Source organism: Chinchilla lanigera, unplaced genomic scaffold (assembly GCF_000276665.1).
Source record: "Chinchilla lanigera isolate Chin_1 unplaced genomic scaffold, ChiLan1.0 scaffold00006, whole genome shotgun sequence".
NCBI classification, from domain to species: domain Eukaryota; kingdom Metazoa; phylum Chordata; class Mammalia; order Rodentia; family Chinchillidae; genus Chinchilla; species Chinchilla lanigera.
Window position 1 is genome coordinate 33,265,429 of NW_004955407.1, and position 60,948 is coordinate 33,326,376.

The 60,948-nt window shown below is 45.3% G+C and overlaps 2 protein-coding genes and 1 long non-coding RNA gene across 7 annotated transcripts in view; 2 read left to right on the plus strand and 1 right to left on the minus strand.

Annotated features, from left to right (window-relative positions):
• Itsn1 (intersectin 1 (SH3 domain protein)) overlaps positions 1-10,253 on the plus strand; it is a 219,678-nt gene extending 209,425 nt beyond the window's left edge. For all 5 annotated transcript variants that reach the window (XM_013504347.1, XM_013504352.1, XM_013504344.1 and 2 more), the window contains 6 exons: positions 4,730-4,942; positions 6,090-6,211; positions 7,240-7,322; positions 7,628-7,711; positions 8,134-8,307; positions 9,459-10,253. In XM_013504347.1, the coding sequence (XP_013359801.1) occupies positions 4,730-4,942; positions 6,090-6,211; positions 7,240-7,322; positions 7,628-7,711; positions 8,134-8,307; positions 9,459-9,607 (825 nt within the window). In that variant the 3' untranslated portion in view covers positions 9,608-10,253. The remainder of the gene's footprint in view (positions 1-4,729; positions 4,943-6,089; positions 6,212-7,239; positions 7,323-7,627; positions 7,712-8,133; positions 8,308-9,458) is intronic.
• Positions 10,254-22,765: 12,512 nt separating this feature from the next.
• On the minus strand, positions 22,766-33,389 carry Atp5o (ATP synthase, H+ transporting, mitochondrial F1 complex, O subunit). The gene is made up of 7 exons (XM_005375698.2): positions 33,284-33,389; positions 32,034-32,084; positions 29,157-29,267; positions 26,628-26,757; positions 25,758-25,870; positions 23,203-23,289; positions 22,766-22,950 (listed from the first exon to the last, which is right to left on the minus strand). Exons 1-7 carry the CDS (start codon positions 33,317-33,319, stop codon positions 22,837-22,839), a joined length of 642 nt encoding a protein of 213 aa, XP_005375755.1. The 5' UTR covers positions 33,320-33,389; the 3' UTR covers positions 22,766-22,836.
• Positions 33,390-39,092: 5,703 nt separating this feature from the next.
• On the plus strand, positions 39,093-40,788 carry LOC102025541. The gene is made up of 3 exons (XR_001231620.1): positions 39,093-39,285; positions 39,463-39,594; positions 40,591-40,788. It is a non-coding gene; the product is annotated as an uncharacterized LOC102025541 (long non-coding RNA).
• The last annotated feature ends 20,160 nt before the right edge of the window (positions 40,789-60,948 follow it).

Here is a 60,948-nt window from a genome sequence, read left to right on the forward strand (position 1 = left end):
CACTCAGCTCCCTCGTTCTCTCTTCGGCAGTTTCTCTTCTGTTGTTTAAACCATCCTCTGAGTCTCTACTCGGAGCGTGTTGGTTCCCGTTGTCAGTGGTTCTATTTATTTTCTCCCATCTGCTGGGTTCTTTCTTGCGTCTTGTTCCTTGCTCAGATGCTCATGCTTCCCATTTATTTCTTAACACATTCAAGAAATATTGCTGTATATTCCAGAGTTGGTAATTCTAATACCTAAAGGTATGGGTTCTATTATCTTTATTGTTTCTTTTTTTTATTAGTATTTGCTTGTAATATGTAATAATTACACTCATTTTAGGGAACTGCTACATATATATACTGCATCTTAGGTATTTCTGCTAGCTCTTGCTAATCATGTGTTGTTTTTCTATGTGTATCGTGACTCCTTTCCTTTTTTTCTTTGTTTCTTCCTTTCTGTACTGAGGATTAAACCCAGGGCTTTGTGCATGCTAACCAAGTGCTCTACCGATGAGCTGTCTGCGGCCCTTGTATGGTGATTTTTGACTGAATCAGTGTTCCTTGGAACTTTGCCTGTGTGGGCATCTTTGCTGTCTGAAGTTGTATTCTCCTCAGAGGATTGCTACCAGGATCACCTTAAATTCTTTTATTTTTAAATTATTTATTTATTTATTTATATTTAAGACAGGATCTCACTGTGTAGTTCAGGCTGGCTTTCAATTCCCTATGTTCCCCAGGCTGACTTCGAACTTGCAGCAGTCCTACTTCATCAGCCTCCTGAGTGCCGGGATTACAGGTGTGCACCATCACACCTGGCTACCTTAAATTCTATTTAGAGGGGTTTGGGGAGCCATAGAGCTGTGTGAATTGCAATTACAAACTTGTGTGAAAAATACCTGGTGGTCACAGATTCTCAGGGCACATGTTCCTCTATTCACACCGAGGTCAGGCATAGAAATTTTTTCCTCATTCTTTCTGAATTTGAGTTTACTTGTCATTCATTCTTCGGGTCTAGATTTTTGTAGAGATCTCCTATGAGATCCCTCACCTCAGCCACGGATATAGCTCCTGTAACCGTGTAGCCATTAAAATGGAGGTTTGGCATCACTAGTTTCAACTGAGACTCTTAGGACTGATTCTAGCTTTGGTGCCTGATTATCTTGCAAGAATGTCATTGTTGCACTGTTTTTGGCCTCTGCACATTTCTAACTTCTTTTATATTTTTGCCAGCTTGCATTTAAAAGTGATGTTTGTATTTTATTCTCTCTCTCTCTCTCTCTCTATTTAGCTTTTTTGGGTGAGTATCTAGAACACCATAGTTCCAGAAATGGAAGTATTTCCTCGGTCTTTAATTCTTTTTGTCACTTAATTTTTCCCTCGCTCCCATTCTTTGGGCCCATTTTTCTCTCTGTTTCTTACATATGTGCATGTGTGCGCAGGCGCACACACACACACACACACGTATGTGCGCATATGCATGCATTTGTGCCAGTCACGAGCTTGCCCGGGGAGAAAGTGGCGTGCTCATCCACTCTCCCTGTGGCACCATAGGCAGCCGTGCCTGAGCACGCCGGTGGTGTTTTCCACAGCTCCACATCCTGTGTGCCTTCCGTGTAGGTGTGAGATAAGCACAGCAGAGAAAGAAGCCCTGTGGAATCCAAGGTGCCAGCTGTGAGCTCGGGTTTTGGAACCCAGGGACAGTCTTTGGTTGATCAGTCATTTACTCACTCACATATTCATCCAGTAAGCTTTTGGCTAGTGTCCACCCATCCACCATGACCCAGTACTAAACCCCAAGGACATAACCACAAGTAAGATGTGACCCTACACTCAAACAGCTTTGGCCCTGGAGGAAACTCTGAGTTAAACCAGTATTTGCCCCAAATGTGAGGCATGGCGAGGCGGAGCCAGGTGACAAGTGTGAGATGAGGAGGAAGGGACAGTTGTGTGGGTGTGGAGGACCACCTAGAGGACTCTCCTTGAAAGAAAAGCAATTATCTCCTGTTTCCGCGTATTGATGTGTACAGAGCTGCCGAGGACTTTTCCTCGTCCCTTCAGTTGGCTTTAAGCAGTGCGCATTGGTCCAGCTGAGGTGCTGATGTGTAGTCTTTGAAGTAAGGTGACAGGGCAGTGTTTCCCTGCCCCCACAGCTCCCAAAGAAACATGTGTGAGCCGGGGAGGGATGTCGGCTGGGATCAAGCCTCCAGATAAGAGGCGATGACTTCCCAGGGCATAAAAGCTTATACATCAGAGCTGAGGCACCGACCCCAAAACATCATGTACTACCTCAGTTGTGACATGCAAGTTACTCTTTCTGCACATCCTCCTCTGTGCATATTGCGGAGGGGATGTCAGGCCTCCTACCTAGCCCAGCTCACAGCACTCATGTGCTTCTTGCCATTCTCACAGTCACTCATCCTCAAACCACTCCTTTCTTTGTGAATTAATAAAATTTGGGTTCGGCCTTTGTTCCGGAGAGCCCTTATCCTAGTTGGACTTAGGACCCCTTGGCTCCCCACAACTAGGGTCTTTATTCTCGCCATGGGTTGTACTGGAAGTGGTAGATTGGAATTAACTCACTAGAATTCCAGTAACTTGTCCATGAGATCACAAATGTAAACTTCCCGGACCACAACAAGGACTCAGAAGAGCTCTCTACGTGCGGGGAATTCAGGGAAGTGCAGGAAAGGGTGACGCTTGCCTCCCTCTCCCTCATAAGGAACCCTAGGCTGGGCGTAGGAGCGGAGGCTCGTCCTGCATAGGGTACTGGCGGGAACAGGAGAAATGAGAGGCCGTAGGGACTTAGGGCAGGTGGGGACGTAGCTAGGCCTGTGTATCCTGCATAGCAGCTTCGCCTTGGCCCTGAAGACAGCGGACCTACACATCCGCCAGCCAGGTGTGTGAGGGGGCATCACACAATTTAGAAAAGCCGCCTCCCGGAGTCTAACCGCTTTGATCAGAAGGATCAGTGGCCTGGGTCTGCATCTGAAGAGGTTAGGAATAAAGTAAGCTCTTATCATTTGATTTTTGAAGCTGCCATCCTCTCTTTGAAACCAGACAGTTATTCCTCACGGGCTGTTCTTTCCTAGCTCTGTACCCCAGCTTGCTCCGTCTTTATGGCATTCACAGGAATGGCGAGGGGACACGCTGGCTTCTGTTCTCTGTCTCATGACCACACTGTGGACCACATGTGGCCCAGAGCTGGACACAGACCAGGATGAAGCTGAACATAAATAGGTCTCCTGCATCCTCACTGACCGCAAGGAATGTAAAGACCATTCCTAGTTTGTGTATCATCAGCATTTCCCTGGCCAGCTGGGGACCTTAAACTCGTATGAATGCGCAACATCCCCTTGATGACACTGGCTTTAGTGACATTTACCTTCTCTGCCTCACTGTCTCCTGGCTTGAGCTCTCTCCTGGCAAGCAAGAAGCTCTCAGTTGCTCTGTAGGCTTCTGTTAGAGGGCACGGCGTGAAGAATACTCTTCGAAGGCTCCTATTGGGGTACCACTTGGAGACTTCGGGGTGCTTCTGAGCGTAGGTGGGAGATCAGAGGCCATCTTTCCTCCATGGACCTGAGAGTAGAGAAGAGTCACTTTCTTTGTCACTGTTGGTTTCCAGTTAGAGTCACCACCCAATCTTTCTCCCATGCTAGAGCTGGACAGGTGGCTGGCAGCGTCTTCTGGGGACATGTGTTAGAAGCACCATCACTGCTTCTCCAGTACCCTTCTCAGAGCGGTCTGTAGGGCTTGTATCTCTGGAGAGAAACTTGTCTTTGAAGCTGCTGAGTGGAGCAACCTCTGGGGCAGACGTGGGCTGTGGGCAGATGTGTGGGCAGATGTGTGGGCAGGTGGAGAACGTGAGGGTCCTCCACACTCCTGGAGAGCAGGAGCGTCCCCTGGCCAAATGCTACTTTCCCAGGTCTGACCAGAGCATCTGCCTGGGCCATGTCACTGCCTAGTCCACACCCTTGGCTTTGCTTTCCTTGGTTTCTCCTCTGCTGTCCAAAAAGAGGGTCTTTTATCCACTCAGAACCTGGAGGCTGAGACAGACGATAGACCCCAGGGAGATGTTAATGCCATTTCTTAAGCTCACAGCTGTACCTAAGGGTTGGTAAGCGGCGGCGAGACAGCCATCCCCTTTATGTTTTCAGAATGAGTGAGTTGGGTGAGATTTACTGTGCCCAGGACAGTGTTGTGTTTGGCTGTGAGGAGTCGCTGGGCACTGCTGTGAGGGGCCTGGACTCCGGACGGATCTGGGCAAAGAGCATTTGGCCAGCGGACGTGTACAGAGAGAGACACTGCTCCTCTCCAGAAGTGTGAAGGACAATTTGAGGCCACGCAGCGCCTTCTCACTGGAGCAGGTTCCTGCCCGACCCGGCACCCCACACCCAGCAGAGGGACATTGGGGTGGGAACTGACAGGGCACCTTCTTTCCTGCTGCTCTGTTTCCCCAATAAATCAAAGGGAGAAACACACCCACCACACCCTGAGACTCATGCAAGCCCCCAGGAAAAGGCTTTGAGAGTTATAACTGAGACACACCTTCACCCCTCGTCTCCAGAACCATGTCTTGGACTTTGACTTCCTAGCCCCCAAAACCTCAAAGCTGCCCTTGATTTGACCGCTAAGACACAGGTCTGCTGCCACCACCTGGGCTCAGATTCTGATGGAGCCCATGTGCAAAAACAAAAATGTAAAGCACGGCCTCCCTTCATGGTGCCTTCTTTGGGTTTTGTTTCCTTTCTCAGCAACTAGTGTTCAATTCCGTGACCAACTGCTTGGGACCCCGGAAGTTTCTACACAGTGGCAAGCTCTACAAGGCCAAGAGCAACAAGGAGCTCTACGGCTTCCTTTTCAACGACTTCCTCCTGCTGACCCAAATCACAAAGCCCTTGGGGTCTTCCGGCACCGACAAGGTCTTCAGCCCCAAATCCAACCTGCAATATAAAATGTACAAAACAGTAAGTTCTGCTCTAGGCTGCAATGCCTTGGTGGGTCTGGGGAGGAAGGAGGACCCGAAAGGAGTCAGGATTTTAGAGATACAACATTACCCTCAGGCGGGGGATGTAGCTCAGCGGCATAGCGCCTGCCTGGCAAGCACAAGGTTCTGAGTTCAATTCCTGGTACCAAAAAACAAAAACAAAAACAAAAACAAAAACAAAAACAAAAACAAAAACATCATTCTCCCAGCGCCCCTCTGTCACTTTCCCTCCTAAATCCCCCATGAAGCTTTCAACATAGTTTGAAGCATCTCTGTCCAGGATCCCCTTTGCCAGCAAAACCCAATCAATGTGTGGAGAATTTCTCAGGGCTGAGAACCTGGTCTGCACACAGATGTACAGCTGTGGCTGCATGTCTGTGTGTGATGGAGGCTTGTTTTTCTAAATGTATCTGTGTGCAGGTGTTTTTAACCAAAGACTTCTCGGAAGCAGCAGTTAGTTTCAGTTAGAGGAGAGGAACGATGTAGTTAGGTAGACTGTTATTAGAAGCTGCAGATGAAAATCCCTGGAGGGAATCTCTTGGATGTGAAATTGATGGAGAGATTTTGCTGTTTAGGGTGAGCAATAGGAAAAATAGCCAGGCGTGGTGGCGCACTCCTGTCATCCCCGCACTTGAGAGGCTGAGGCAGGAGGATCCTTGTGAGTTGGAGATCAGCCTGGGCTACAAAGTGAGCTCAAGGCCGGCCTGAACTGCACAGTGAGACCTTGTCTCAAAAAGACAAAAAAAAAAAAAAAAAAAAAAAAAAAAAAGGGAAAAATAGTTAGATCTCATTTTGAAGGATTTAGAACATACCTACAAAACAGAGAAGGAAATAAATATTTATTATTTGCAATATATAAAAATCAAAATTAATATAATTTTATTCTTATTCAGGTGTAGTCTACCAGAAAACACACAAACCCCTACAAACCCATCATACCCACAAATGCACACACACATTCTTTATCTGGGTTACTAGAACACATACACAACACACACTAAAGTACACGTGCCACAGCGCACACACACACACAGACGCACTTGCAGCCTCGCATACTAGAACACACTCACGCGAGCAAGTCCATGCCCAGCATTGGTTGATAATGCACGTGCACTATTACTTTCCAGCCTATTTTCCTAAATGAAGTTCTAGTGAAATTACCCACTGACCCTTCCGGGGATGAACCCATCTTCCACATTTCCCACATCGACCGAGTCTACACCCTCCGAGCAGAAAGCATCAATGAACGGTAAGACCTGACACCTCCCCAGCGCTGGGTGCTGGCCATGCCTCAGCAGGTCCTACCGTTTCCCCCCCCCCCCCCCCGCTGCAGAGCCATACCCTCTGCTTGGGGGTGGAGACAGCATAATTTTTTTTTCTAGGGCCTCTCAAAAGTTGGACACATGATGTGAATTTTTTTCAAAATAAAATGGATTGAAAACTAATTTTGCTTGAGCTTTTTTTTTTTTCTTTTTCTTTTTCTTTTTTTTTTTTTTTTTAAGAAATCTTCAGCATTCTTTGAGATAAGTGCAGCATCTTGGGTTTTCCCAGGTGGCAGAAACCTGGAAAGCGATTTGGGGATTAATAGGACCACCCGCACCCACACCTGAACCCTCCTCCTCCAGCTCCATGGGACGGGCCTTCTGCATCCTTGGGCTTTTGCCTCAGTTCAGTCTTCAAGACTCTGCCTGGAGCCAAATGCAATAGATCATTTTCTGAAGGGTGAGCTTGATATGAGGCCAACATTCCTAAGCGTTTGTGTGCCAAGCAAGAAAATTGGCCAAAGTTACTATGCATATGGCTCTGAGAAAAAAGACGGAACCACCATGCCAAATTGCTTCCTGCAGCGTCCTTTGCTGCTTTGTGTGAAGTAGTTCCTGGTCTGGGGCATTTTTTTCCCCTTCTCGTAGGTGATTTTGCAGGACAGATCCTTCTGCCTTACCTTACTGGGCTGGGCAAATATGTGATGCTTTTCACTGCAGGAAGAGGAGGACCCATATGCCATCACGTCCTCCAGGATGGCACTTGTCATAGATTTTCTTCCCCGAGGACATAGATAGGGATGCTGAGGACATCCGTAAAAATACTGCTCATGTCTTTTTTACTAACAGTAGGGATAACTATTAGCGTCATGTGGTATCAAATCAAATTCCTGAGTCTTTGTCATTAAAATCAAAACAAGCAAAGGAAACAGAGTCCTGGAAACAGATTTCGAGCAGACCTGGAGTCTTTTTTTCTGGGTTCTGTTTGGCAACATTCTGTCTTTTCCCATCCAAGGACTGCCTGGGTGCAGAAAATCAAAGCTGCTTCTGAGCTCTACATAGAGACTGAGAAAAAGAAGCGGGAGAAGGCGTACCTTGGTAAGGTACCACTCGGCAGCAGCCTGTGCTTCCCACAGAGCTGGGAGAGGCATTCGGTTGGGCCCAGAATCCTTTGCACCTGGAAGCAGAGGGGGCAGGAGATGGGATGGGATGGAGGTGTGCATAGGGTCACCCATGCAGGATGAGGGAGGGAGGGAGGAGCTCGGGGCAAGGGTTAGGGAGAAGAGGGGTGAATTGGTTTCTAGTGGGAACAGGTGCGTAAGACATGCTGCGATGTATACCAGGCTGGGAAGGACGTCAGTGTCAAAATGAAACATTTGATGTTATGTTCCCTGTCCTCATAGTTCGTTCCCAAAGGGCCACGGGCATTGGAAGGCTGATGGTGAACGTTGTGGAAGGCATTGAGTTGAAGCCCTGTCGATCCCATGGTAAGGACCAGAGAAACCCCTAGCAGGCGCTGGTACTGGATGTGCTTTCTGCGTCGTCCGCGCCCCCACGCAACTTGAAATCAAGTTAAATCAAGTGTGTTATTTCTGATCCTAAATTTCCCTGTGGAATGGGTTTTCCGAGCACTTGTTAAGAAGCTAAAGGGTTGGGTTTTTTGTTGTTGTTTATCCTTTCTGTTGTCCTGCCTTTTGGGGAGATCTGAGCGGCTTCCTTCAAGGCTAAGGTGAGGAGAGACAAAGGACCGAGTTCAAAGGCCCCCTAACCCAATTATTTGCTCTTCGTTTAAGTGCGATGCTGCACTGCGGGAGTTCTCGCCCAGATTTTGCGCTTATTGAACACCACAGAGGGAGGGGATCAAAACGAGGTCTGATTCCCACCTGGCGAAGGCTTTTGTTCACTCCAGGAAAGAGCAACCCGTACTGTGAGGTGACCATGGGTTCCCAGTGCCACATCACCAAGACGATTCAGGACACGCTGAACCCCAAGTGGAATTCCAACTGCCAGTTCTTCATCAGAGACCTGGAGCAGGAAGTCCTCTGCATCACCGTGTTCGAGAGGGACCAGTTCTCACCGGACGGTGAGTAGGCAGTGTTCCCCGGGGCGCCGCCCCTCTCCCTGTCGCTCCTCTTGTATAGGTGTATGCCTCTTACCGAGAACTCGTGCCTAGACTTCCCCCCTGAGGGACCAAGTTGCGCAAGGCCAGGTGGAGCTGGAGGCATCTGAGAGGAGGTGGGTAACGCATGCTTGGTCTAGAACGCAAATTGCTCCAGCTACTTTGGACAAAGCTCACGGTCACATGTTTCCCAAAGCAGGTGGCTTCAACGAGGAGTATGGCCAACAGCCTCAGTGTAGACCTTTAATCCTTAGCACAAATCCGTGGGGTGAACTAGCCAATGCTCCGGAATGTTAGCCCATGACAGGTGCAAAAGAACCAAATTGTGTCCTTTGGGTGATATTTCTGAGGACACAGAGGGATGTCATGGTGTTAAGGGCAGCATCACTCCTTCAGCCAGCTCTCTGTTTCTGCCTCAGACCTAGAAAAGGAAGCTCACCAGTCAATAAATCCCAGAAACTATCCTCACCCCAACACAAATCAGAACATGAGGGCCTAATGTCACTACTATCTATGCCAGGCTTGAACGGCTTCATGTGGCCTTTTATCGTGTTGTGCTTTTTCACATGAATTATCTCAGGTGAGTTATGTGCAGTTGGTTTGCCCAGAGACAGTCTCATAGCTGGTGAAAAGTCAGAGCATGGCTAGGATGGCTGGACTTTTAACCATGATATTTTATTGTCAGCCTCCATTTTGACAAGCGAAGGTTTGGCGTGAGATTGTTTCCTTAAATTTTTTTATTAATATATTTTAAAATGAACACGTAATAATTCTACCTACTTATGCGGTATCGTGTGGCATTTCAATACATGTATGCAACATGGAATAATGAGGTCAGGTAATTGGCATTTCCATCATCTCACACATTTATCATTTCTTTGTGTTGGAAATATTTAAAATCTTCTTTTTCTCCCTCTCCTTTTTAATAATCAAATATCATAGCACCATGACAACTCCACTGGGGAACAAGTTGGAGACCCTAGTGCGAGCTGGTCTTGCGCCGGAGATCAGAGAAGGGAGAGTATAATAGTTCATCAGAGATTCCCAAAGTGACAAGTGTGGGCCTTAAGGACAAGGGATCCCTTCTAAACAGGGTCTGTTTGTTCTCCTTTCAGATTTTTTGGGTCGGACAGAAATCCGTGTGGCTGATATCAAGAAAGACCAGGGCTCCAAAGGGCCAGTTACAAAGTGTCTCCTGCTGCACGAGGTCCCCACGGGAGAGATTGTGGTCCGCCTGGACCTGCAGTTGTTTGATGAACCGTAGGAAGGAGCCCGGGACGCGCTCAGTGGATTTCCAGCCCAAGGCTGCCTGTACTATCTGGAAACTGGGTTCCTTTTCTAAGAAAACACCGCTTGGTGTTGCATCACAGAGCAATGGGACAGCCAAGACAGGCTCCTCCAATCCTCTAGGAATGACTCTTGACAATCCTGCCCCTTCCAACAATCTCCCATTTTATGAAACAATATCCTTACTGCAAGTGTCCTATCATGGCTTCTAGGGTCTCTGAAATCCCACAATTCTCTTGTAGGTTCAGTGGAGAGCCTGGCCCATCCCTGGGCGTGAGGTGTGGATCTAGTTACCATGAAAAAGATTTATAAATGCAGTGTCTGTGTTTTTGGAGAACTCATGTAACCTTTCTATTTCTCACCTCTACCAGCCCCTTAGTAGACTCCTTGACCTCTGGCGCCATGGGTGTGGACAGAAACAATTTTGGTGGAACTGTTGCTTTGAAATCTCATTGCCCCATAGGGAAATGCTGCCCGGGATCTGATGGTGTGATGTGATGGGCTCCTAATCAGGCACTGGTTTAGCTCTTTGAAGAGCTGGTCCCTGGAAGGTTCTAGCACATGAGCTGTCATAGGCGTTTCATCCCCTCTAGGCCTCGTATTAATACATGTCATTGAAAACACACAGTGTACCGTTGGATGATTCCTTTCTGATTCCCAGCATGCTTTGAAGATGGCCACGGAAGCTCATTCTCCACAAAGTTATGCTCTGTTGGATCAGATCCCTGCGGGTCACGGGGAAGGCAGCTTTATCACATCCCTGGGTGCCGGTTGCCAGCCACTGTTGGAAAATGTTCTTTTGGCGTGGAGGCCCTGTGATGTACCATGGCAAGTCACTGCAGGCGACCAGCTCTGAGTCTGTTTTGTGCCCAAATGTACCAGATCCCAAGTGCTGTGGGAAATTTCAGCAGCTGGTGTTGAGCAACACCAAGGTTGGCTTTGCTAGGTCCCCAAAACAGTGTGTCCTGGGTCCCTAAGGTTTGAAAAGGAAAACTGACGAGCATACATTACATGGTGGGCAGAGACCCCAGGAGCGTGCAAGCTCCACAAAACTGGGGTGAAAGACCTAGGACTCGTTCCTGCATTTCACAGGAACAAGCCAATCTCTCAGTCATGGAATGACATGAGCTTGTTGCCAGAATCAGGAGTAGATGTTTGGCTTGATTGCTTTGGTTTTTCCCTTAAATGCCAGGAGATAGACTGGTTAATTAGATAATAACTTGATTTGCTAGTGAAAGGTGTGGGTCCAGTATTTTGTTCGCATGTTAATGTTCCCAAGATCCGTTTGTAGAGGCCGTGAAATGTTCCTTGCATGTTCTCCTGGTACAGGAGTCTAGCTTTCCTGCATTAGACAGTATTCTCTTTGACTGTAGGTGCCTAGATGGAATCAAGGTTGTAGAAGAGTTTTCTAAATGGTAGCGTCAGTGCGGTGGCAGAGTACCCATGTCGCTGGGAACCAGTGTGTCGCGTTACAACTTTCCACAAGAGCCCTGTCACATTTCAAGCAATTTTTTTAAAAGTGTGTGTGTTGGAAAGGAAAACAAAGTTTACATTTCATACTTTTAAGAAACACTTTATTATTTATTTATTGAAGATAGCGTAGAATTTTGTATCAAGAGCAACAGACATAAGTATTTTTTGAAACAAGCAGATAATCTCTTTAGTTAGAAACTTTTAACTGAATATGTTCAAGACCAAGTTCCACTTCAGGCATGCATTTGTTTACCACTTCCCAGCGGAAAACATGGTTCAAATACTTTAAGTTTATGTTTCTGACGTTCTTAAGAAACTTTTACATCTATAAATAGTCACGTAACTCATACTTTCCTGTTTCTATAACCAATAGTTTTATTCAGTGTATTTATGTTACCCTACTAGGAAAAAAGAGTATTAAATGTGTAAGTGGGGAAGTGCTGGGTAACCACCCCAATCCCTTTCTTTCTGTTCTCCCTTTTCTTCCTTTACTGACTTTATTTTCGTGTTGATGTTGGACATCTCTGTTCCCATAGGGAGGGTGTGGTTACAAGACAGACATCTTACAACCTTGTAGGTTTCAGGTCACTTGCTGATAGGGTCCTGTTACTGGAATTAATGGAGCCTGAAAAAGCAATATATGAGTTTTCCCTGGATGACTCTTCTGAGCAGCCTTCAGATGCTCCTCAGTGTAGCGGATTCTGGGTTAGTGTCCTTGTATTTATTGGGGTACTTTGTGACATGACTGAGGATACTGATGGGTGAGTTGGGCTGGTTCTCACACCCCGCTATGGCTCATGAGTCATGCTGAGGAGAGAGGAGCGAGGGTGATGTGTGGAGTCTCAGACCCGTGGCCCTCTGCTCGTTCACCTCTACCTTTTTTACGGTATGGGCTAGATTTAATACAGGTGAGATGCCCTTGCCAATAAGAACTCTGAGTCCTAGCTAGCTCTTTGCTTTCCAAATACAGGGTTTCTCCAGGCCTTGCTTCTTGGCATCCTGATCCTGGCCTTTTAGACCCTCTTGCAAATGTCCTTCTTCTCAGCCATACTGCTAGTTTCCCCTGCCTGCTCTGACCTCCTCTCACCCGAGAAGGGGCTGCATTCTTGGTGGTGATGCTCTGACCCGTGGTCATCCCTGAGAATTATCCTAGAAGACAGGAGCCCTTGGGCTGGGTCTTCATCACACCAGCAGTCCTTAGGGACAGTCCACTTCCAAGTCCTTGTGTAGCAAGCCTTCTGTGGCTGGTATTTCCTTTCTTGGGTGGATTGATAACATCATCTCCACGCACCAAGTCTTCTGCCGTCACCAGAGCCTAAGACTTATGTGGCTCCTTCAGATCCAGCCCTGGCCCTAACTACAGAAGAGGGACTTCTGTAGACAAGGGTCACCAGAAATGCTCAAGAAACTGGCACAGAGCTTCCTTGTCTGATGGTTTGGATTATGTTTCTGTCCTCTGCAAGCAGGGGAGAAAACTCTGTTTCTAAAGAACATCATATGGAAGAGGAGTATTTTTTCTTCTTTGCTTTTTGAACAAAAGCATGACCTAGGTACTATATGAAAGTACTTTACTTTATCTGGTAGAGTTGACTTGAACTTAATTGGAAATAATCACATCAGAAAATGGGTAGATTGACCACTTGTACTATGTCTTGCACTATGAAGTACCAGTAAGTGTCCTCAGGGGTACATCTAGGGGATCCAGAGAACGTGAATGGATGATTGCGGGTTTATCTTCCAAGGATGATCGCAAATGTGCCCACCTCTCTCTGCAGGAGTTGGTTGGGGCAAGCATAAAGGCGGTGACCACATGGAGTGAGACTGTTCTAGAATCTGACAGAGCTGGATGTCAAGGGAGAAATGGACAAGGCACCTCTGGTTTTGTTGGAAAGGTGAAGGTCTTAGATTGTCTTTTACAGTTGGTTAATACCTTGTGTGAGAAGAAAGCACTATCTCTTCTCCAACTTGCCAATCTCTACTCTACTTGGTTGGGTTTTTTTGATTCATAGGAAGAAAAGTTGTGTGTCACAGTTTTAAGGATTTCCACTGGAAATTGAGTGATATCATTTGACTTGCATTGATTTCTTTAGTCTGCTTTCCCTTTCAGGGATGAGATGCGCTTTAGAGGTCACCCCAGCACTGTGAGGACACTGTTAGTCACAGGGGGTCATTTCAGGCTTGTGTGTGAGATTAGCAATGGGTCTGCTTGTTCTAGACATATTTGCTTTGCAAGCATAGAGGATGCTTATGCCAGAAAGTAGGGAGATTAAAAACAAATGCGCTGGATGTTTTTGTTGTGCCTGTACATGTAAGAGGTTCCGCTCCCACAGGCAGCAGCGTAACAGGTAGCCCCAGAAGCTGCAGTGCGGTGAAGCCCTCAGACAGTGCGGTCCAGTGCCTTGTGCCATGTTTTGCTGGGGCTGCCCACTATTTTTAAATATATTTGGATGTTCATTCTTCTCCTTTTCCCTGGAGTGGCCCAGTGAAAGCAAATTTTTGTGTTTCTCTACATTTCTGATTCACTGGCTCCAAGGACACACTGAAGACTGCATTTGTGGGAAGGCTGGGTCAAAGGAGGGCTGTTTGCCTGGCTTATGTCCTGGGACAGAGCTCAGGGACAGAAGCAGGCTTGTATAAATGGTGGGTGCTTCCTTAGAACAGCTCCGACCTCCCTGGACCGGAAAAGGAGGGACAGGAATCCCAGTTACCGGCCCCATGACATTGACCCAGGCTCCTTCACTTCCTTGGGGTGGACATATAGTTCTCTTGAGGCGGGGTCAGGGCTTCAGGGCTTGATAACATAAGGACATTTCCTTCTTTTGTCTTCCTTCCTTCCTTCCTTCTTTCCTTTTTCTTTCTTCTCTTTCCTTTTTTCTCTTTTCTTCTCTTTCATTCTTCTTTTTTTTCTAACTACACTGTAATCTACCTGCCTTGGGTCCATTCCGGAGCAAGGCAGGCCTGTAAGCATCTGTGAGGCCGCATTTGCAAGGCAATCTGAAGCAGTACACAAAAGAGCTAAAGGAAAGACTTCGGGTAGAAAGAAGCCAAAACCTGCTGTTGAGCGGGCTCTTCGGCCTCCTTGGTCCGAAGGCTTGGGAAGGGCCAAGAGAGAGCTGCCTGGGAGGCCACAGACCACAGTCCTAGGCCCTTGTGCAGCCCCTACCACACCCACACGCCAGCTAATTCTGTCCACATGGCTGGTCACTGCTGTCTGTGTCACCGTAGCTTGTACTCCTGGTGCAGCAGCCCCTGGAACCAGTGCCAGCTTTCTGGAGCGACTAGTTCCCATGATCCTTTGGGTATTGTGCCTCCATTTTGAATGGTCTTCATTAATTAGTGTTGCCGTGTGAGCAGTATTCAAAGGAATAATGAAGATTTCTTGTTAGATCTGATGTGAGGGAAGCAAATAGCTGGTTGAAGTACAAAATCCCCACCCCAGCTTGCCAGAGGAAAGGAAAGTTCTAGAACCGGTGTCTGCTCCCTGCATTATATCAGAACCCTTTGTTTGTGGGTCATCAGGCTCAATGAAGGTGCATAACTTTATATCTGTAGGAGCCAGGAAAGAATCCATTTCTGATAAGCAGGGAAAATGTAGCTCCCACGGAAGGCGGAACACAAGCTAACGGCTCTGACTTGGAAGCGGGAGAACCTAGCTGCCGACATTCTGGGCCGTCTTGTTTCTGGACTGGCATCTCACAGTAACAGGGTCAGGAGCACCAACAGCACGTTGTTTCTTCAGGGAATCCTTATCGTGGTCTAGATCACCATGGAGTCCAGGGAACAGCTGGAGGGGCCTCCCTTTATGGTTTTCAGGCCTAATTGTGAATCTAATTTTTTAAGTCATTTAAATAAATATTTGTATCCAGCTTCAAATAACTACCCCAGTTCTATGCAGGCACAATCAATTCTTCTATTAAAAGTAACCCTCTCTAGGGTTACTTTGTGTTATTTGGCCTTGGGGAACCAAATGATGTTTGCGTACTAATTTTTTCTGATGCTATGTGTGTTCTCGTAGTTCAGGATAAATCTGCCCTACTGTGTGTCAGTGCGTTTTGTGAGTTGTTTTTAATAGGATTCTGTTCTATTTTATTTACCAGAAATATTTTATCATCTGATGAATGTATTTTAGTATCAAAGCCCATCCGCAAACTATTCAAAAGTGGACTTATCTGGTCGGCCTTGAAAGAAGTCCAGCATTCTTCTGATATTTCTTGAGAACCAATATTTTGGTACTGATATTTCCTGTGCCCAAGGTTTCTTTATGTGTAGTGGTGGCGATGCTTATTATCTTCTTTTAGAACTCTGCTTTTATACGTTAGTCATTTAAGGGGTAACATTCCTTTGCTTTTCTCTTCTTTAACTTGTCTCATTTCCTCTTGTTTCCGTGTGGAGACAGAGTAGGGGCTTCAGGTAAACCAGAGCCGACGGCAGGGTGGTGGCTTTGCAGCGTTTGATTGAGTGGCGGCAGCTGCCTTTCTGTCAACTGTCCCTGCTGGACACTTGCTGGCCTCGCTAGCCAGTCCCAAGGTGCTGGCTCCCCCTACAGCAGCTCCAGGGTGTCGCTCTGCGTATGGAGCTGAAGGAACTTGCTAGTGCTTGAATAGGCAGGAGACTGACCCAGAGCCAGGATGCAGGCTTGGCTGAGCAGAGAGCTCACCCAGCGGGGAGGAGACCCAAGGCAGGAGAGCAAAGGCAGTTGGCGGTGGGCGTGGGGCTGGAAGTGGGCACTCTGGAGCCCCCGGGGAGGGGTTCCCAGCTGCTGTCCCCAGCTGCCGGGGTTGGGCTGCGTAGAGGTCCTTCCACCTTTTCTGTTCCTGCTTTTGTGGGGGCTCTGCGTTTCAGCCCTTCCCTGGCTTCCCATTGGAGGCGTCCCCCACCGCTGGGTGGGCTTCAGGGCAGGCCAGGTGGGGTGGGCCCCTCTCCCCAGTGAGGGTTCTGGAAGGCAGGACCTCTCTACTTGGGTTGGATGGCAGACTTTGATTTCTGGCATTTTTAATGGGGGGAGGCAACCACTTGCATGGGTGTGTGTGTGTGTGAGTGTATGTGTGTGTACATACACGTGGGGCTGCCTGGACGTGGATAAGTGTGTTTGTGCGTGCACCCTTGGCTGTGTGGATTGAAAGGCCAGACAGGAACACGTTGCTCTGTGGGGCAGGTATAATCTGTGGGGGCAAGTATAAAACAAAAACTCCAGGCCCCTTGTTCCAAAAGATTCAGAATTTCAAGATGATGATAGCAAAGCCGTAAGGGTTCGGGGCCCCGGGTGGCCATACCTGTCCCGCGCTCACGCAGTTTGTCCTGGCCACCCTGCACTTCCAGGTGGATCTCGAAGCAGGGGGAGCCGTGTCTTCTGTATTTTCCCTTGGAAATTCTCCCTTTCAGGCTGTGCAGAGCTAGGCTGATACGCTTGTCAGAAATTCTGCTTTTTTTTTTCGTAAACGCGTAAATGGTCTGAGCTAATTAGGGGACACAGAACCTGAGCTCTGAATTGGCAGAGGCACTGCAGGTCAGGAGCGGGAGTTGTCACCCACAGTGGCTGGAGCCGGTCTCTGGGGTGACACTGGAGCCAAGTGGCCTTTGAACTTTAACCACTGAATTCACTACCTTGAAATAAAATCCTTTCCTGCAGGAAATAAAATCCCCTGGAGCTCTTCTTTCCATTCCTGGCGGGATGGCAAGGCTTTTCCAACTCCAAATATTTGAATATTTTGGTGTCAAAGAGAAGCGGGAAGGGTCCTAGAAGTGCTCAGTGTCTCTTCGCAGCGGCTGGACTCTTGTTCCTTCCTGGGCAAAGGGTTGTGCAGAGCCAGTGACTTCCGGCTAGGCTCTGTCTCTGTAAGCTCTCGTTTGGCTTTTAGATAGGGTGGTGTTAGCAGAAAGAAAAGACCCCGCTGTGCGTGTAGCCCTCCGTTCTAGAAGACCACGGTGCCAGGGTGGCTGGTGACTGTGGATTTGACTCTCAGCTGTGTGCTTATTGCTTGCTTTCATAAGCTTGCTTTCAGTGGGCTGGGCGCTCCAAAACCTTTGCAGTTCTGCTTGGTTTTGCAAATGTAGTGCCATTTCTACACACACACAGCAAAAATCCTTACTGCATTTCCTAATTCTATCTGGGATTGTGTTTGCCAAGTAAAAACATTCACAGAAGGTCGAACAGAAATGATAAACCCATCCTTTGCGGATTTGACTAAGTCATCTTGAAGGAAGTAGCAAATTATAAGCTTCGTTTCCGCACGCTGCACCATCTTTCAAACTATGTAAATTTCACACTACGTAGAACGTTTTCTAGAGGCACTTAATTAATACTGTATCAGAATTAGTTTTAAGAAATGAATATTTTGAGATACATCTTATAAATCAACATCCTTAAAATGTTATCTGCTAAATATTCACTGTGTCAGAAAATAGATATTCTAGCAAGACCCTTGTAGAGGACATTTAGTTTGAGACATGCATTTAAGGCGTGTAGTTCCAATAATGCACACCTTTGAACTGTGAGATCAGTCTGCGACCTTGCCTGCCGCAGCACAAAAGCTGTGGTCTGACCCTCCTCGCCTCATCCCAGTTCTGTGTTGATGGGGCATGGCTACCATCTCACCCCTGTCGTATTGCCTTAGCACCATCAGCTTTGTCCCCTCACATGTGGAGGTGGTGAACATATGTGTAAATACATGTATACAAATGAGAAACTGCCCCACAGTGTCCTGTGTATGATAATCAGCTCACAGCTTCCGGTTTTCTGCATTTTTATGCTGTTTCTAGCTACGAAAAATGCAGGATTCCACTACATAATGTGAAAAAGGTTGTGCTCTTTAAATGGCTAGTTGTGAAATCTCTGCTATGTGTTCATGGAAATGACCAAGAGTAAGTGTATATACGGTATGTAAGGCTATGCTGTTAAATGTTGCTTAAGTAACTTAGATTGTGTAGTCTAAAATATTTCACTTGTTACTGTAAAATGTGATTTGTCATTGAGAGATTATTTTTCTGTATGTATATGAGAGTATTTTAGGAATCTAATTTAAGTACATAAAATTATAGAAAAAAAATTTAAACCTATTCCAGGAGTAGAAAAAGCTTAATCAGATGAACTGGTTTCAACCTGCCTAAATTTCTTATATTAAAAAAAAAAAATTCAGGTTGTAGATGCTTAGAGTTTCAAAGGAGTTAGGTTTGCATCCTGCAGAGAACATGATGAGTTTCATATTCAGGAAATGGGGGGTGATGTGTTAAAATGAAAAGTATCCTGTAGCCATGACCTTAGATAAGACCTCTGCCTTGCATTAAAAATTGATTTATACAGATAGCATGTTCTGGAGGGTGGTGTGTTCAGGAAGACAGGAGGCCTGGGAGTCTGCTTTCTGTCGGGCCCATGTGCCACAAAAGCTTCCTTGGACTCCAGCGGATTAGTCAGGAATCTGGGGTGACCCAGCTGTCCCACCAGAGCTCAGGAGCCTTCAGGGAGGCCTCACCCTGGCTGGCAGCTCACCCTTTCCACTCTTGGCAGGCTGAGCACCTCGCCCTCCCCTTTAGCATTTGAATTTTCCCTGAGACATTCGAGTATGCTTCGCCCGGTCTAACCATTGCACAGCCCGGTGGGAGGGGACGTTTGGGATTTCGGGGCTAAGGCAAAACCGCGGGAACAGAGCAGCTTCCTGAATGCCCGAGCCTGGGTCTCTGATGGAGACCCCAGCAGCAGGAACTTTCCATCCCCCCCCCCATATCTTTTCCAGGAAAGTATCAGCCGTCTAGGCTGCTTCTGCGGCACAGGCCTTCTCTGCTTGGCCACCAGAAAGGTCCCTGCAGGTGACCCAGGAAGTTGTATGAAGCTCTGTGTCTTAACTCCAGAAAGATGCATTCAGATGTGGTTGCAGGAGGTGGGGACCTGAGTCCCCTCTTCCCCACCTAGCAAGCCAGAAATGCTGTGATGAGAAGGCATGGTGATTCAGGACCATTGGATACTGATCACTGTTTGTGGAGAGTTGAGGACTAGTGGTTTGCAAGGGCATACAGAATACGAGCATTAGGTTTTCAGCGTTTCCTCTTAATGCATCTCATGCTGCCAATGAACAGATTTTTTTTTTTTTTTTTTCCCAGAACAGGGTCTCCCTATGCAGTTCAGGCTGGCCTTGAACTCACTATGTAGCCCAGGTTGGCCTCAAACTCGCAGTGATCCTCCTGCCTCAGCCTCCCAAGTGCTGGGATTATAGGTGTGCGCCACCATGTCTTTTTCATAGGCCCAACACTGGTGAGTGCTGGAGTCCAAGTGTGATTCAGGAGGCTTCTTGGACTATGCTGAGGTGTATGAATAATCTACAATTCACCCCGGAGAACTGTCCACAGCGTGTGTAGCTGCCTGTATTCCCAAAGATGGAGCCATTTAGAGATCTCTTTGTTCAAGGATAGCCTGGGAAGGCCATTTCAGGCCAGTGAACAGAACTAGGCAAGCTTTGATCCCCTCTCCGATAGGCCCTGATGCTTCTGCCCCCAGGATGATGGCCTCCTGTTGGGTTGTCTGTAGGGCTTATGGGGGTGATGAATGAGCCTGGGCCCCCCTTGTTCTAAGTCTGTGGGCAAAAGCACAATGCAGGGCCATGCCCAGCAGAATCCCCTTAGCCTTTGCTTGTTTGCGAAAGAATGTAATCAACTGCTGCACGAAGATCTTGGATTTCCGGTGGCGAGCGGGCCAGAGTGCTGGTGGCAGGTTGCTCCCCTCACAGTGCTCCCAGGGGTGGGACCAGGCCACTCCTGATGGATGTCCTGTTGATTGTAATATACTTTTGTTGCCAAATAATGGTACTATTTAATTTTCCATAAAAGGGAAATTATATTGTCTGCTATGTAATGTTAATGGAGTTCTAAAAATAACTAGACTTTATTATGAATTGTAGAATTATGTATTCGTCTAAGGTTTGATGAAGCAGGGCCAAGAATATTAGGTTTCTTTTTTTGTTTAAAAGAAGCTGAGGTTGTTACGCTGTTTGAGCGTCCCTTTGGCACCTTATTATGTGTGAAATGTTCAGTTTCATCTCTCAGATTATGGTAACTTTTTTTTCTTTTTTTTTTTTAAACCAGTAGCAACACCAGTAAAAATGGCTATTCCTGTGCATTTTGAACCTGAAAAGAACAATCTCTTCAAAACGATTCCTTGGTCATTTTGACCTGTATGGTTTAAATTCACATAGTTCATGAATAAAATGAGAAAAGGCAACCCTGCTACCGTGGATTATTTTGGTTCCTTTCTGCCCTGCCTCCTTGCTGGGCATACAGGAAGTGAATAGCCCCACAAATGCTGTCTCCGTATTTCCTTTTCCCACAGGCAAGGCTGAAGTTGTGCAAGGAAAACAATACGAAAATAAACCTAGAAAGCAAAACAAACCAACAACCCTTTCCACTCTCCTACGCCTTCTTCAGCTGAATGTTAGCACAAGTGGAAATACACTGCCTGCGCCAAGTGTTTAATCTGAGCATAGAGGAGCTCTATGTTGTGTAGCATGAGAAATGTGAACAGCTAGGGGGAGACAGAAGGCTAAGACTGCCTTCCAAAGACCTTCAGAAGAATCACCCTCGATTTCCACAAAGCTTCTAGCACAAACGCCTCTACAGTCTCCAACTTCTTTTACCTTTGGTTGCCATTGGCAAACCCAACGTTGAGTTTAACTTTTACCACACTATCTTTTGTTCTGGCTTCAAGGCAATCCTATTTCACCACCGATTTAACTGGTAAATAAGTCTTGTAAGTTTTGCAGGCAGCTTGGACATGAGTTGAACTGTGACAGCACATTTTTAAAACATTGACTCACAAAGAGACCTTTACTAAGTGTGCTCATTTTTGACAAACATAGAAAGCGTATGCCTCCTGCTTCTTATCTGAAATTTTAAAACTACTTTAGGGCTAGGAGAGCAGATCAGAGGGCCGGTGGTAGAGCGCTTGGCCAGCATATGCAAGGCCCTGGCTTCAATCCCCTGCACTGTAAACAAACGTTTGTGATGCACTTCCCACCTGCAGTTTTTCTGCATGTGCATGCCTGGGTGTCTGACACTCACGACTAATAGCTAACGTGCAGTAAGCACACCGCACGCACAACGCACTATTCAACCACGTAATTTATACATTATCTCCCACTTTGTTTGACTGCCTTCTTAAAAATCAGTTTAACATAGTATTCCACAACTTTTATGCTCTGGATAGAATCGCATCATCTGACATCCTCATTTGTTTCAATAATCCCCAATAGCTACATGTTTTGTTCCTAAAATTCTCACGGTAAGAAATGCTTGTAGGCAGGGGTCTGGGGTCATCTCTGATGATCTCATTACGTGGTATTTGAAGCATTTCACCACTTCCTGTTTTATTTGTGTAAACAGAAAGGTGACAGGAGTTTCCCCAAAGGTGGCTGGTGGATCAGCCGTCCCACGTCTCTAGGAGTCCTGTGGCTTTGGCAATGGGAAGCCAGCCGGCAGGAAGATGGACCCAGGAGAAGCCGGAGCGCGAAGTTAAACTCACCTGCAGTCAGCGGGCCATGGTGCAGGTTTCTCTCTCCCGCACGGCCCAGGGCATCAGCAATGAGGCTGCAGGGGCTGCGCCTGTGGCCTCATCTGGCTTCCGCTGCCTCTGCATCCGCAGATGGAAGGGGGCCCACCCAGAGGGAGCTGGGCCTTGCTGCCGGGGAAGGCAACTCGCCAGGTGCTGCAAGGAGGCCTGGTTAAGGCAGTCTCTAGCTGGACGGTCCTGTGCCCTTTCAAGGTAGGGAAATGGCTACTGGGCCAACCGGCAGCACCTGCTTTTCTGGCTCCTGGGTGTTCTTGTAGCTGGTTTACTAGGACACTTATCCAGGCAGAGGTGCCCCGGTCCCGCCACTGGTGTGCAGGGAGCAGCCGTGGGCCTTGCCAGCGCCCGTGAAGCCTTCCCAAGCGGAGTCCTTCTGCTTCTGCCCAACCAGTGATGCTGTTTCCCCCCAGTCATTCTTCTCTTGCTCAGCGGCTGCTCTCCAAGGCAGGTGAGGCGAGGATGGGCTGACGGGGGCGGCACTTCTACCTGGTTTTCAAGGCTGATTATTTTCAGGCTAGGTCTTATTTGTGGGGAAAGAGGATACCTCTGAGAAAGGAGTCAATCTGCTGGCTAGACACCCTTGCAGGGAACCAAGGAATGGGAACCTAGGACCCTGCCTAGGGGACCCCATTTTCTCTAGTAGTCAAGATGGGAACGCTGACTGCGGAGCTGGCATCGGCAACTGGGAACAGAGGGTGAGAGGGTGGGGCGAGGGACTTGAGCCAGCACCAGGTCCCTGTCCCTCCATCTTGTGCTCACATGTAGAGTGGGGTGAGGTCTTTGCCAGCTGAAGGAAGACGTATAAAACATGGCCTGAGAGCTAAGGGTGTCTTACAACCCGGAATTCAGCAGAGCGGGGCCTCCCTGGAGGACATGCGACAGGAGTCACACAAGGACGGATCAGGGAGCGCGAGGCCTGGGCAGGCAGCGTAAGGCGGTACTTGTGGGGTGACTGGGCTGGTGCTTCATTTAACCCATTACTTCCTAGGAAAGGTCTCTGCGAGCCGAATTCTCCAGCCAAAGGGGCCCTTTAACCTTGCAACTGGGGAACACTAGAAGATACGGAAATAAGACTTCTTGTACTCTACTTTTAAAGACAGTAAACATAATACAGTCTGTTCAGGAAGCATTTTACTGCAGCTCCAAGTTTAAGAATTTTCACCGAGGACAGACAGTCAGCACGTTCAGAGAGTCTCCCGCATCGCCTTGCTCAGCTTCTGAATCTTGCTTTTTGCAGACATGTCCACGTACTTCTCCCCAATACGCACGATCATTCCACCCATGATTGCGGGATCGGTCTAGGAAAGAGAACAGGTGGGAAACGTGAAAATGCGTTGATAACATTTCACTAATCAAACTGATGGATGAAAAAGTGCTCCGAACTGGTTAATGTGGCTCCCAAGTTTAAGACACCGTATCTAGGAAAACAGGTGCGAAACTGCATGAATCAGTCACTTACACAGACAAGTCTAATTTTTCATGAATACCCGCCACGGCCATTTCAGGTTCCAAGTAACCCAAGGAAACACCACAAATCATTAAAAACTCACCTTCGCCTCCAGTTTCAGTACTTGTCCCTGACCCAGGAAGCTCTTCAGGACGGCTGTTAATTCAGTGAGAGCAGCTTGGTCCAAAGGCTGAGAAACAACAAATCATCCATTAAATTTAAATAAAGTCAGAGAAACTTCCATAGTCAAAAAAGGAAGGGGAAAAACTATAGTGGGCGCCTATCACCGAGCAGACCCTGTCTTACATGCCACGGAGCAGCGGACCCTGCCATGCCGCACGGAACCCCTGCAAGCCGGGCCCGGCAGTTCACTGCCTGCCATAAAGCTGTTCCCACGCTGTGTGGAGCAAGAGGAAACCCTGCAGCCAGCAACCCTGCGTGCTGCCGCAGCCCCGTGGTCCCCGTGTGGTGGGTCACTTCCTGGAGGAAACACTGTAGATGACAGTACCCTTCAGTCCCCAGCTCTACTGCTGGGCCCCTGGTCCCTGGCCACCTGCAGCCCTGGCACGCACTGTATCTGGAGCCCCGGGAAGCCCAGGCCTGCAGACCTCCTCCTGGCCCCAACCTCCCTGCTGGGTCAGGTGAAGTGGGGAAGGCGAGAAAGGGCACTGAGGGAAATCCTCCCCGCGCCCTCAGGCAGGAGTTGAAAAGCTGGGGAAAGTGTCTGCTTTGTGAGGTGCTACCCGCCCGTACTGTTTGGGAGTGGAAGCTGCAGTCTATCAGCGGTCCTTCCGGACACCGCTCACACGGCGGGGTCCAGAGCTCATGGTCAGCTCGCAGCCGCCTGAGACGAGGATGCCGCCCCCTGCCCACACGAGCACCTCCCACCTGCCACCTCCCTTGATCCGGACAAGGCAGCGAGGCCGGCGGGCGTCACTCCTGTTTCATCTGCGGAACTCAGAGTCCGAGTGGCGGAAAAACCAGCCAAAAGCACCGCGGCCAGAGGGTCAGCGCCAGCACCGGCAACTGCTCTTGTGTTTCTACAGCCTGTGTTCGCAGTCACTCCCAAAGGGATCGTCTTCCTTTTCAAACGGTGGGCACTTATTTACCTGGGAGTATCAACACTGAAAGCCACAGTAACAGGTGGTCCTGAGCATTCTACGACAGTGAGCGTCCTTCTCAGGTCAGGTCCTCCTACTCACTGTGCGGTGGCCTACGCCAGCGCTCAGCCATGGCCACGGGAGAGGCCCCGAGAGTGCTGAACCCTGGGAACCGGTGCAGCTGCTGGGCTCCCATGACCATCCCTGCTGGGATGATTCTCGGCCAGGCGTGTGTTTTGGGGGCACTATGCAATGAACTCAAACGTGCAAACAGGTATTTATACACTAAAATGCCGCTCTTTGGAACTGCACCATGTTGGAGTCAGAATACCTTTCAAGCACTAGAACTATTAATCCAAATGAGGTAAAGAGCTACAGACTGCAGATAAATCTACCCTGTTCCCCTGAGGTTTAAGCCCCAGGCAGTCTTCCTGTGTTGACTAAACTACTTAGGAAGATGATGATGGTGATGATTTTCGTTCTTGTAGTACTGAGGATTGAACCTAGGGGCGCTCTACCACTGAACCACATCAGCTCTTTTTATGTTTTGAGCTGGGCATGGTAGCAGACACCTGTAATCCCAGCACATGGGAGGCTGAGGCAGGAGGATCGTTGCAAGTTTAAGACCAGCCTGGGTTACAAAGTGAGCTCAAGGCCAGCCTGAACTGCACAGCGAGAACCTGTCTCAAAAAAAAAAAAAAAAAAGTATATATATATATGGGGGGCACGGGAGAGGGAGGGGGGGGAGAGAGAGAGAGAGAGAGAGAGAGAGAGAGAGAGAGAGAGAGAGAGAGAGAGAGAGAGAGAGAGAGAGAGAGAGTTTTCACTATGTTGCCTTGCTTGGCCTTGAATTTACGATCCTCCTGCTTCAGTCTCCTGAGTAGCTGGGATTACAGACATATTCCACCAAACCCAGCAAGAAAACACGTATTTAAGACATCAACAAAATTACTTGGGGGAGATAATCAGCGTAGTTTAAGGAACACAGACTTCTGAGACAGAGGGGTCTGTGTTCAAACCCCGACCCCTCCTTGTGGCACTCTGGGCAAGCTGCTGAAGGCCCCGGGGCTTGTTTCCTCACGTGTAAGCTAAGGACAATGACACTTCCACCTCACGCAGATCGTTCCCTACTCCATCAGACGGCGAATCGCAAAGTGCTGCAGGCCGGTTATCCCGGGCCTCTCCACGAGTCAAAAGCTCACAGGGCCTGTCTACCCGCTCTTCCCACGCAGGAGCCCCACAGACTTAAGGGCCAGAAATGCTACTCTTCTTAAAGTGACATTTAAGAAATAATTGAAACCTATACGGGAACATTAACTACTACTTTAAGCACGTTCTGATGTCCTTTACATTTAACTTAGTCTACAGTGCCTACGGGTAGTCAGAGACACAGCAGTGCGAAGGGGGTGTGCACTGGCCCTTCCCAAGCAAGGTGCACAGAAGTTTAGCTAAGGATGAAAGAAATTCTAAGTGACAGTCGACAAATCACCAGCCCACTTCCTTGACTTTACCATCTGTCAGGGCAAGTGCGGCGGTGAGAGCCAAAGCCGCTACTTACGGATGCCGTGGTCACCGTGCAAGGAACTTCTCCGCGGTGCACACTCATGATGGTGGAAAAGGCAGAAATGACTCCCTGGGTATTTTCTAGGCGACCGTTTTCAGCTAGCAAATCTAAGGAAGTGAAGGTGTCACAAAGACGTGAAACCACTGAACAGGTTATGCATCAACTATACATTCACTTTAAAAGCAACCTTTGATTTGTAGCTTAAAACGCCGTATTCAATGTCCTCCAAGAATGGGAAGAATCTAATTTATTTTACAGTGTATCTGCTACCTTCTTTTTAAAGACAGTCCTCACAAGCATTTAAATTAGCAAGTCTGTGCGTGTGTTGGGGGAGCTGCCCCCATCAGATCTACAACAGGCTCCTAGCACTCAGTGTGCAATCTCATGTTCGTATTTACGCTACACATGCCAATGCGTGGCTACCAATTCCCAAACTGACACGCTGTCTGTATCCAGAGATGACGACATGAACACGCTTCGCAACTTGTATTTGAACTTGGCCAGTAAGAAATGAAAAGCAACCCAAATGCACCAAAGGATGCAGCTGTCTTTAAGGTCTGAGCTGCAGCCACTGGTCCCACGCTGTTTTCTTGGTGTGAATCCCACTGGTAACTTGTGCGGCTGCAATTACAGCCTGTGGGATCAGACAGCCTTCCACCTCCGCACCCTGCGGGCTGTGCCCCGGGAACCCGAATGTGCAAACAACTGCTCGGGAAGCTGGCTAGGATGCAGTTCCCGACTTGGCAGGCTGGGCCGAGGTTGAGTCTGCCCAGAGGCTCCTGGTGACGCTGATGTTTCTCGCCATGGAGCACATTTCCAGTAGCAAAGTTTTAAAAATTCAAATGAAAAGGTTCCAATACTTACTCATCAAGTTGGACGTGAGTGGGGAGAACCTCTCTTTTGTGGTGATGTCATTCAGGCTTTTCACTTTAATGGAACGCTTAACGTAGGGATTCAGGACAGACAGGGCCACCTTGGGGTCCTTCAGGAGTTTCTAAAAGTACCAAAAAACCCAAGAATTTAATTCTTTATACCATAAATGACCCCACCTGCCATACACATACACTTTTTGTAGATTAAGAAAAACAGCATTCTCAAACATGTAAGAGAAGTTCACAACCAAATACGTTTCTCTGACTTCAGGAAAACACCGTACTCTGACTTTCCATGGGACACAATGACGTTGAAAACAAATCAAAACACCTCACTGATTTTCTTAGGAGCGAGTGTGTGTGTGTGTGTGAGTGTGTGTGTGTGTGTGAACACTGCAGATGGAACCTGGGGCTCTGGGCGTGCTGAGGACGTTCTCTACTATAAGCTGTAACTCAAGCCTTTTAAACTGTATTTTTGCTTTGCTTTTCAGGAAAGACTGTAAAAATTAAGCAGCCCAAAGCTCCACTTCACCAGGAAATCTAACATATGCAAAGAGTAAGACTCCAGCTTTCCCTTGCCGTCCTCCAAGTGCAGACCTTACACGGTTCTCTCACTGCGGAGCAGGCCTCGTCACCCTGGGCCGGCAGCGATTTGCCCGGCTTCTTGCAGAGCTCAGAAGGCCGAGCAACTTGTAAGAGGCCTCTGCAGTTCCCACAGCAGCCTCCATGAGTCTGGGAGGCAGCGTGGACAGAAAAACAAGAGTTCAATGACGGTGGGAGACCACTTTGTTCCCGCTTTAATCACAAAGATCTGAATTCAGCAACCACGTGCGACTTCGGCACCCGCCGCTCTCAGCGCCAGGCCAGAGGTCCAGGGAAGCAACAGCAGCTCTTCCCATCGGGCGTCTTTCCCTTGGACATTTCTGTCTTTCAGTCACTCTGCTAGCACCTCTGCCCGCAGTTCCGTCTCTGACCCGGACTGCTTGTCATACACTGCCATTCATGGCTCAGATTTCCTCCTGAATGGCCCTGAGAGATGGCACTTCCCAGAAACACTGCAGGCTTACGCACATGAAAACCACTTTGGAAACTGGGCTACCCATTTTTCACGTTTCTTATCAGTTTCTGCTTCATTGTCCAGTGGACACTTGGTGTAAAACCTTCTGAGTGCTCCCGAAATGCTAATTTTCATTTATAGAGTCTTACAGTAATCGCCTTGCTTTTCGTGAATGGCTTCCAGGTTTTAGATGAAATCACTGTGATGTCCATGACTTGGGCCCTTCTCTTATTTGTGAATGCGACTGTGGGGTCTAAAATGGGCGTAACTGACAAGGAGCAGACAAAAACCACCCCCTCCAAAGAGGCCCGCATGAGATCCTGCATGTTCCTGGCCGCTACCTCCTTCCCAGGCTAACTGTCCCCAACAGGAAGGCGGGGCCTATTCTGTTCGCTCTGCAGATCCTAAGGGCTTATCACTCCAGCTAGGACCTCAGGCCTTATCTGCAGACCCCTGGGTAAGAGGGCGGACAGAACTAACATTACTCTCTGTTAGGACCAAAGTTCCAACAAAAGCTCAGAGTAAAAAGTGAACAAAACAAGTCACAGAATAAGGAAGCATACTCATTAGTAGAATGTCTGTACAGCTAGCCTGTGAGATTGCCTTCTCCCAAGCAATAGAAATTTAAAAATCTCAGCAATATGTCGGTTAGAAAATGTAAGATAACACAGACAATAAAAACAGACGTTTTCTCCAGAGAAACCACTACTAGACTGCCTCCCCACCTCGCTCTGACCCAGACCTTACTGCCAGGGGTGGGGCCTGGAGGCTGAGAAACGAGAGGGGAGGTGACCAAATACAGAAACTTCTCAACTAGAAAATTCACCAAAAATTAAGGCAGACATTTTTACAGTTACATTATGGGTTTCTGTTAATTCAGTGTATTTACTTTTTTTTTTTTTAAAGTAAACTCTCTGGTGGCCTCAGGGTCTTTCTTTGTGGTTCTCTGCCTCTTCAGGAAGCCCGCAGCCTCCGCTAACCCCACCCCGTACCCTCTGCTCAGGCACCTGGCCCTCATGCTTTGGAAGCGAAGTAATAATTCAAAACTAGGAAAAGGCTTCGTACAGAAAAATTCTGTCAAATGAGGTCCAAACATACAGAAAAGACTAGGTGAAAATACCCAGTCCGTAAGCATAGATTCTTAAAGGTGACATTTTCATTCTCTTCTAAAATGGGAATTTTTTCCTTAAATTGCTTTCTGGAACACTGACTGACTTAGTACTTGTACCTTTTCTTAACTGGAAATCCTGGTTTCTAACATTAGTATCCTTACATGTGTCTGCCTGTTCCTGTTAGTTTCAGAATAATAAAACTCTGTATTATTACTAACAACATTTTAACAGAAAAGTTTGTTTCTGGCAGTTCTTTTTTCACAGGCTGTATCTCACTGGCCATGCACAAATAATCCGAGGCGTAACTACACACACAGGAGTTTAACATGCAAGGAGCGAGGAAGCTACTTACTGCCACTCTCAGCAGCTCCTTTTCCACTTGATCCAGTTTATTCTGCTTAGACGCAGCGGAGTAGAGCGCGGTGGCATAGCGACCTTCAATGCCGTGTACCTGAACGGGCGGCTTTACACCACAAAGGTGGGGTGAGGAGAAAGGACAATTAGGTAAAAAGATGATATTGTACCATGGAGAGCAGAATTAAACATTTATAATTTAAAAAGTACGTCTCACACTGGGCTTGGGAGCAAATGCCTGTAACTGCAGCTACTGGGGACAAGGAAGCAGGAGGATCGTGAGTTACGACGGATTAAAGAGCGGTCTCAAACACATCGGGGATGTTTCCTCAGCCAGGTCCATGTATCTGTGAGCCTTCAATTCCTCACTTGTGAAATGAGGGGCTGACGTTAGTGATCTGTCAGCCAAAACGACATTGAGATTCCATTTCACCCAATCAGAATGGCAAGGATACAAAAAACAGGGAGTGGGGTATGGCTCATAGGCGGAGCACTTGATTGCAAAAAACGATTGCTGGCGAAGACTGGGGTAAGCGGAGGAACCTCGTAGGTGCTGGCGGTACTACCATCACGGAAGTCGCTATGAAGAGTCCTCCAAAAAGTAAAACTAGAGGTATTACTTCATCCAGCTATACAGTTCCTCGGGATGCTCTGGACAGAACTAACTAAAGCACATCGCAGCGGCACGCGCGCATCTATGTTTACAGCAGCACAATTCATAAGCGCTAAGCTTGGAAACAGCCTAGATGTCCTCCAACAGACGAATGGACAAAGAAAATGCAGTTTTTATCGCAATGGAATACGCTTCAGTCATAAGGAACAAAATCCTATCACTTGCAGGAAAGTGGATAGAACTCAAGACCACCGCGTTCAGTGAAGTAAGTCAGACTCAGAAAGTTCAACAGCGCATGTTTTCTCTCAGGTTAGAAATCTAAGAAATGAAGGACAGTGGGCAGAAAACGAGAGGGGAGACTTTGAGATGGGGAAGGGGCAGCAGATGAGGGGGAGGAAGGGCGAGGGAGACAACGAGGTTGAAAATAATCAAAGTAAGTTATATGCTTGTCCTAACGCACCCACCAGACCCCACTGTTCCGTGTTCCTTACATGCACTAATGACACTGATTGGCTGACGGTACTGAAGTCCCTCCCACCTCTACCGACCTGCAATTCAATTACTTTAGGATGAGCTTATGTTTCCCTTGCACTCAGCAACTATCCAGTTCCAAGTACGGAAGGTTTCTAATACTGATACGAACATGTGTTCACCCGTTTCACAGAAATACCACAAATTTCCCCTTATGGAGACTTTCCAACAATGTTCAACATAACAGAGCCTGTTAGCACTTCACGAAGTGCCGAGGCTTGAAGTACTTTGCACAATAAACCTTCGGCGCACAGCTACACTTACTCTGTGGTACCCTAGGGTTCAGTGGGGAAGCTTAGACTCTGAACAAGAAAGACTGGCTTCCAACCCAGTTCTAAGACCAAGCTGAGTGATACTGGGCAAAGCTTTGCAGAGCCTCAGTTCCTCCTTTTGTAAAACGGGAAGACCAGTTATTCCCTACCACTGTTAATGGGGTTTTAGGAAGTTCTCACATGAAGGATAAAAATGAGATGGTTCCTCCAAATTTTCAGGTCTGTAACTGGTACGAGGGTTGGGTGTACGAATTTTCTGAATTCACTAAGGTGGTTCACTAAGGACATAGATCTGATACTTCGACCTTTCCTTTACACTATTTTTTCAACCAGGGGATTGGCTCACTGTTGACTCGGGTGCATGTACGGATAGGAGAAAGAGCCTAGTACATCTCTGGACCTGTCAGTGCAGAGAAGCTCCTGACAGCTGGATCGATTTTCTGTCATACAGTAACTAGTAACTACAGGAAGAATTAAAAATAACACAGGGAATGCAGTTGCATCACATTATCAACTGTCAGCTATGCTTCATTTGGAGGGCTTCTGCGTAAACGTCATTCTTACTGTTCTTTTTATGGGGGGTGGGGTGGGGCAAGGCTAGGGTCAACCAGACTACTTCTGGTTTAAAAACAAAGGGACAGCCAGAGATGCAGCTCAGCGGCACAGCACCTACGTGGCAAGCACAAGGTCTTGAGTTCGATTCCTGGTATGAAAAAAACAAAACAAAACGACAGAGAGATCTTTGCAATGGTGACTTTTTGGTATCTAGTGAGTAGTCCTTTTGTCCATGCTGATTTTGTTTGAAAAAAGGGTGTAAAAAGTATGAACATTCCTGCCAGGCACGGTGGAGCATATCTATAATCTCAGCATTTGGGAGGCAGAGGCAGGCAGATTGCAAGCTCAAAGTCAGCCTGGACTACAAAGCAAGACTCTGTCCTTTAAAAAAAAAGTGCAAATATTCCTTTCCTGTGGGGAAAGCAACTTGTAACAGGGAGTACTGCAACCAAATTGCAACAGAACTGAGATATCTTGATTTTCTGCAATAACTTGCCATGCAAACCTGGGCATTTATTCTGCTGGACCTATTTGTTTTGTTAATAAAAAAAATGCTAGCTTGCCCATTTTGGAGGGTTAAGGGGAAAAACAAGCAATTAAAAAGCAGTTCCCGGGGCTGGGTATTTAGCTCAGCGGCACAGCGCCTGCCTGCCAAGTGCAAGGTTGTGAGTTCGATTCCTGGTACCGGAAACAAAACAAAACAAAAACCAAGAAAGCAGTTCCCAAATTTAAAAGTTATGCATGAGCTCAATGCACATTAAACACTCAACATTATTCCTTTCCCACCAAATTCTGGGCACCACAAATCGTGCTAGAAAGGTTTAGGTGGTAACTACACACAAGTAGATGGACTCACACACTCTCATCTGCTTTATAATTTCAAAACAAATATAAATTAACATACCCTCACAAGCTTGGCAAATGGCCTGACCACAGATGTACTGAAGCATCGCACCTTCAAAACAAAGGAAAATAGATGAAACAAGGTTACTGAGCGGTTTCTGCATTTAATGCAGTATTCAAATTTTTTTTTTAAAAAAAGACTTTTAAATGATTAATTTCATGTATTTCTTTATATTACCATACAAGTCACACGAGTTTGAGCCGCTCTTTATTACCTAGAAATAAATTTCCCTGAGAATCATCCCAAATTGCTTAGGAAACTGCCTTCCCACTAACTTTTTAGCTTGCTGGGAATGGGCTGAGGCTAGCACACCCATATGGAAGAGAAAATACTAACTTCCAGAGAGTGGATGTTTAAAAAAAAAAAAGTAACAAGACTCTGGCATTTATCACTTCTATTACTACATCCTTGGGCAGGATTTTAATTAAATGGGATGACTCTAGCAACGATTTGCAAAAGAGATGCTACTTAGGAATCCAAACGCTACCTGAGTTAAAGATTAATTTTTTGAGCTTGGACACAAACGCGTCTGACATGCTAACAGGCCCCAGCACTTAGGGTTGTCTACAAACTATCAGAGAACAGAGCTGGAATCCATAGCTTAGAAAGCCCCTGCAAGGGCACTGGTCACCTTCATACACTTCCCGCTCTGGAATGTACTACACCAGAGCTGGCTGTGCGGATTGAACGACTGGTTCTTGCGGAAAAAGTATGCAATGACATGAACAGCATCATGGTGGATGTAATAACAGCACAGACTTTTTTTTTTTTTTCCAACTCCCTCTCCCGGGCGGAATCTATGGGTTCCGAAGTCAACACTACGGCTTACTGGCTGAACAATCAACGACCGGTCACTGAAGCTTCTGTCTCTTTTATATAAACAGGAAACGTGACTTAGAAATATTCCTGAGGATTTCTAGCGGCGTCTGACAGATCTTGTGGCCAAGGAAACTGACTTGGGACTGAGCAGAGTTCCTTCTTCAGAGACCAAGGAAGCCCAGCCCCCCTCTCCCGCGCCCCTGCAGCCAGGCGCCTCGCGGGACGGCGCCAAGGACGCCACGGTCGCTGCACGCGCAGCCCGCGGGCGTCCTGCGGGGCAAAAGCAGGGCAGCCGCAGGCGACCCCACTTGCGCGGTCCCATGACCTCAGACGACAGCAACGATCCCCCCAGCCGTGGCGTCGCACCCTGACGCTCGGGGTGTAGAATTGGTCACCCCAGAGGGCAAAATCCTCCCGCTGGCTTCTCTAACCTGCCGGTACAGCCCAGACACTCCTGGGGTGGCCATCTTCTCCCGGGCGGCTGTAGGTCAAACCAGGTGGGAAGCCGGAGCGGTGTTAGAGCGCACGCGCGCGTCAGCGTGACCGCAATACCCTCTGGGAAATGTAGGCGTAGCTCTCCATAGCGCATACGCAATGATCTCGCATACTCTGGGAGTTGTAGTCTTTAGAAGGGGCAGTCGGGGCTGGCAGGTGTGCATTAAACTTGCAAATAAATTGCGTAAGTTCCCTTATTATAGAATGGATTTACTGCCCTTAGCTTTAAAAATCTACATTTAGGTAAGCGCAGTGGCAATTTTCCATTTCACATTCATTATTAGCATCTTTACCCCTTCTCCGTATTAAGCCAAAGCGTGCGTGGGTGCTACCCCTTAAGCTGCAGAAACAAAACAGAAACAGGACTTGCCGTGCGCAGGCAAACACCACATCTCGCTTGCCTGGGCCGTGACTGCTCCTCTCTACCCTACCTCTCTTCCTCCTCGTCTGTTTGTTTGCGAGGGTTTGTGAAGTTCTGGTGCTGAGACGCTTGGTTCTGTGTGGAGCAGAGCTGGACCTGAAGCTGGAGAACCTAGGTGAAGTTAACCAAACGTGGCATAACGTTAGAACCTGACACTCGCTTTGGCTAGTTTGTCTGCATTCATAAGAACAATTTATTTTCAGCCCATTCCCTATCAGTGGAGCATGCTATAATAGAGCGAGGTTCAGAGCTCCTAGTCGTAATGATGGTTCTGTGATCAATTTAAAAGAAAACATTTCTGCTCAAATCTAGTGTAGGAACATAGATTAGTTCATTATTTTTTAGGGCACATTTTTTTAATGGAGAAAAGTAGAGGGAATCTAATTGCCTTCTTTTCTACTACTCAGAGGCAGCTTTGTCAATATTTTGGTAATGTTTCCCAACATATTTTTAGGCGGTAGATTGTCCAGGCTTGAATCTCAGTCATTTGTGTGACCTTGGCTTAATCACACAGCTTCTCTGTACTGCAGTTTTCTTATCTATTATTATTATTATTAATTAAATTTCTTTTTTTTTTTTGAGACAGGGTCTTGCTATGCAGTTCAAGCTGACCTTGAGCTCACTTTGTAGCCCAGGCTGGCCTTGAACTTGCAACAGTCCTCCTGCCTCAGCTTCCCCAGTGCTGGGATTACAGGCATGCACCACCACACCTAGCAGTTTTCTTATGTATAAAATGAGTGTTTTATTGGTATCTACTTTATAGGTTAAAGAAAATCAAGTTAATATATATGGAGTCAAGTGTGATGACATACACCTATAATCCCAGGACTCTGGGAGGCTGAGGCAGGAGGATCAAAAGTTTGAGCTCAGCCTGGACAACTTAGCAATTTAGTGAGACCCTGTCTCAAAAAATAAATATAATTAATTAATTAATTAATTAATGGGCTGGGGATGTAGCTCAGTGCAAAGGCCCTAAATTCAATCCCCAATTGTAACTTAAAATAATCACCTGACAAAGTAGTAGTCAATAATACTAGTTCCGGGGCTGGGGATTTAGCTCAGCGGCAAAAGCGCCTGCCTGGCAAGCGCAAGGTCGTGAGTTTGGTTCCCGGTACCGGAGAAAAACCAAAAAATAAAAAATAAAATAAAAATAATACTAGTCCCTTATTTCGTGTTTGTTTTTATTGTGCATAAAGATTCACAATGTACATATAAAATTACATGTAGATTGTGAATACATTCTTAAATGTAATGTAAACATGCTTCCAAGTGGTAACATTTTCATAAATATAATTTTTTTTTGAGACAGGGTCTTAATCTGTAGCCCAGGCTGGCCTCAGACTCGTGGTGATCCTTCTACCTCAGCCTCCTGTGTGCACCACTACACCTGACATATGAATATAATTTTAATGGCTGAAGAACAATCTATCAAATGGATATTCTCTAGCTTAAACATTCCATGATTTCTGACTATAATTTGGGTGGTTTTATAGTTTACATGTGGCCATTTTAAGCACTTCTGTGTCTCCTCAGCATTCTTACAGACACTTTTTTTCTCCTCTTTAGGAGTTTTCAAATAGATTTTCATAGCTGCAGAGTTTGGTAAGAGAGTATGAGCACTTTGAAAGCTTTTTTCTTCTTTTTTTGTAGTACTGGAGATTGAGCCCAGGACCTTCATGCTCAGCTATCATCCCAGCCCTTTTAAATTTAATTTAATTTACTTTATTTTGAGAGAAGATCTCACTAAGTTCCCAGGTGGGACTCAGACGTGGCAGCCTGCCAAAGTATGAGGTTTGCAGGCATGTGCAACCACATCCCACCTAAATACCTTTGATGCACGAGGTCAAAATGCTTTTCAAAAGTTTTAACCAATTCACCCTTTTATTAGCAGTGTATGAAAACCCTTATTTTACTCCATGCTGCAAATTACTTTCAGGAACTATTTTCAAATAAGCTTTATGGAAGATATATTTATTACTTAACCTATGGTACTGAGCCGCAATTATGTACCAGCAGCTGTTCTGTGCCCTGAAGGTACGGGAGGCTGTGTGACAGATAAAGTGCTGGCCTCCTTAGGCCTTACATTCTGTGTGAAACCAAGCCATAAAACTCATGCTCCCTGAAGTGTGGGTATTAATAGATGTAATACAAATCAAAAGCTCTGGGGTCAGTTACACCTGAGAAATTCTAACCTCTCTATTGCATTGATAATTAATTATAAGTAAACTATAAAGTTGCATTGCAATGGAAAGGTACCCTCTGTTTATTTTGTTTATCTCATGCCCCTTGCGTATCTCCAGAATTCCTTAAATGTGAATTTAAAGTTTATAAAGTGTTTCACATACATGATTTCATTTGCATTTTGAGTGTTAGTGTCTTGGTTACTTTTCTCTCTTTGCTGAGACAAAATACCTGATGCCAAAAATTAAGGAAGGAAAGGTTTATTTAGCTCACAGTTTATGGAGGTTTCAGTCCATACTTGGCTGGCTCCAAGGCAGAGTGGCACATGGCAGAGGGCAACAGCTCATGGCCTCGGGAAAACAGCAAAACAATAAGAGCAAAAAGGGAGGAGCTGTGGCAAGCAGCCTCTTTCCCTCCCTTATACTGTACACAAGCTACCCGCCCCAGGGTGGGTGTAGCACTCACACCCCTAATCCCAGCACTGGACCATGAATCTATCAAAAACTAGAAGCTCACCCCATGACTGCATGAGGCTTTGGGGGGACATCCAGACACAAACCATAACAGTCAGGATAGCTGTAAGATATAGGTAGGCCTGGTATCCATATGTATTTGGTATATACATATTTTTAAAACAGGGTCCCACTCTGTATTCAGGCTGGCCTTGAACTTACTGTGTAGTCCAAGCTGGCCTTGAGCTCCCCAGCCATCCTCCTGCCTCAGCCTCCCAAGTGCTAGAATTACTGGTGTGTGCCACCGCACCTGGTTCTCCCATATTTCATAGATTGTGAAATGCCATGATTCCTGTTTATGAGGCTTAGCTAGGGGACGACAGTTTGGTTGTCAAAGCCAGGCACCTGCTCTGGGCCCAGTCTCTTTCTACAGTGCTGGTTTGATGAATGAGTGAATCCTTCGAGATGTATTCCTGGGCACGGGACTTCAATGCCAGTGTATTTTGCTGACATGGACTAAAGGAGAAACACAGAGTCCTGAAGGCTGACGCCTTCCTTCTGCCTGCTCTTGGTTCTCTGATCCCCTCCCCACTCTTGCTGTAGGAAACCACTGCGAAAGGTGGGCTGAGGACCATTGTGCACACTCTCGGGAAAGGAGCTGCGCAGCTGCTGTCGCTTCTGCTGTGCACGGACAGAGCTGGAAAAAAACCCAGAATTTTGTCCCACAGAAGAAGGTAAGCAGCTTAGCTCTCTGCTGTTACCGCGCTTTCCCCGAATGCAAACTCAAACTGTTTAAAAACGAGTTGCTTTAACAGCTGCGGCCAATGGAGTGAAAGGGACATTGTCAAGGCCGCAGCGCAGGGTTACACGGCGAGCAGACCCGGACGGCTAATCTCGCCTCTTTGTTTCATGCTGACCTTCAATTCAGAGCCAGTGTTGCTCTCTGCCTTCTCTGTAAGGCACCACAGACCAGCACAGAAACCATAGGAGACCCTCAGCTACACGTGTTTTAAAAGTGACACCACTTTTCCTTTAATCCAGCAAGAACTCCTCCCAAACAACCCTAGTCAGGAATCTGGATGAAGGTAAACATGCCCAAATGTTCACTGCGTTCTCTTTAAAAGAGAGGGAGAAAAAAGGGAACACATGTCTAAGCACAAGGAAATGGCTTTGCAAGTGGCATAGTATGCAGCCATTAAGATGTGATCACCAAAAAGTATTTCATGCCATGAAAAAATATTTAATGACACGAGGAAAAAAATTTATAAACCATATTGTCCATTTTTCTACAATGAGTGTGTGTCATTCAGTAGTATAGTCAGAAAAGAAGGAAAAGGATGATGTGATCCTGTCTCTGGTTAATTGCTGTACCCGGATAGCGTAGACACATCTACTCTCATTCTTTTAACACTCAGCTTCTGACACAAAACTGATTGCTTCAAGTTGATGAGCTCTGCTCTTCAAGAAGCTGGACCAACAAAGTTCCTTCCTTTCAAAGATTAATGTCTGTATAGATACCACCAGCCCCGGGGCAGTTCTCTTTACCTTTTCATAATTCATAGTAAGAATTACATCTGTTTAGGACAAAGGAGGATAATGAGGTTTTTCTCTACACATTTTGTTACACTGACAGAACCTGGGAAATGTGTGCGTTATTCTCATATTTATCTTGGAGTCAGTTGTTCTCCAGTTTTCTGTTTTGTTAAGAACTGTGCACGAATCCATTATTTAGCAGACCAGAGCCACTTTCTGTCTTCAGCTCGCAGACTGATAGCCCTGATTTAGAGCAGTTCTTTTCACAGGTAACTTTATCTCTCTGTTTAAAGCCCAAGAAGGGGAAAATGACCCTGCTGGCTCTCAGTAGGATCTGTGGCATTTCCCTGTCCCCACCCGCTGTCTTTCAAAGGCGACAGTGCAGAACTGAGCAGGCTTTGAACCAGATGCAACAGTGAGGAACGCTGGCGATGGGGTTGTAGGTACTAAGGTCACAATGTTTTAACTGCTTGTCTTTAAGATCTCATGCATCTGCCAAGAGAAAGTGAGCAAAAAAACATGAAAAAGGGGCTTCCTCTCCACCCCGTCCTTGGAGAAAGCTGCATTGGAAGACCTGCAGCACAGGCCTCACGGGTCTGCAAGGCGACAGGAGGACCCTGAGCTGCAGGAAGTGTTTACCCGGCCCATAGCACAGGCCTCTTCCCAGCTCTTCGCCTGCAAGCCCGGGGCCACCTTGAAGGCACTACCTGGTCTGTGCTCAAGGTCACGGAGCTCAGCTCGGTGCAGGCGCCTGTGGCATCGTCTCGGCGCTAGGGGGCGCCGTGTCCCCACCTTGCGAGCGCCTCGCGTCGGGATCAATTTCTTTCTAGAGCTTTCCTCGTTCACGCTGCGGGAGGGTATGGGGCGCACATTTGCAAAGACGAATCCGGAGCATTGTGAGATCCACAAACAAAAGGCATCACTCAAAGGTGCTGCAATCAGGTTCGTGGAGTTTTGGGAACCAGACAGCTCTGGTGTCCCCCACCCCCAAGCCCTCAACCCGCGGTGTCACAGCCCCCTGGACTGCAGCCAGCCCTAGAAACCAGCGTTCTGAGGCTGTGTGCGCTCCGCAGCGCCCCCCGGCACCCCCCCCCCCATCTCCCTGCAGCCACCCAGGTTATGCTCTGCTGGCAGCACAGAAAAACCCCGCTGGGCTGCAACAGGTCTATGACTCAGTTATCAAAGCCCTCGCTCTGCTTGGGGTTTGGGGAAATTTCCGCAGTCAGGTGGGTGCTGCATGCCGCAAGGCGTCGTGACAAAAGGAACCAACGTAAGAGCAGAAGCAGAACACGCTTCTGCTCATTGATTTGAATCAGAATGCGGGTCGTCAATGGAGATGCGCGTGACTGTAGTAAGTGGTGCCGTTCTGATGAAGTGTCCGTTGTGTTTCAATCTATTTGGTGCCCTGCTTGGGGACCTGAGGCTTGGGGAGACCTCTGTCACGGCAGCATGAGGCTCTGCAGCCCCCACTCCCTGCCCCTCACCAGCTGTGTGTATTGAGCAAGTCAGCCTAATTTCTGTGCCTCAGTTTCTACACAGGGAGAATGAAGACAGCGCTCCGCTCTCAGAAAGTACAGCAGCATGAAAGCGGGCACACGGTCACTGTAAACACCAGCCCCGTTTTGGAGGAGACCCGTGATAGCTGACCATAGCTAGATGGGTAAGAAGTAGGTTGTCCACATCTGAGAATTTCCAAGAGAGGGACGGGGTGGTTTTGGAACAGTCAGCAGTCAGGACATATTGGTGAGCAAGCAGGCGTTAAATACCTTTTACTTAAAAAAAAAAAAGAAGTATTTCTATTTGGTAACCAAACAAAAGGTGAGAACCAGCAAGGCTTGGTAAGAGTTCACCGTGTAAAAGGAAAGTATATGGTTAAAAAAAGGAGATTGCATGATTTTCTACAGAAGAATTTAGCTGTAGGAAAAGTGAAAGTAAAAGCAAGGTGAGGAACACAGACACTTGGGGAAATCTCCCAGACAGTGTGTGCCGATTTTGAAATGTCCCAGCGTAGTGATAGCGCCTTCCTGGACTCCCTGGCCCCCTCAAGCAATTGTGGACCAGACTTGGTAGCGCAGCAGTCATTTTATTTCTCTCGGTAAAGAGGCACACACAGAGGAGGGCTTGCTTTGAGACTCCTGGGAAATGAGGCTGGAGCCCTGTTTGGGGTGACACGGTTCAGGACAGGGTGTTGGAGAAAGAGAGGCAGGAGTGTCCGGTCACAGCTGACCCCGCGGAGCCCAGAGGTGGGGGACAGCACGGGAGGGGTGCCTGGGGAAGAAAAAGGCTCTTTCCATCCCAGCGTTTGACGGCAGCACAGTTTCTGTAGCACATGAATCAGTGTGACCTTGCCGATGGCCTGCAACCCGAAAGTGTAAAGAATGTCCCTGCTTTTCATTCTGCCGAGCACCTCCTGCGGGGAGACTGGGCTGATAACGTATTTCTGTGGGTTTTGATTCTGCAGACAGAATTGCAGGGCTGGATAAAAGCACTGCCTATTTTGAGTTTTTAAGAAATGACAGGGCTATTGTGGGGGTGGTCTTTGGAAACCAAGGGCAAGTCTGCAAAACAGAGTAATTCAGGTTATTTATTTATGTTGTATGGCTTCAGATGGGGCAGGGGGCCGTTCCCTAATCCAGTCCTTCGCTCCTTCTTGCAGGCATGAATGTCCAGCAAGCATTTGCTATCTGTTCATTGTCACGATAGATGCCGCCGGCGACAGGAAGGCAACCAAGACTGACCTGCCTTCAGGGAGCTGCTGTGACTCCCTTTGAATCAGTTTCACTTGTTTTGTTTTGTGAGACAGGGTTTCGCTCTGTATTCCAAGCTGGCCTCAACTCAGTGATCTTGCCTCAGCCTTGAGTGCTGGGATTATAGGCATGCACCACCACGCCCAACTAGATCAGTTTAACTTTAAAAAACCACCTTTCCTTTTTTCTGTATTCAAGAAGAAACATGTATGGGCATCAGACCAACATCAAACTGAATTGCACATCATTTTATAAGCTCTGGGTTTTCTCAAAAATGTCTTTAAATTTGCAGGAATTCCTTCTACACCTGAGCTCCAAACAGATTGCAGCTCCTGTCATACCTTGGCAACTAATAGAAGCAATGAGAGAGAAATGGTAAAAATAAATCATTCCAGCCCGGAGAGCATCTCCATATGGTTCTCAAAGTGGTTGTTCGTCAGAAAGTTGATGAAAGTTGGTACTAGCTCACCATCACTGGACCAAATCCGTCCCCTTGTGACAATGACATTCCTCTTGTGATCTGTGAAAGTGTCGCTCACCCTGGAATCAGTGGTGTCTTTGTAACCCCGATTTGCAAATGTTCTCGGGGCCTGGATGGTTTTCTGATTTGTCCTCTAACTCCAAAGATTGCCTGAGAATATTCTAGAAGTAGTTGTTTGTGGTAGTCATCATTTCTGTCTACTGACTGAAATAGGGTGCTGCCATTTAAGATTATGCTGAGGAAAAATTTGTTGACTTGAGAAAGTATTCATAGTACACTATTAAGTTAAAAAAATAAAGCAGACTCAGCAAAGCTTTCAGTGTATCATATGATGCTGTTTTTGTTAAATAACCAGCTACTTATAGGCATCATACAAAGGCCAGAAGGAGTGTCGCAAACCATTACTGTGGTGGTTTGTTTGTCTTTTCCGTGGTGCTTTTCTGCATTTTCTAAGTTTTAAGTGTCGATCTCATATTGCTTTAGTACTGAGGAAAATTTCTCTCAGTGAATGTTAATAGGGTGCCCTTCCGAAAAACAGGAAGAGGAGCAAAGACGTGAGATACGTGTGGTTATTTCATTCACTTATTTCTTCACTTGTGATTTTTATTCTGCCTTCAAAATTTTGCCATATTTGTTTCTTGATTGAGTGATTGATGGTAGGAATTAGACCCACAGCCTTCCCATAACCCCAGCCTCCCTTTTTCATTATTTTTTATTTTGAAGCAGGGTCTTGCTAAGTTGCTCAGCCACTCAGAGTGCTGGGATTCCAGGTGGGTGCCACCACACCCAGTTTATTCAGTCTTTTTTTTTTTTCCTGTTTGTTAGGAAACAAGTGTGTTTAGCACTTATAATGTGCTCAGCACGGACAGTTTCAGGCGCTGGGCCGCAGAGTATGTTTGCTCGAATCCAGTACCTTGGTTCTTACCAAGCTCAGCTTAGGAGGGCGCCGGAGCCCACGGAAACGCAGAGTCACTCGCTAGCGGCTCTGCAGGGGTGCTCCTGCGTGGGGCCTGGCGATGTCCTGGTTTAAAGGTGGGCCTGGGGGATTCTGACAAATTACCAGGCACCTTCCTTTGATACCCTTGGGCATAAATGAAGTAGAGCCTTTGACACATGGTGGGATATGAAGACCCGACTTGTTGGCTCCACCATGGAATCCCACTCAAGTACCCCAGAGTGTCCCCCGACCCTTGCTGCTTAGCCACACTGTCTTACTTTAGAATGTCTAAGAGGGAAGATAATCAAAATATACGTAGCCCCTTTGGAGACTGAGAGGTGTGGCAAGCCCTTCCTTCCGTAAGCCAGTCCAAAGCAACAGCACAGGAGCTGATCGTCATTCCAGCAGCAGCCACTACTACTCAGCTTCCGCCAGCCACTTTCGAGCCACCTGCCCTTTTCATCCTCTGCACCTTACAGGTTGATTCTACATAGAATCATCCTATGTTACTGACGAGGAAACTGAGGTTCAGAGAGGCTAGTGAGCATGCCAAGATTACACGTGCCGGTTAGTTTGTCCCCAAAGACCCTGGGTTCCACTACTGCACTATCCCCAGTGGCCAGTGCCACCTCTGGCTGTAGGCTGGCTCAGAGCTCCAGAGTAGGGACCGGTGCCAGGCAGCTGGCTACCCGCTGTCTGTTTTCTGGTGTGAAATTATTACTTAACCTTAACCTTCTAGAACTATGCCCTTCATGGTCCCGGCTAGCGCAGATGTAGAGGCACTTGGTAGAAGGTGTAAAACAGCCGGCAGCGAGTTTCCACAGCCCCTTGGAAGTGGGCAGTGTTCTCCCGAATTACACATTCCTGGGCAGAGGAGTATGGAGCTCCCCCTCGAGCGGTGCGCTGGGGATGTGGTGAGGCCCGGGGCCTGCGGCTGCGCCTTTGCTGTGGGGACAGGGGGGCCCTTTGGGTATTGACAACATCACAGAGACATTATTACAGCTTTTGTTTTATTGCAAATCTGTTTTGAAGAAAAACTTCCCTGCTTCTCCATCCCCAGGCAAAATTTGTCACTCTTTTAAATCTACTCGGATGTGCCATTTTTATTTTATTGAGACACAGTTCACATGCCAAAAATTCATGTAACCTTTTCTTTTTATTTATTTATTGGTTGGTTGTTGTTGTGCTAGGGATCACATCTAGGGCCTTATGCGTGCTAGGCAAGTGCCCTACCACTGTGCTATGCCCCCAACTCTGGTGAACCCTTTTAAAGTAGTTTCAGTGGTTTTTCATATATTCACAGAGTTGTGCTATCATCACCATTATTATGTGCTATCATCACCATTATCTAATTCCAAAACGTTTCCATAGCCCAAGAAATTATTTATTTATTTATTTATTTATTTATTTTTTGAGACAGGGTCTTGCTATGCAGTTCAGGCTGGCATTGAGCTCACTTTGTAGCCCAGGCTGGTCTCGAACTCGCGACGATCCTCCTGCCTCAGCCTCCTGAGTGCTGGGATTACAAGCATGCACCACCATGCCTGGCCCTGAAATCTTTGTTGTTGCTGTTGTTGTTTTGTTTTGTTTTGGTTTTGAGACACATTAGTTCAGGGGCCTTGGAACTCGCTATGTAGCCCAAATTGGCCTTGAACTCTTCAGGGATCCTCTTGCCTCAGCCTTCTGAGTGTTGGATTACAGGTGTGTTGGATTACAGGTGTGTACCACCATGCCTGCCAGTAGCCCCAAGGAAATTTTATCCTCATATCCCAGCAAACTCCGGTGATTTAAATGGTTATATCTTTTCTCCTTAATTGTGTTGTGAGACTATGGGACAGGTTACTCTTCCTGGCTCATAGTAAGTATTTAGTAAATGTTTGTTCTTGGTAGTAAAGTTTTCAATTTTAAGACTATTCACCTTTTTTTCTGGCCTTTATGATAGTTTAAAAATTTTAGTAAATGATAAGAAAAAACCATAGAGCTGTTTTCCCCTTCTTTTTTCATTTAGACTCAGAGGTCTCGTATCTGTTGGGTAAATATTTTATTGGCCTTACTTTTAATTCAGTTTGATGTAGGAAAAGACAAGGCCATCTTGAATCTTCTTCTCACACAAACAATGATAGTTCAGTGATCCTTTCCTCTTTCTTTCCTTCTTTCTTTCTTTCTTTCTTTCTTTCTTTCTTTCTTTCTAGCTCATAAAAATACACAGCTTAGACTGTGGGAAAAGGGGAAGTAAAGTTGAACTGTTGATATGCCTGGGTCTGAACTGGTTGTTTACAGAATGAAAAGCAGGTCACTCATAGGCTGGGACGTGGCCTTGGTCACGCCTGGGAATCTACAAACTCAATTCTCTCTCATTGGCAGAACATGAAAGCTAAAGATTATCCTCTAATCCTGTGGCATTTTTAAATCCATGCAATGGGCTTTGTTGCTCAAAAATTTCCACTTAAAGTCACACACTCTTTTGGAGGTACAAATATTTTGGTTAGCCCAGTGGTATCTATGGAAAGACTTACTAGAATGAATGCTATGGTCAGTGCAGATGCAGGCTGGATTGTCCCTCTCCAGGAGCGACACTCTCAAGTCCTACTTCTTTTTAAATTCAAATAGCACATGTGATGTCTTTCTTCTGATAAACAAGAGGATAAGAAGCAATGCACTGTGGGAAAGCGGAAACCACCCTCATGTCCACCAACGGATGAGAGGGCAAACAAAATGTGGCATATCTATACAGCGAAATATTATTAGATCCTAAAAAGGAACATGCTGTCATATGGATGTACCTGGAAAAAAATGAGGCTGAGTAAAAGAAGCCAGACATAAAAGGCCGCAGGTTGTATGATTCCATTTGTTAATTCACAGCAGTAGAAAGCTTAGCGGTTGCTAGGGTTGGAGGGAAGGAAATGGGGAGTGACTATAACGGGTAAGGTGTTTCTTTGTGGGGCGGTGGAAATTTTCTGGAATTAGTTGCACAACTTGGTGGCTACGCATTTCATAGGATGTGAGTTCTGTCTCAGTTGGAAAGAGTAAGAAACCTGCAAAGCTTCCCTGCTAAATATAATAGGAGGAAAGAGTCCTACAGATTTCCATCGCTGTGATGAAATGCTGGAGATAAACAACTTAGAAGGAGGGAATTTTTTTGGGCTCATGGTCTCAATCCACAGCCTCTTGGCCCTGTGGCTGCACGGCGCATCCTGGAAGCAGCACAAGGCAGAGGACGTCTGCTCATTTTGCAGTGACCAGGAAGCTAAGAGCAAGAGAGAAGGCGCAGGGATCCCAATGGCCCTTCAAGGACAGGTCCCCAGTCATCTCCCTTCCTTCTACAGGGCCCCACCTCCTGAAGTTTGCACCACCTCCCAAAATGCACCAGGCTGGCCATCAGGCCTTCGGGAGACAGATCCCAGCCCTCGCCATCCCTGTGTTAAAGATGATTTACAGCTCCCTAAGCAGGGCGTGTGCTGGAGTAAAATCGTCCCTGTTCTCACCATGGTAACACACTAGTCCAGCCTTTGCACTCCTGCCTGGATCATGGAAGTAGATTTTGACAGCTGGAAAAGACCTTAGAGATTCCAGCCCAGCTCTCGGACTTGTCAGGGGAGATAACTAGTCCCAGGCAGTAGAAGTGACATGTTCAGAGTTGCCTTCTCGGTGGCCGAATGGGACCTGAACCGCAGCTTCTTTTTCCATTACCTTTACTGCAATCATTTTCTTTCCCTTTGTTATTTTCTCTTTTGTTCCAAGACAATTGCACATTCCATAGACCTAATCTTTCTGAAATACTGATCTCATTGTGTCATGGCCCCGACTTAAAAATAAAGCCCTCGGTGGCTTCGTGTTACCCTCAACCCTACCCCGCAGCAGTGCCGTCCATCTCCTGTGTGCCACTTGGCTCCCCCAGGCTCTGAAACACGCTGTCCTCAGTGGCCCAACAACACCACGCTTCTGTTCACGTCTTGTTAGTAAGCTTTGGATGCGTTTGTGTCTTTCTTCCTCAGCCGAATCACAAGTGTCTTGAAGATCAAGATCAGGCTTCTGTATCTCTGACCTCCTGGCCCAGGGCACAGTGCGGTTCCCTTGGACTTGGTAGGGACCAGCAATATTCGTGGAGGAGTTCATGGTCCTTGCCTGGGTAAACCTAACCCCTAGCGTTCTGGCAAAGGATACTATTTGTATTGCCTCTCTTCTGTTGGAAGACAAGGACTGAGTTTAGCTTTTGGGTACAATCTGGACGATTAGATTCTAGAAATTTCTCATGAGTGGATTTAGAGTCAAAAAGTCAAAAACACTGATGTAACAAGACAGCAAACAGTATTTTTGAAATAACCTTTTAATTTTGTATAGAAGTAATTTGTGTACATTATAGAGTTAGAAATTTCTGAAAATGTTCCGGGAATATAAAGAAGAAAAGGAGAAGCTCCCATAACTCTAGCTCCTAGGAGAAATGTATTGGTAACCCCTGGTTACCAGTGTGGTTAGCCACATTCTAGGTACCACATAAACATTGTCTATAACAATGTGACCCACTCTGTATATGGTTTAATAACCTGTATTTAAATTAAATGAAAAGTACAAATTTAGGGTCTAGGGGTGGTGGGGCATGGCTATAACCCCAGCACTCAGGAAGCTGAAGCATGAAGATTGCCACAAGTTCAAGGCCAGCCTGGGCTACAGGGTGAGACCCTGTCTCAGAAAAATCAACCAACCAAAAATACAAACTAAATAGCATGGCGTTAAGTGGGAGGAATTTTGTTGCTGTCAACTTAAGTGCTTCATTGTGATCACATGGAGGAAGGGCAATTTAGTGTTTGTTTTGCTTCTTTGCTTTTCTTTGTGCAGGAAGAATTGCCAGAACCAAGGAACTTGTCTTCCTAGTGGTGTGGTGGCTTTGACTATTTCACCCACCATTTCGATGAAGGAAATAGAGCATGTGTCCCTTACGATCCTTTTCTAGGTCTAGAATTGTGTGAGCTCCATTTTAAGTTTGTCCTTGTCCCTTCTCTGTCTTTGGATATTTCAGAACCCTGTGTACAAGAGGGTAGGGAATGTGACTGCTTTGTTCCTTGGTTTATTGCCAGCCCAGTGCCTGGCAAAGCACTGACACCCAATAAATATTTGTTAATGAATGAATGGATGAGACTCCCAGGAATGATGTCTTTTATTATGGAAATCACTTGACCACATGGTCTGCTTTTTGGGAAGCTTTAAATAGGAATTCTATATTTAGGTTCTTGGAACTATGATGATGATGATAATAATAATAATAATAATAATAATACAAGTATGTAACATCTTACATTAATTGATTAATGGCATGTATTTGTCTTCCCTGGCGTCCCACAAGGGAGGTATGAATTCCATTCTGTAGGAAAGGGGATAGCCAGGGTCCACTGCTGGCCTCCCCATTCCAGGTCCCAGGTCCCTTCTGCTGTATTTCAGTGTCTTTCTCTTTGTTTGCGAAAGTCATCTCACAACCCCGCCAAGCTTAAAGCAAAAGCTCTCAAATTTTAGTGTTTGTCAGAATTGCCATAGTCTTAGAGATCTGCCTTTTAAATAATTTTAGGGGTAATTTGAATGCAAGTGGTCTGAAAACCGTACTTCGAGAAACACTAGCTTGCACTGTTTCAGCTTCAGTGTTTTGTCAAGCAGAGGAGGAGGAGGCTATGATAGGCCATTAGGATCTGCATCAAGCACCAGCTTGCCCACAGCTTTGTTTCCAAGGAGACTGGGAATAACAATGCAGGTCCATGTTCATTATGGGTGTCCCGCGCCAAGAGCTTTACATACATTATCTTCTTTAACTCCCTTAACAACCTGATGAGGTAGGTCCTGTTATTACCCCCATTTTACAAGGAAACAGAGGGTCATAAAAAATACATCTGGCTTATCTACAAGAAATGGTAGTAGTGGGATTAAATAATCAAATGCTACTACTCCAAAGTTGAGAGAATCCAGCTCTTTATTGTTTTTATAACAACTGGGGGAAGCTAGTGAGAGTCCTCGCTGAGGGGAATAGTAATTTGTGCTTTGACTTCCACATCTATGGCCTTTTCCATGTTGGATTGTTCTTGCCAGTTGGAAAACTGGAGAACTAAACACTGAAACTTGTGAAATTCACACCCTTGTTCCCCTGGCTATACTCCTGGAACCAGCCTCTGCCATGTTCTCAATCTAATGTTACTTTTACCTCAAAATTGAACTGATAAAACTCAACAATAAGAAAAGGAACTATCCCATTAAAAATGGGCAAAATATCTGAACAGACATCTCATCAAAGAAAATATGCAAATGGAAAATAAGCATATGAAAAGATGCTCAACATCATATGTTGCTAAAGAAAAATGACAAGGAGACACCACTCTATGCCTATTAAAATGGTCCAGATTAGAAATATTGACAACAGCAAATGTTGGTGATGAGGTAGAGTAATGGGAACACTTACTCATCACAGGTGAAAACCCAGAACAGTGGGAACAGCCACTGTAGAAGACAGTGTCACAGTTTCTTACAAAACAAGACATGTATTTGCCGGTGGATTCTGCAATCACACTCCTTCATACTTACCCAAAAGAACTGAAAATTTACAACCACACAAAAACCCACACATGGGTGTTCATAATTGGCCAAACTGGGTGCAGCCAACATGTCTTTCAATAGGCAAATGGACAAACTGGTATGTGCATGGAATGTTGTTTAGCACTAAAAAAACAAATGGGCTATTAAGCCAGGAAAAGACATGGGAGAAACTTGGGTGAACATAACTAGGTGAAAGAAGCCAATCTGAAAAGATTATACGTAGTATAGAATTCCAGAGCTTGCATTTCTGGAAAAGGCAAAGCGATGGAGACAATAAAAAGATCAATGATTGCCAGGAGTTGGGCAGAAAGATAGATGAATAGGCAGAGCAGATTTTGGGGGCAGTGAAATGACCATGTATGATATTGTAAGCGTGGATTATATGGGTCATTACATGCTTTCCAAACCCCATAAAATATACAACATGAGAGTAAACCTTGATGAAAACTATGGACACTGAGCGATAATGATGTGTCAGTATAAGTTTATTGGTTATAACAAACTTACCATCACCATAGGGGATGTCGGTAGTCAGGGGGGTTGTACATGTGTGGGAACACAGTCTGTATAAAAACTCCATGTCCTTTCTGCTCAGTTTTTTTTTGTGAGCTTAACACTGCTCCCCCAAATAAAAGACAGACCTTTTGCAAATGGGAAGGGAACCAAGAGATGAAGGTAGAAGGGAAAAGAAAATTAGAAGAATTAGGATGAGTTACGGGCATGCACCAACTTCTCACAATGAATGTAGCCTTTATGTTCTGTAATTATATACTAATAAAAAAGGAAAAATGGCTTGTTCACTAAAGAATGTGACTGTTTCATTGAGAAAAATGAAGCACTGGGTACTGACTAGATGTTTGATGACGTCAAGGAGTTGTTATTTTTAAAGTGTAGTAGTAGTATTGTGGTTATGTTTCTAAATCATTTCAGAGTTTGTCTTAGTCCATTTCCTGTTGCTATAACAGGATACCTTAGACTGAGTAATTTATAAGAGAGAAGACTACGTGGCTCACAGTCCTGGAGGCTGAGAAGCCCTAGAGAATGTTGTTGCCATCTACTTGGCTCCTACTGAGGGCCTGGTGCTGCTTCAACTCACAATGGAGACTGGGCAGAAGCAGAAAACGCCAACGTGAGGGGCAGCCTTGCTTTATAAAACTCGCGCCATGGCTGGTTAACCTAGTCCTGGAAAGTGAGAACAGAGCTGGGTCCTTCGAGAGGAACGTTCATTGTTCCTCACGATCTAATCATCTCTTGACAGTCACTCAACACCCCCACAATGAGATCAAACATTAACATAAGTTTTGGTGGGGACAAAGCCCAGTCAAACCATAGCAGAGTTATACACTGAAATATGTATGGACGAAATGCTACAAAGTTGTTCATTTGTTTTAAAATAAGCCAATGTGGTGGGGGGCAGATGAGTAGATGGAATAAGATTGGTCACAGGATGATGAATCTGACTGATGCATACCTAGGAGTTTATTATCATATGATTGCCTCAAGTTTTGTGAATGCTTGAATTGTTCTATAATGAAAAGTGAAAAGAACAGTCACCTACCTCATATTTATCCCTAGGTCTCTTACACTCTGGGAGTGGATTTAATAAGTTTAACTGAAGCACTTGAGGTTAATAACAAATTAGTAAATTATTGCTGCAAGAGAGCATTTACATTTCTCATACTGATCTTCAATGTCTTAATCCAGAGGCAAATATTGTAGAAATTTCATGTGTAACCTACATCTGATAGGGGAATATTTTATATCAGTTTGAACTTTTCCATTTCCCAATTCATGCATGTATAGAATTGGTCCTGATCCCTGAATGGGCGTTTTTGATAATTACTATCTGTTCTAATAATGTTTTATAATGTCACGACATTGTGTAACACTTAAAATGCTTTCGGTTGCAACAATCCTGAGACATTCATTACTTTTCGGTGAGCTGACAGGGCATGTCGAATCCATCCTGTTGAACATAGGAAAAACAGGAGTTCCAAGAGGTTAATTGGATTTAGTTAATTAATTCTTTCACTTAGCCACATGTCCATACAAACAAGCAGCATGCATTGAGCATCTATTATATACCTGCATTGATAACGAGACAGAAATGACTAAAATGGTATCTAACGTTGAGGGGCTCACCCTCGGGCTTGGGGGAACAGAGCACTAAGTGAACTAATCTGTGATGTAGAGGGCTTTATGGAGAGGGGGGAGATTCACGCCTGGCCATGCAAATAAGCAGAAGCTTATCACCCACCTCATTAACATCAGAATTAGAACCCACGCCCAAGATTGGCCTTCTGTCTGGTCCAGGACAATTTCTGGGTAGCAACCTCACTTCTCTGTTCTGATCTTAGACACCAGTTTTCTTTGTTCCTTAAAATCCTGCAGGATTTTTCCTCACGTCTTGTGTGGTACTGTTACTATGTTGCACAAAGAGAGGCAGGCCTCTTCGTTGAGGGGTGAATAGACAGCCCAGAAGGTGCTGACTAGCCCCTTGTCCTCACTGAGATACGGCCCAGGGCCGTACCCATCCTTTCACGCCACCAGTGCCAGGTTCCGTGCACCCTCCGGGCTTTCCCTGTGACTGCTGGCACACAGAACATCGCTTCTGTGTACCTGTCCCTGCAGCCGTGGCTCACCTCTCCCCACACACCCCCACACTTGCGCACAAAGCCACACCGTGGTTTAAAAAACTAAAAAAAAAAAAAAAAAAAAAAGAAAGAGAAAAACAGCAACCTTCCCCCAACGTTATCCTAAAATGTCAAGTGTTTCAGTTCTGAGAAAAAAAGAAAGCTGAAGAAATCATGACTCATGAACGGGGCCGGCAAACAACGATCTGAAGGTATGCTGGTGAGTCACGCAGCTCAGCCTTTATGTTGGGGTGAGGGCTTGCGATAGAGGAAGGAAGCATCATGAGACCGGCCAGTAAAATTCCACTACTCTCTGGAGCTGAGTGGGAGGTAACTTAGAAGCCGGGGGCTTTTTCCAGCCCCCGTCTAGTGTAGAACTTTGTATAGCCTCAGGTATGTTGATCTAGATGGGAAATCGGGAAAGTGATTATTAATCACTGAAAAAAAAAAAAACAAAAAACATTATTATCTTCCCTTGCCCAATGCCATACTGAACCAGCCCTGCCTGCTTCTGCAAGCCAGCGAGGCTGCTAGATTGTCTTGAAGGGTATTGGGTTGCTAAGCAACAGCGCCGGCAGCATCCATCAAGCCCGGCGATGTCAGCGCCTGAGTGTGGCCAGTGGAGCACAGTCGCTCCCCTCCCCCGCGCCTCCCATCGGACGCCCCTCCCCATCGTGAAAATGTAAATTTGCATCTCGGGGGCAGGAGCTGTGCCAGGTGATCCTGTGTGGAAAACACCACAGTGCAGTGTGTGAAGCACAAATATTGTTTTTGGTTGCAACTTAGGGCATGTGGCATGGTTGAAAATGCAGACCCATTTGTGTACGTATGAGGAGTGCAGGCATAATTGGAAAGTCTGCATGTCAAATATTCCTTCCTAATATATCCTGATATGTTCTGCCTTTAAATCATTTTTTTTTTCTCTCTCTGCCAATACAGCATCTTATTTACACCCTGTTCTCTCTTCTTTGTGCTGTGGTCTCCTGGGTGATGGAGTTATTGTCTGTATACAGGGATTTGTGGACAAAAGGGAGCCTATTTCTAGAGGTAAGAAGGCCCAGTGGCTAAGGGCTGGAGGCAGTTGTTTACAAGACCATTCGCTGTGGCAGTTTTGCTCCGGAAGGGCCCATGTTGGGGCAGAGCACCACCAGGGCACTATCTGTCTGTGCCTTCTACTTCCTGTCAAGAAGCAGCAGGCTGAGTGGGTTGGTGAAGAGCCAGAGACAGCAGGGCGGACAGGAAAGAGTATCAGTTTCAGATTAGATAGAAGTAGACTCAGATCTCTTTTCTTCTCCCTCAACCCCCTCTGCTGTCTTGGCAAGTTACTGGTTCCATTGCTGAAAACGATATCATCTTAGCCCATGTCATGTTTCTACAATAAAATACCCGAGACTATAATGTATAAAGAGTCAAGATTTCTTCAGCATACAGTTCTGGAGGCTGGAAAGTCCAAGAGTGCGGCACTGGTATCTGCTCAGCATCTGGGGAGGACCTTCCCGCTGTATCATAAACATGGTAACAGGCATCCCTTGGTGGGATGGAAAAAGCATGCCAGAGATAGCTCACTTTAATAACCAAGTTTCAGTTTCATGGTAAGTCATTGATCCATGGGTGGAACCTCTATGAAGATGGGACCTCCATGATCCAGTCATCTCTTAAAGGCCTTATGTCCAAATGCCACTAAAATACAACTTTGGGGATTAAATTTCTGTTATGATTGAGATCTTAAATGTTGCCCAAAGACCCATGTGTTACAGGTTTGGTTGCTGGTCTGTGGTGCTCTTGGGAAGCAGTAGAGCCTTTGGGAAGTGGGGTCTAGTGCAATAAAGTTAGGACACTGGGGGTGTGCCCTTCCAGGGGATATGGGAACTGATGCCTTCCCCTCTCTTTTGCTCTCTGCCTCCATGAGAACAGCTTTGTTCTACCATATGTTCCCCACCAAGACAAGGGATAGGCAAAGTGACCATGGACCGAAACCTCTGAAACCGTGAGCCAAAATAAACCTCCTTATATACTGCTTATCTCAGGCATTTTGTCACAACAATGGGAGGCTAACTACAGTGGTTTCCAACACATGAACTTGGAAGACACACTCAAATAATAGATGGTATTACTAAGAATAATCTCACTGGTTTGCTGGGAGGGTGGAGTGTGATATTGTCTCAATAGCCTGACCCTTCAGAACCCTTTGTATGAATGGAAGTGAGAGATACTCCCTACATCATGCTCTCCTCCTGCCCCTTTGATATTAAGTGAAAGTGTTTTCTCTTTTCCTCCCTATCTTCTCCTCTTCCTTTACAACCAGACATTACCTGTAGTCTGCAAAAAGCATGCCAGAATCCCTACAACTAAGTAGGAATGTGGAAGGAGGATGAAACATATTACAAACTCTGTAACCTTGGAACACTTCTGCTGCAAAACTTCCTGATATTCTGGATTTACTGTCACAGGCAGACTTCTCAGTGAAGAAGGGGCTCATAAGAAGATAAAGGAGATGTCCAGGGGCAAAATGAGGAGGGAGCTGAACTTCAGAGCCTTAAGCACACACATGTGCCATGGCATCCTGGGTATGGTAGTGGGCTTACACATGCTGTTTTTGGTAATGCAAGCACATGAGCTGATACATTCATCCAGGATATTCTGTGGCTCACAGTTTTTAGAGGAGAAGAGCGCTGCACTGAACATTCTAGTACACAAATTTGCGTTGAACATAAGACATTTCTGTTGGACAAATATCTATGAGAAAAATCATTGGATTTAGGTATAGATAAACTCAGATTTGGAGGACACTGCCAAACATTTTCAAAGTGATTGTCCATTTTAAACCCCAGCAGAGGAGCATTCGAGTTGCTCCACATCCTCCCCAGAAACTGGTATTGTCTTCCTTCCAGTCTCATGTTAGTTACTCTCGTTCGATTTGTATTTCCATGGTGACTAATGAGAGTTTGTACTTTCTCATAACAATTATAGTAATTTGAATATGCTTTTTGTGAAGTGCCTGTTAAAATATTTGGTCATTTTTCTATTGGATTGTCTTTTTTTCAATTTATAGTTCTTTATCTACTTGAAATAAGAATCCTTGTCAGATAAATATATTGCAAATATCATCTCCTATTTCCTGTTTTGGTAATGATGGGGACTGCCTTGTGCCTGGTGCATGCTAGGCAAGCACTCTACCACTGAGCTAGAACTCAGGCCTCTTCTCTCATTCTTCAGCTTGGTATTTCACTCTCTTAATGTTGGATTCTAAACATATGCCCTTAATTTGATTAAAGTCCAGTTTTTTGACTTTCTCCTTATGGTTATCACTTTGTGAACCTTAAGAAAGGTTTGTTTACTTCAAAGAACTAAAGATATTTTTTGATGAATTATTTTAGAAATTCTTTTTATCTTTCAAATTTATAACTGCAGTCCACCTGGAATTCTTTTTTGTGGTATGTATAGATTTTTCTGATATATAAAGATGAATATTATTTTTACATCTAGTTATCTAACTGATTTAACACCATTTACTGGCAAGAATATTATTTCCCCAACATACTACATAGTCATCTTTGCCATAAATCAAGCGACCAGATGCATATCTGTCAGTTTCTGTATTCTGTGTTCTGCTTTGTCCCCCTTTGACATTATTACAAGGTATACCATTGCTTAGCTTATGATGTGTCTCGATATCAGGTAGGAAAAGTCTCAAACTCTATTCTTTTTCAAAACTGTCTTGGTTCTTCTTGGCCCTCTGCATTCCCGTATAAAGTTTAGAATCAGATTGTCACCTTCTGTGCATGCTCACTCTGAATCTGCTTGGATTTTTATTAGCCTTGTATTAAAACTGTGGATATATCAGGTTGTAGAGTGTTACAACTTCACCATAGTGAATGTTTCCTTATACCAGTGGTAGCACTCTCATGTAACTTTCATAAACTGCTACCTGTTTTATGTCTTTGATGTTTGATGTGTTGGTCTGTTCAGGCTGTGTAGGCTGAGCACCAGAAAATGATCTTTCATACTTACAATGCCTGGAAAGTCCAAAATCAAGGGGAAAGAGGAAGAGAGAGAGAAAGAAGCACTTTAGTGTCCCTTTTTATGAGGGTTCTAATACCATCATGGGGCTTCACGTTCATGGCCTCATCTAATTCTACTTACCCTTCCAAGGGCCTGTTTTCAAATACTATCACATTAGGGATAGGGCTTTTTGGAGAGACACAAAAATTCACTCTATAACTGTCTTGGTTACTTTTCTCTCATTGCTGGGACGAAATACCTGATGCCCAAAATTAAGGAAGGAAAGGTTTATTTCGCTTACAGTTTGTGGAGGTTTTAGTCCGTACTTGGCAGGGTATAAGGCAGAGTGGCACATGGCAGAGGGCTACATCTCAGGGCAGCAGAACACAGCAAAAGTAACAAACACCACAAGGGAGCAATGGCCACAAGCAGCCTCTTCCTCTCCCTTACATATGCAAACTATCTACTGCAAGGCGGGTGTAGCTCTCACACCCATAATCAATCAAACTCTAAAAGCCTGCCCCATGACCTCATGAGGCTTTGAGGGGACACACAGACACAAACCATAACAATAACATACTATAAAAATTCCTCACGTAGGTTCAGCTTTCAAATGAATATTGCCCATTTGGTCTGTGCTATGATTTAAATATTGGCTCTCTAAAATTCATGTGCTGGACACTCAGGTCCCAAAGTCATATGTTAATAGTATTTGGTGGTGGGACCTTTGGGAGGAGATTGGGTCATGGGGCACCTGCTGTCATGAATGGTTTTACCCATTGTAGATTAAGGGAGTCATGGGTTATGTAGTAAGCTGTTGTGAGAATGGCTCAGTTATAAAAGCCAGTTTGGTGTCTCTTATAATCTCCTCACTATGTGATGCCCTGTGCCACCTCAGGACTTCGCAGGAAGTCCCCATCTGCAAGAATGCAGTCACTAGATGTAGTCACTCAACCTGGGGCTTTTCTCCCTCCAGAACTGTAAGAAAGACATTTCTTTTCTTCATAAATTACCCAATCTCAGTTATTCCATTATAGCAACAGCAAATGGGCTAAGCCAGTCTTGGAACTTCCAAGCTGAGTGGTTAGTGTAAAAATGGTATCAAACAGTGGTGACATCCTACAGTGTCTATCAGAAGCAAATACAAAACCTCTCAAGGGACATGCCCTCAATCTAGGCTGCTCAAGATCGCTACAAACTGATTCCTACTAGATACGAGTCTGCTATCTAAAATTGCATAACGTACAGAGAACCAATCCACTCTGAGCAAGAGGCAGCAGATATAGCAAAGACAAGATTAGTTTTTAAAACTTAAAATGATAGAACTAGCAATAGATAAGAAAATAAACATATCTAAAATGATTAAAGATATAAAAGAAGGAGCTGGAAGTGTATAAAGATTCTAAGACATTACTAAAAAGGAAGCAGATTTTAAAAAGACTTAATATTAATAAAAATTAAAAGTACATAGCTAGCGAAATAAAAAACTCCATGGATAGATTTGAGACAGCTGAAAGGGAATTGGGGACTTGGGGGGACACATATACCCCACACTATTTGGCATGACTTGTTTATAAGAGTCATGAAAAACAGAAAAGTTAAAAATATATAGCAGGAGAATATTAACCAGAAGAAAACTAATATAGCTAAAATAACATCCAACAAAATATAGACTTCAAGAATAAAAACACTATTAGGGATAAAAACACTCTACATATAATTTAAAAAACCAGTTCATTAAGGTATACCCTTCATTGCACGTGACAAGATCATCTTGTAATATAAATAAGAAAAACTTATATAATTAGAAGGAAAGGTTGACACATAGGCACTCATAATTGATTTTACATACTTCTCATAGTATCTGATAAACCAAGAAGACAGATACTTCATTAGATTATGTATACATACTTTTTTTGTCTTTTTGAGACAAAGCTTCACTATATGGAGATTATATAATATTTGAACAATAATTATTATGTGTCATTTTACACTCAACGATGAAGAATATGTATTTGGTCTAAGCAAGTAGAGAAAACTTAAGGAATTGGACGATGTCCTACATATTTATGTCATGAAACCATTTATACAAAGCTTAAAAACTTATAGAACTATATGATACAGTACTTATGGATACTATATACCTAAAAACATAAAGCACACAGGAGCAATAAAACCCCCAATTCAGGGTTTAGGGTTTTCTATGGATGGAAGGAGGAAAGGGGGATGGAGGAGGGACATATTAGTGACCTCAGTAGCGCCCATAGTGATTAAAAAATACTGAAACAAAAAAACCAGCTTCGGTCCTGGTTCAGATGGGGTGCACCAACTAAGCTGCCTTCTCCCACTGGTGGTAACAAAGATTTCTAGAAGATGCAACTGCTCAAGGACTCAGAAGAGTCCTTGGTAGATTGAGGAGAGTCAAACTTGGGAACAATCATTTCTCGATAAGTTTTGCATCCCTGTCTACCTTTCTTTTTCTTAACTTTGACCTGAGAGCAGACTAGTTGTAGATCTAAATGCCTGAGAGAAACTCCATCTTTCTGGGTCCCTGGGAACTAGAGGTTAGGGGAAATTATGGAGAAGAGAGAGCTTGGGGAGAGACGGGCGTCTCCTAGTTCTCTGCCTGAACTAGCGCCAGTCTTGGGCTCATTCTGGAGTTGCCTGGACAGAGTTGCCTGTACAGAACAGATAGAAAAGCTGTACTGCGCAGGCTGTAAAAGCTGGCTCAGCACTGGACCCCTGGAAACCGAAGGCGAGACTGAGCTGTGATCCACATGCAGCTGTGTTGACTGTCTGATAAATAAAAGAAAAGAGGCTGGGGATTTAGCTCAGTGGCACAGTGCCTGCCTGGCAAGCGCAACATCATGAGTTCGATTCCCGGTACCAAAAAAAAAAAAAAAAAAAAAAGAAAGAAAAGAAACCAAAATCAGCATTCTCTAACAACTTTTTAAAAGTGATATCTAAAGTCACAAAAGTCACAATATCACATTAAAAATGTCTAGGACACAACCTAAGCTTCCTTGACATAAAAAGAACCAAGAAAATGAGGCCACAGATGAACGCTTTAAAGTAGCTGTTATGACCATGCCCTCGAGGTGCAGGTAAACCAATGGGAGGATAGAAGTGCTTAGGAGAGAAATGGAAACTATAAAAGAATACAATGGAAAAATTTTAAATTATGATATATGAAATCCATTGATTGCACTCGATAGCAGAATGGAAATGGCAAAGGAGTCAGTAAACTTGAAAAATAGATGAATAAGAACTATCCCAAGTAAAACAGAAAGACAATTGGAAACAAATGAATAGTGTCTCACTGGCATGTGGGACAAGACGGGAATATCTGGCATTTTTGTTGGAGCATCAGGAGAAGGGAGAAAAAGATGTTAGAACAGAAAAAAAGTTTGACAATTAATAGCTAAAAATATCCTAAGTTTAGTGCAAAACAAATGTATAGATTCAAGAAGCTTAACAAATCTCAAACTGAATAAACCAAAAAGAAATTGTGTCCAGATACAATAAACTATTAAAAATCAAGTATGATGGAAAAATCTTGAACATAGCCAGAGATAAGTAGCACATTATATAGATGGGAACAATGCCCTGTATAACTGAGTATTCCTCACCCAAAACCATGGAGGTCAGAAGACAGAAGCATAACACCTTAAAATGCTGATAGGAACTGGAACCCAGGTTTCCATATCCAGAGAAAATACCCTTTAGGAATAATGGTAAAACAAAAACATCCTCAGATTAAGGAAGAGTAAGAGACTGTTTGACATTAGACCTGCCCTAAAGTAAATACTAAATGTAGCACTATGGGCTGAAGACAGATGATACTAGAGGGAAATGTGGAATGTTGGGAATGAAGGAGCAGTAACAAAGTAAATATCTGAGTATGTACAGTGGACTGTTTTTGTCCTCTTGAGTTTGTTAAATATGTATGATTTTTTTCGGTACCAGGAATTGAACTCAGGACCTTGCACTTGCCAGGCAGGCACTGTGCCACTGAGCTATATCTCCAGCTCTAAATATGTATAATTGTTAAAACCAAAAATTATAACACTGGTGGGGTTCTAAATGTATATAGGTGATACACGTTGACAGCTGTAATGAAAGTGTGGGGAGGTATTTGTAGGGCTTCTATATTTTACTGTGAAATGATAACATAGTTACTTCACATAGACTGTAAATGTTGGGAATAGCTAGGAATATATAATGTAATTCATAGAGCAACCATTTAAAAATTACAGTAGTCAAAAAGCCAATGATAAGTCAACTGAAATACCAAAAAAAATCTTTAAATAAACCAAAACAAGGCAGGAATGAGGGGACAGAGGACAAACAGAAAGCAGAAAACACAATAATAACTCTAAATTCAACCATACATTAAATATAAATGATCTAAATACACCACTTGAAAAACAGAGATTGTCAGATTGGATTTTTTTTTTAAAGCCCCAAAAGTAAGTTGTTTATAAAAACCCAATATGAGTATAATGAATAAGTTAAAAAAGAAACAATATAAAACAAATATAATAAAATGATAGAGCCAAGTGGTAGAGTTAATTCTATTACTATTATATGCTATCTGTCTGAAATATTCATAATGATAATAAGAGCAGGCTGAGTGATTTTACATAAGTATAACATTATCTAACTTTAAGGGTTTATTCTGAGGAATAAATGTAATATTGTACTAAGTACCCAGCATACTGCTTGGCACACAGGAACTGTTCAACAAATATGGGCCATTGTTAGCCAGACTGATCTACCTGCTGTTTCAAAAGCATAAGTACTGTATATTCTCTTACCTCCCTGCTTACTTTGCTCTTCCTAACAAATTGCAGATTGTAACCCATTGATGGGTAGTGAAATCAGCTGAGTTGATTACAAACAACATTTAAAAAAACTGAAATTAAATGATGCCAAATGGAATAAAAAAGCCAGGCATGGTAGTGTATGCCTGTAATCCCAGCACTCTGGGAGGCTGAGGCAAGAAGACTGCAAGTTTGAGCTCATACTGAGCAATTTGTTGACTTAGTGCGACCCTTTCTCAAAACATAAAATAAAATTTAAAAAGAGTTGGGAATATAGTTTAGTATATAGACCCTGGGTTCAATCCCCAGCATCACAAATGAACAAAAAGATAAAAAGGGATAGAATACAATGGCAATGAATAGAATAGAACAGAATAGAACAGGATACAAAAGCATAAGTGAACTGTGTATTGTTAGGGTAAGTATTGTGTGGGGGTGTAAATGTGTTTATTACTATAAGTTTTGGCTAAAAGAAGCCTAAGACATATAGGTCCCCAGGATTCTTTGGCTTGGAATAATAAACTCAGTGACTCTCTGATGGATTTCAAGTAGGCTGTTTGAGACCCGCCCTCCTTTGAGACACCTGCCCCTAACATTTCTTGTTATGGCTGCAGCTCCTGAATGGGTTTTGGGCCGTGCACCTTCCCTGTCCCCTAGTCCAGGGAGGCAGTTTGACGTCCACCTGCTGCCAGGTCTCAGCTCTGGAAAGCATCAAACCCATTCTTCATGTGGGGCTATTTTGAAAGCAGATCTGAGGACTTCAAGCAAACTTGTGGCCTTGCATTGCAGGTTTCCTTTCTAGATTTCTCCTTATTTCT

Bases quoted from the DNA above. Each gene is read 5' to 3' on its own strand.
- Atp5o (XM_005375698.2), bottom strand. From the start codon at position 33,319: ATGGCCACCCCAGGAGTGTCTGGGCTGTACCGGCAG. The intron at 32,085-33,283 runs GTTAGAGAAGCC...TTTGTTTTGAAG, and splicing joins TGTCTGGGCTGTACCGGCAG to GTGCGATGCTTCAGTACATC. The intron at 23,290-25,757 runs GTAAGTAGCGGC...GTTGTTTCTCAG, and splicing joins GCACGGTGACCACGGCATCC to CCTTTGGACCAAGCTGCTCT.